The sequence below is a fragment of the Engystomops pustulosus genome, chromosome 9 (assembly GCF_040894005.1).
Source record: "Engystomops pustulosus chromosome 9, aEngPut4.maternal, whole genome shotgun sequence".
NCBI classification, from domain to species: domain Eukaryota; kingdom Metazoa; phylum Chordata; class Amphibia; order Anura; family Leptodactylidae; genus Engystomops; species Engystomops pustulosus.
Window position 1 is genome coordinate 79,028,900 of NC_092419.1, and position 72,089 is coordinate 79,100,988.

At 45.3% G+C, this 72,089-nt stretch overlaps 3 protein-coding genes across 4 annotated transcripts in view; 1 reads left to right on the forward strand and 2 right to left on the reverse strand.

Moving 5' to 3' along the window:
- Positions 1-6,920: 6,920 nt before the first annotated feature.
- On the forward strand, positions 6,921-11,706 carry LOC140076811 (protein kinase C-like 1B). 2 transcript variants are annotated; one of them, XR_011849660.1, is made up of 3 exons: positions 6,921-7,716; positions 9,422-10,862; positions 11,296-11,706. XR_011849660.1 is itself a non-coding variant. In XM_072123537.1 (2 exons), the coding sequence occupies exons 1-2, from the start codon at positions 6,933-6,935 to the stop codon at positions 10,693-10,695; spliced, it is 2,058 nt and encodes a 685-aa protein (XP_071979638.1). In that variant the 5' UTR covers positions 6,921-6,932; the 3' UTR covers positions 10,696-10,897. The 2 variants fall into 2 exon arrangements, 1 of the variants encoding a protein (XP_071979638.1); XM_072123537.1 differs by lacking the exon at positions 11,296-11,706 and having other exon boundaries at positions 9,422-10,897.
- An 8,715-nt stretch (positions 11,707-20,421) lies between these two features.
- On the reverse strand, positions 20,422-43,831 carry IGBP1 (immunoglobulin binding protein 1). The gene is made up of 6 exons (XM_072123256.1): positions 43,573-43,831; positions 41,793-42,095; positions 41,087-41,279; positions 21,686-21,768; positions 21,487-21,599; positions 20,422-20,817 (listed from the first exon to the last, which is right to left on the reverse strand). Exons 1-6 carry the CDS (start codon positions 43,758-43,760, stop codon positions 20,681-20,683), a joined length of 1,017 nt encoding a protein of 338 aa, XP_071979357.1. The 5' UTR covers positions 43,761-43,831; the 3' UTR covers positions 20,422-20,680.
- A 25,794-nt stretch (positions 43,832-69,625) lies between these two features.
- The window catches only part of LOC140077106 (protein Wnt-11b), a 4,074-nt gene continuing 1,610 nt past the window's right edge, over positions 69,626-72,089 (reverse strand). Inside the window, exons 2-5 of the mRNA XM_072123999.1 lie at positions 71,566-71,801; positions 71,163-71,440; positions 70,578-70,870; positions 69,626-70,188 (exon numbers count right to left, since the gene is read on the reverse strand). Coding sequence (XP_071980100.1) covers positions 70,014-70,188; positions 70,578-70,870; positions 71,163-71,440; positions 71,566-71,801 — 982 coding nt within the window. The 3' untranslated portion in view covers positions 69,626-70,013. The remainder of the gene's footprint in view (positions 70,189-70,577; positions 70,871-71,162; positions 71,441-71,565; positions 71,802-72,089) is intronic.

Below are 72,089 nucleotides of genomic sequence, written 5' to 3' on the forward strand. Positions count from 1 at the left end.
TTTTTTTTCAAGTTTACACTTTAATTTGGAAAATGTTTAACCCGAGGGCTAGGGGTAGAGGACGAGGGCGTGGACTTCGGCGTCCAACTACTGCAGGGGTCAGAGGCCGTGGTCCTGGGCGGGGTGAGACACCACCTGCTGATGGGGGAGCAGGGGAACGCCGCAGAGGTACACTCCCTAGGTTCATCATGTTTCAAGTTACTGGGACTCGTGGTAGAGCACTGTTGAGGCCAGAACAGTGCGAAGAGGTGATGTCGTGGATTGCGGACAATGCTTCTAGCCATTTGTCCACCAGTCAGTCTTCCACGCAGTCCACCCATGTCACCGAAATCGGCACTCCTCCAGCTCCTCCACCTCAGCCTCCTTCCCCCCAGTCTGCCCCCTCCCACCAAAATTTGGCATTTGAACCGGCATACTCTGAGGAACTGTTTTCTGGACCCTTCCCACAGTCACAAACCACTTGTCCTGCTGCTGCTGAGCTATTTTCCGATGCCCAGGTTTTCCACCAGTCGCAGTCTGTGGGTGATGATGACATTATTCACGTAGTGGAAGAAGTGTGTAAAGAGGTGTCGGACGATGAGGAGACACGGTTGTCAGACAGTGGTGAAGTTGTTGTCAGGGCAGGAAGTCCGATGGGGGAGCAGACTGAGGGTTCGGAGGATGATGAGTTGACAGACCCAAGCTGGGTTGATAGGCCGGGTGAACACAGTGCTTCTGAGACGGAGGCGAGTCCTATAGCAGAACAGGTTGGAAGAGGCAGTGGTGGGGCCAGATGGAGAGGCAGGGCCAGAGCTGGTGCATCAGCGCCAAATGTTGCCCGTAGTCAAGCTCCCGTGGCAAGGGCTAGATTTTCAGAAGTCTGGAGGTTCTTTAAAGAAACACCGGATGACCGACGGACTGTGGTGTGCAACCTTTGCCAAACCAGGATCAGCAGGGGTTCCACCACTACTAGCTTAACTACCACCAGTATGCGCAGGCATCTGAATGCTAAACACCCCACTCAATGGCACCAAGCCCGTTCACCTCCGGCCGGGCACACCACTGCTCCTTCCCCTGTGTCATCTGCTAGTCAGCCCCCTGCCCAGGACCCCGGCCCAAACACCTCCCGTGCGAAAACCCCATCTTCGCCTCCACGATCCTCCACAGCATCCACCAGCGTTCAGCTCTCCATACCCCAGACGCTGGAGCGCAAAAGGAGGTATAGCGCAACCCACCCATACGCCCAAGCCCTCAACGTCCACATCTCCAAGTTGCTTAGCCTGGAGATGCTGCCCTATAGGCTGGTAGAGACCGAGGCCTTTCGAAACCTCATGGCGGCGGCCGCCCCTCGGTATTCGGTCCCCAGCCACCACCACTTTTCCCGATGTGCCGTCCCAGCCCTGCACAAGCACGTGTCAGAGAACATCCTCCGTGCCCTGACCAACGCCGTTTCTGACAAGGTCCACCTGACCACGGATACGTGGACGAGTGCTGCCGGGCAGGGCCACTATATATCGCTGACGGCACATTGGGTTAACTTGGTGGAGGCTGGGACCGAGTCTGACCCTGGGGCTGGTCATATACTGCCGACGCCGAGGATTGCGGGGCCTACCTCGGTCCAGGTCTCAAAGGCCTACTATGCCTCCTCCTCCTCCCACCCCTCCTCCACCTCCTCCTCTGAATTACCATCCGTGGGCATGGCGCCATCAGTCGGTAGCTCTAGGCACAGCAGCAGTGCCATCGCTAAGCGACAGCAGGCGGTGCTCAAACTGCTGAGCCTAGGCGATAAAAGGCACACCGCCCAAGAGTTATTACAGGGCATCACGGCGCAGACTGATCTGTGGCTGGCACCGCTGAACCTGAAGCCAGGCATGGTTTTGTGTGACAACGGCCGTAACCTGGTGGCAGCTCTGCAACTCGGCAGACTGACACATGTGCCATGCCTGGCCCATGTGTTAAATCTCATAGTTCAGCGTTTCCTCAAGACATACCCCAATCTGTCTGATTTGCTCACGAAGGTGCGCCGCATCTGTGTGCATTTCAGGAAGTCCAGCACAGATGCTGCCACTCTCAGGGCAGCGCAGCGTCGCCTCCAACTGCCCGCTCACCGACTGTTGTGTGACGTGCCCACGAGGTGGAATTCAACACTGACCATGTTATCCAGAGTTTACCAGCAGCGCAGAGCGATTGTAGACTGCCAGATGTCAACTTCCACCAGAACTGGTAGTCAGGTCAGTCAGCTTCCTCAAGTCTACAATGAGGAGTGGACGTGGATGTCTGATATCTGTCAGGTGCTGAGTAACTTTGAGGAGTCAACACAGATGGTCAGTGGTGATGCCGCCATCATCAGCCTCACCATCCCACTGCTTGGCCTGTTGAAAAACTCTCTGGTCAGCATGAAGTCGGAAGCTTTGCGCTCGTCACAAGAGATGGGGGAAGAAGATTCCCTTGTTGATAGCCAAAGCACCCTTAGGTCTGTTTCTCAGCGCATATCGGAGGCGGTGGAGGTGGAGGAGGATGAGGAGGAAGAGGAGGAGAATGTTGGCGAGACAGAAGAGGGGACCATTGTTCAGTCCTTCACTGTTCAGCGTGTATGGGCAGAAGAAGAGGAGTTGGAGGAGTTGGAGGAGGAGGAAATGGACAGTCAGGCCAGTGAGGGGAGTGAATTCTTGCGCGTTGGGACTCTGGCGCATATGGCAGATTTCATGCTAAGCTGCCTATCCCGTGACCCTCGCGTTCAAAGAATTTATTCCAGCACCGATTACTGGGTATTCACTCTCCTGGACCCACGGTACAAGCAAAATCTTTCCACTCTCATCCCTGGAGAGGAAAGGAGTGTGAGAATGCATGAATACCAGCAGGCCCTGGTGCACAAGCTGAAACAGTATTTCCCTTCTGACAGCGCTGGCGGCAGAGGGCGTACTTCTGCGGGACAAGTAGCGAGGGAGAGTAGGCGACCAGGCAGCTTGTCCAGCACTGGCAGGGGTACGCTTTACAAGGCCTTTGCCAGTTTTATGTCACCCCAGCAAGACACTGTCACCTGCCCCCAGTCTCGGCAGAGTAGGGCTGATCTTTACAGAAAGATGGTGAGGGAGTACGTAGCTGACCATACCATCGTCCTAAATGATCACACAGCTCCCTACAACTACTGGGTTTCAAAGCTGGACATGTGGCACGAACTGGCGCTGTACGCCTTGGAGGTTCTTGCCTGCCCTGCCGCTAGCGTGTTGTCCGAGCGGGTTTTCAGTGCAGCTGGTGGCATCATCACCGATAAGCGTACACGCCTGTCGACTGACAGCGCTGACAGGCTGACGCTTATCAAGATGAATAAAGCCTGGATTTCTCCGCATTTCCATTCTCCACCAGGTGAAAGAAGCTGAACCTGAATAATGTATGCACTCTTCCTCCTCATTGTCCTCCTTCTCCTCCTCTTTGTACACTAAAGCAGAGGAAACTGGCAATTTTTTTGCCAGGGCCAACTGGCTCTGGCTATAGTACTCTATGTATTTAATTTTTCTGGAGGGCCAACTACCCTGTCCTCTGTTTTAAACAATTTTTGGGAGTGCCACATACAGGCACTCAATCTATGTAATTTTTCTGGAGGACCAGCTACCTGCTCCTCTGGTTTGAAAACTTTTTTGGACTGCCACATACAGGCACTCAATTTATTTAATCTTTTTGGAGGACCAGCTACCTGCTCCTCTGGTTTGAAAACTTTTTTGGACTGCCACATACAGGCACTCAATCTATGTAATTTTTCTGGAGGACCAGCTACCTGCTCCTCTGGTTTGAAAACTTTTTTGGACTGCCACATACAGGCACTATCCAAATTACATTGTCTCCATAGCAGCCTCCACACGTCGTCTTTTTAGCTGCCTTCACACGTTGTCTCCATTGCTACCTCCACACGTCATCGCCATAGCTGCCTCCAAAAGTAGTCCATATAGCTGCCTCCATACATGGTCCCCATTATCAAACGAGCTGTGTCAGGCAGAATTTTGGGTTGTTTTCATGGCTTCCACATCAAACTTGTTAACTTTGTCGCCACCCTGCTGTGTAATCCACAAAATACACTGGCAAACTTTTATCATTTACCAATATTATTTCAGCGCTTCTTGCGCATCTGTTTACATTCCCCTCACCCACCATATCCTAAACTTATAAGAACGCTACTACACTTGATCTTATACAAAAGGTTCTTAGAAGTGCTGTTTGGGGAGTAGCCGAGAGACAGGGGCTTGGATTGGCGAAAGCTCGCCTGGCAGCGGAGCGCCAGCTCCATCCCAAGATCCAACTAACATAGTTTTAACTGCAGCACCTTTAATCTACTACTAGTTCACTGCCTCCATACATGGTCCCCTTATCAAACGAGCTGTGTCAGGCAGAATTTTGGGTTGTTTTCATGGCTTCCTCATCAAACTTAACTTTGTCGCCACCCTGCTGTGTAATCCACAAAATATACTGGCAAACTTTTATCATTTACCGATATTATTTGAGCGCTTCTTGCTCACCTCCTTTGGTTCCTCTCTGCCACCCATTGGTTTTAAGCCTGAGTCCATTTGGGGTATGTTGCCAACACACTCTCTAGCCTGCCACTGCTGCCGCTGCCTCTGCATGCCGTCCCCTATAGTGTCAGGGTCAATTATTGGATGCTTTAGATGCTATCTAGCCTCATTCGGTCACTCTGTCATTGCCATGCTGTTGCCCATAGTTTTGGCATAATGGTGCGATTAAGCAGCCTCAGAGGCATCCATGCATGCTGCCCCTGCTGTTTCCTGTCCATTTCCGTGGTGTTTCCATCCTTTTCTGAGGTTCCCAGGTGCTTGGCCAAGCTTCCCTGTGCAGATCCTTGGTCCCCTTGAAAAATGCTCGAGTCCCCCATTGACTTCAATGGGGCTCGTTATTCGAGCATCGGGAAAAGTTTGTCTCAAATAACGAGTACCCGAGCATTTTAGTGCTCGCTCATCTCTAATTATCATCTGACAAGACCTTTCGTTGCCAATAGGCCAAGAGGTCCGTGTCTGGTCCCATCCGGAATCATTATTCCTCCTCATGCGGCCACACCTCCAGCGTAGTTCAGTGCTCCGGAGTTCACCGTATCGAGGAAAGTCCCAAGAATTCTCCATTTCCCGGTCCCGAGGAGGCACTAGGGTGTAAAGAATAAAGAAGGAGAGTTACTGGGAATAAAGTGCTATTCAATACGTTGTAATCTGTATGTTTGTTGCAAAGATCATCAGTCAAACAAATTGATAAAAGGACAAATGTGTCACTAAACGGAGGTCGTGTGTAGTGATCAAAGGCGATATTACTAGGGTTAGGCATCTTAATAATTACAGAAATACATTCAGAGGAAGGTCTCTATTGAGACCATTGGGATGTAGAGACCTTAATTTATGTATCCATTGGACCTCTCTTCGTTACAGCATCAATTCCCTATTCCCACCTCTTTTCTGTGGGGGGATCCTATATATAATCATAAATCTGAGGTCCTCTACCTTATGTCCGGCCTCGGAGAAATGGAATGGTACTGGTAAATGAAGTTTTTTAGTACGTATGCTAGATTTATGATTATTTAAACGTAATCTGCATTCAGTTGTGGTCTCACCCACGTATAAGAGCTTGCATGGACACTGGAGCACATAAATAACATAGTCTCTCCTGCAGGTTAAACAGAAATTAATTTTAAAAGAAACACCAGTAGTTGGATGGACAAAGGTGTCTCCCTTTGTCATCAGAGAACAATTGTCACAAGACATGCACGGGACACTGCCTGTACGGGTCAATCTTTCCCTAGTGGGACCTGCTACATTGGTTTTAACCAATAAATCTCTCAGGGTACGTCCTCTTCTGTAAGAGAAAAGGGGCGGAGATTGAAAGTGTTGAATCTGTTTGTAATAGGTACTTAGGATTCACCAATTTTTTACGTATAATTGCTGCAATTTTTTGGCTATGGAAGCCATAAGTAGAAATCATTGGTATGCGGGTGGTTGTCTTATTGGTAATCCTGTTGGACAGTAATGAAGAGCTATCCAAGGTCTGTACTTTCTCCATGTGTTTGGTAATTAGTGATTTAGGGTTACCCCTTTTGATAAATTTTTTACCCATCTCTGTTAACCCCTTTTCCTGTTCCTCTTTATCATCCACTATTTGTTTGACCCTCAGCATCTGGCTGAATGGTAAAGAACGCTCCATATTACGTGGATGGTGACTGTCATATTTTAATAGTATGTTGCAATCTGTGGGTTTTACATACAGATTAGTCTTTAGGGTGTTGTCCTTCATATACACATCAGTATCTATCATCAGGGAAAGAATGTGGTGTTTAGTATGAGCGCCATATTAGGCTTGCTGGATATTTGATAAAGATAATGGCATTTGTAATATACAGTATAAAATTCCCACGTGCCTACTGACTAGCTGAACTCCAGATCCAAACAGATAAAAGTGCAGAGTTTATTCCAAAACTGGTGAAGTTTCGGTGTGTTACCCCCCTTCTCATTATAGCTTTAATCAGTGGCTACATAGTGAGATAAATTACAGCCAAAGGGGGAAGATAATTTGGGGATAATTCTCTCAATGTATTCTTCTGAAGGTGATGTATGTGATGTGCAAGGAACCAAACCAGGACATACACAATATTAATATACCATGTAACATATACATAGTGTATACAGTATGTACACACATACATAAATCCAAATGCAGTAACCATACTGTAAAAGACATGAATGATGATGTCACAATGACAGAGAATCTCCCACAATGGCTGATGACATCATAATGCCAGATCAATTCCAGCTGACTGTCCAATCAGGAGGCAGGAAAATAGCCACGCCCATTGAAAATTGACCAATCCGGAGCAAGATAGTGCAGTCCCGCCCCCTGGCCAAGGTATAAAAGGCAGCACGCGCAGCCAGGTGGGCAGAGACAACATGGATCATCAGACAGGCAACATGGTGGAGCAGGTAATCCTGAAAGAATATAACCAGATTCAGGAGCAGCTCCACAGCCTGGATGAAGTGTACATCCAATACTACAGCAAACAGGATGAGGACAGCAAAAATGGTGAACAACTGGAGAATAAAATCTCAGAGGATGAAGAAATAGAGGCAGAAGTGCAACCACAGGCATCAAAGAAGCTGGAGAAAGCTATGGGTAGACCAAGAAACCGCTTTTTAGCCCTGCTCCGGAGACCACGGAGGTGGATTGCTGGTCTCAGACACAGAGGAACCTATATCGTCAATGAGGAACCTTCTAATGAGATCCCTGGACCCAGTCATATCAACATGGAGGACAGTATGGCCGACAGCAAAGGTAGAAAATTACTAAGGGTCAGCCAGGTATTCAGAAACAACATGGATCATCAGACAGGCAACATGGTGGAGCAAGTCATCCTGAAAGAATATAAACAGATTCAGGAGCAGCTCCACAGCCTGGATGAAGTGCACATCCAATACTACAGCAAACAGGATGAGGACAGCAAAAATGGTGAACAACTGGAGAATAAAATCTCAGAGGATGAAGAAATAGAGGCAGAAGTGCAACCACAGGCGTCAAAGAAGCTGGAGAAAGCTATGGGTAGACCAAGAAACCGCTTTTTAGCCCTGCTCCGGAGACCACGGAGGTGGATTGCTGGTCTCAAACACAGAGGAACCTATATCGTCAATGAGGAACCTTCTAATGAGATCCCTGGACCCAGTCATATCAACATGGAGGACAGTATGGCCGACAGCAAAGGTAGGAAATTGCTAAGGATCATTTCTATGTAAAAGAAGTGTTAATTGCACATAGCACAATCGATGTATGTAGTTTATATGGATATTTAACCCCTTACCGACATGTGACGTATTAGTACGTCACATGCTGGGTCCTGGTGCCGAGCCCTCTCCATAGCCAATTGCAGGTGTTTTCCTGCGATGGCGGCGCGTGGGCGCATAGAACTGATATAAATATAAATAAACAGTAAAAATCCTAAACACATTGGGGGTCATTTACTAAGGGCCCGATTCGCATTTTCCCGACGTGTTACCCGAATATTTCCGATTTGCGGCGATTTCCCCTGAATTGCCCCGGGTTTCTGGTGCACGCGGTCGGATTGCGGCGCATCGGCACCGACATGCACACGACGGAAATCGGGGTCCGTGGCCGAACGAAAACCCGACGGATTCGGAAAAATCGCCGCATTTAAAAAAAAATTGTGTTGCGGAGCTTGCACTTACCTTCACTCAGCCCGGCTCGGTGTCTTCCAGTGCGTTCCAGGAAACTTCAGCGCAGTAGCGCCACCTGGTGGACGTCGGAGGAACTGCCTTAATAAATCCCGGCTGGACCCGAATCCAGCGCAGAGAATGGATCGCGAATGGACCGGGTAAGAAAATCTGCCCCATTAGGTATCGCTGCGTCCAAAAATGCCCTATATATCAAAATATGATAACGTTTTTAACCGCGTTTAACCCCGTAGCGGAAAATCGCGCCCAAAGTAAAAAATGGCAAATTTTTGCCATTTTAAAAAAAAATTAAAATTCCTTAAAAAGTGATCAAAAGGTCGTAAAGTCCTAAAAATTATAACATTGTAAACGTCATCAAAATCCACAAAAAAACGGCACCAACCACAGCTCCATACACCAAAGTATAAAAAAGTTATTAGTGCCAGAAGATGGCAAAATCCCCCAAAAAAATTTTGTACAGGAGGTTTTAATTTGTTTAAATGTATGAAAACATTATAAAACCTATATAAATTTGTTATCCCCGTAATCGTACCGACCCAAAGAATAAAGTAGACATGTCATTTGGGGCGTACAGTGAAATCCGTAAAATCCAAGCCCACAAGAATACGGCACAAATGCGTTGAAAACGCAAAAACGAAAAAGGGCTGCGGCGGGAAGGGGTTAATCTGTTGGCTGCGAACACTCAGACAATCGTCCCAGGACAGAGTTCACCAAATAAGACCAAATCTTCCTGCATTCCGAGGCAACTTCAGCCACACTTCATTGGCTATTTGGAACTGCGGTAAAAGTGAGAAGGTGTTAACAGAACTGCAGAGAAGCTACAATGAGAGATTGAATTTGCCCTCCATCTTTCAACTGTATTGGTGGCCTCAGGCGGCCGATACTATTGAAAGATGTGGAAGTACAGGAAGCAGTAAGTTACTGATTAAAATGCCATGTTGGCAATCCACGGTAAATAAGTGGATTTTGGTTGTAGTTTGGGCACTCAGTCTCCAAAAGGTTTGCCATCATTGGTTTAGACCATGTTTACACTGCACTGATTAAAAGAAGCAGCGATTAGTTGACAGTAAATATACATTTATGCATAGTGACATGTATTGGACACAAATCTTTTTGCTAAATTGTATTATCACCCAGTAAATGTGGTTTTATTTACCGCGATAATATGCCATGTCTCATTCCACTAACATGATATATATATATATGCTTTTTTACAGCCAGTATGTCACATACAGAAGACCAGAAGGATGATGAAGGGAAACAGCACACCATAAAATCTAGCAGAAAGAAGATGGATACTTGTAGATCTGCGCAGGATGTCTGCCGTGACCCCAGCTCTATTGACCCTACTACCAGAGAGGAGCTACGCAGGTCTGCACAGTCATCTTCGAGCAGCGGATACCAGGATACCACAGCTGAAACCTCTGTGGTAGCAGCCGGCACCTCTGCCCAAGCATTCGCTGCCACCGTGCCCCTATCACTGGAGTCCTTCACGTTCCACCGCTCACTGGGTCAAGGAGGTTTTGCTCAAGTCTACCTAGCGACAGATAGGATCCGCAGAGAGCGTGTCGCCATCAAGGTCCTCGATAAAAGGGTTTACACTCAAGCTGGCTACAGCTTTGGAGAGCGCCACATCCTTCAACTCTCCCATGCCAGCCCATTTCTCATCCATGGGCTGGCCGCATTCCACACTCTTAACTTTGTCTATTATGTGATGGAAGTGGCCACTAGAGGGGACCTGCATGATCTTATCCTAAAAATCTGTCCTCTTGATACAGTGACTGTAAGATTCATCATAGCAGAAGTGGTCTGTGGCACAGAATTCCTCCACAGCAAAGGGATTCTTCATCGAGATCTAAAGCCAGAAAATCTGCTCCTGACCACGGAAGGCCATATCAAAATCACTGATTTTGGCCTAGCTGTGAAAGGTGTTTCTAAGAGGATTACAGATGACTGTAGGGGGACGCCAGGATATGCAGCCCCAGAAATAATCCGTGGCTTACCACATGGGAGAGCCGTGGATTATTTTGCCATTGGTGTTACCCTTTATGGGCTGGTGACAGCAACGTTACCATTCCCTGGAGAAGGACCAAGAGATTGTGAGCAATCTGTCCTCTATCATGAACCACACTTCCCAGAGTCTCTTCCTCCTGACACAGTCAGCATTTTACAAGGACTGTTGTGCAAAGACCAGTTCCATCGCCTTGGAGTCAAAGGAGACATCAGGGAACATCAATTCTTCTCTGATATAAACTGGGAAGATGTGGAAGCTAGGAAGATGGCACCACCAGAGATCCTGAGGTCAGAAGCCATTGACCTCAATGTGGAAGATACTATGGACTATGCTGAACCACCACACTACATAAAATCTAAGTACCAAAAAATGTTCAACCAGTTCAGCTTTGTATGTCCAGAATGGTCAACACAGTATCACCCTGTCATCACCAGGAACTGGGTGGCCACACTCTTTAACAGATGGTCATCCCAATAGTAAGAACAGTCCAAGGACAATGGTGGTGGATGGCCCATTGCTCCCAGCCTAATTCTTCATCCCAATCTCCTAGTTCCTCCATAACCCCATGAAGACGCCCATGTAGCTTGCAGCTTGACCACCAGTATAGTATAATCAGTGGAGGCAACACTACTGCAATGGAGCAGGTAAGTAGTAGGACGACATCCATTACTCTTCTCATTGTAGTGCGCAGGGCAATGATGTGTATATAATGAATGATTTTTCTTCAGGTTGTGTATTAATGTGTATTAATCATTAGAAGTATCTGCTGCCGTCTTATCTTAACACACTGACAGGCAGAGGGTAACCACAATCAATTATAGATGAGTCTCTTGCATGTAAGATGTAAAATATGGAAATGATAGGTGTCCATAGCCATTGCTATATAAATGTGCATAGAATTAACTAGTGATTTAGGATCCTCTACTGAAATCCCAAATCTAGAATGAGCAGAGACTTCAGTAAATCAATTAAGGTCTCCGGATTTGTATGGTAGTAGATGTTGTGTCATGTATATTTGTATCCCGAGCTCCATGTTTAGTAATAATCACTTACATACATTTTCTGTTGTTTCTGTAGATCACTGCGCCTTCATCCCCTGGAATTGACCTAAAGGTAGCGACTTGCTCCTTCACAAACCGCAAATGGACTGCCTAAAGGTAGCATCTAGCATGTTTGCCTAGCGTCCATAGACCTTCTGAAGGTAGCCTCTGGCTCCTTCACCCACCGCAAATGGACTGCCAAGAGGTAGCATCTAGAATGTTTGCCTAGCGTCCATAGACCTTCTGAATGTAGCCTCTGGCTCCTTCACCAACCGCAAATGGACTGCCAACAGGAAGCATCTAGCATGTTTGCCTGGCGTCCATAGATCTTCTGAAGGTAGCCTCTGGCTCCTTCAGCCACCGCAAATGGACTGCCTAAAGGTAGCATCTAGCATGTTTGCCTAGCGTCCATAGACCTTCTGAAGGTAGCCTGTGGCTCCTTCACCCACCGCAAATGGACTGCCAACAGGTAGCATCTAGCATGTTTGGCTGGCGTCCATAGACCTTCTGAAGGTAGCTTCTGGCTCCTTCACCCACCGCAAATGGACTGCCAAGAGGTAGCATCTAGCATGTTTGCCTAGCATCCATAGACCTTCTGAAGGTAGCCTCTGGCTCCTTCACCCATCGCAAATGGACTGCCTAAAGGTAACATCTAACATGTTTGCCTAGCGTCCATAGACCTTCTGAAGGTAGCCTCTGGCTCCTTCACCCACCACAAATGGACTGCCTAACGGTAGCATCTAGCATGTTTGCCTAGCGTCCATAGACCATCTGAAGGTAGCCTCTGGCTCCTTCATCCACCGCAAATGGACTGCCAACAGGTAGCATCTAGCATGTTTGCCTGGCGTCCATAGACCTTCTGAACGTAGCCTCTGGCTCCTTCAGCCACCGCAAATGGACTGCCTAAAGGTAGCATCTAGCATGTTTGCCTAGCGTCCATAGACCTTCTGAAGGTAGCCTGTGGCTCCTTCACCCACCGCAAATGGACTGCCAACAGGTAGCATCTAGCATGTTTGCCTGGCGTCCATAGACCTTCTGAAGGTAGCTTCTGGCTCCTTCACCCACCGCAAATGGACTGCCAAGAGGTAGCATCTAGCATGTTTGCCTAGCATCCATAGACCTTCTGAAGGTAGCCTCTGGCTCCTTCACACACCGCAAATGGACTGCCAAGAGCTAGCATCTAGCATGTTTGCCTGGCGTCCATAGACCTTCTGAAGGTAGCCTCTGGCTCCTTCACCCACCGCAAATGGACTGCCTAAAGGTAGCATCTAGCATGTTTGCCTAGCGTCCATAGACCTTCTGAAAGTAGCCTCTGGCTCCTTCACCCACCACAGATGGACTGTCTAAGGGTAGCAACTAGCATGTTTGCCTGGCGTCCATAGACCTCCTGAAGGTAGCCTCTGGCTCCTTCACCCACCGCAAATGGACTGCCTAAAGGTAGCATCTAGCATGTTTGCCTAGCGTCCATAGACCTTCTGAAGGTAGCCTCTGGCTCCTTCACCCACCACAGATGGACTGTCTAAGGGTAGCATCTAGCATGTTTGCCTAGCGTCCATAGACCTTCTGAAGGTAGCCTCTTGCTCCTTCACACACCACAAATGGACTGCCTAACGGTAGCATCTAGCATGTTTGCCTAGCGTCCATAGACCTTCTGAAGGTAGCCTCTGGCTCCTTCATCCACCGCAAATGGACTGGCAACAGGTAGCATCTCGAATGTTTTCCTGGTGTCCATAGACCTTCTGAAGGTAGCCTTTGGCTCCTTCACCCACCGCAAATGGACTGCCTAAAGGTAGCATCTAACATGTTTGCCTAGCATCCATAGACCTTCTGAAGGTAGCCTCTGGCTCCTTCACCCACCACAAATGGACTGCCTAACGGTAGCATCTAGCATGTTTGCCTAGCGTCCATAGACCTTCTGAAGGTAGCCTCTGGCTCCTTCACCCACCACAAATGGACTGCCTAACGGTAGCATCTAGCATGTTTGCCTAGCGTCCATAGACCTTCTGAGGGTAGCCTCTGGCTCCTTCATCCACCGCAAATGGACTGCAAACAGGTAGCATCTCGAATGTTTTCCTGGCGTCCATAGATCTTTTGAAGGCAGCCTCTGGCTCCTTCACCCACCGCAATTGGACTGCCTAAAGGTTGCATCTAGCATGTTTGCCTAGCGTCCATAGACCTTCTGAAGGTAGCCTCTGGCTCCTTCACCCACCGCAAATGGACTGCCAACAGGTAGCATCTCGCATGTTTGCCTGGTGTCCATATACCTTCCGAAGGTAGCCTCTGGCTCCTTCACCCACCGCAAATGGACTGCCAACAGGTAGCATCTTGCATGTTTGCCTAGAGTCCATAGAACTTCTGAAGGTAGCCTCTGGCTCCTTCACCCACCGCAAATGGACTGCCAACAGGAAGCATCCTGCATGTTTGCCTAGCGTCCATGAAAACGTCCATCAGTGACCATCAGGCTCTAGCATCAGCGAGAGCATAGACCCAGTCAAGAAGGTAGCACATGAAGAAGTTATAAAGACCTGTGGTTTTTTCCACCAAGACGTCTTCCAATCCTTCCTTGGGCAACACAGAGGCTCAGTGGTTAGCACTGTGGCCTTGCAGCATCTGGGTCCAGATAGCTCATGGACAGCGCTGCATGGAGTTAGTATATTCTCCCTGTGTTTGCGTGGGTTTCCTCCGGGCACTCCGGTTTCCTCCCACATCCCAAAAATATACTGAAAGGTTAATTGGCTTCTCTCCAAATTGTCCCAAAGAATTAATGATGGTTGTCCCTGCACAACACCAACATCGGCAGGAGATAGATCCATCATAAAATAAAAGATTCATTTGATGATTTTAAATACAATTGATGATTTCTGTCTTTCATTATATAGATCATTTACTGCAATATGTGTCCATAGAGCTTAGGCTAGGAGAGATAGCTGTTTTTCAGCATCTGAGGGGTTCATTATAATGGTATCATGTAAAACAAATGTATTGTATAGGGGCAAGGTATATTACATTTACATCCTCTTTAAATAAAGAAGTTAAATGTGGGGTTGGCTGGATAGTGTCATGTGAGAAACAAGAATTCTCCAGCCTAACTCCATGAATACAGCATCTGGGTATATCCAACATAGAGGAGAATTGCAGAGACGTTCTGAAGGTAGCCTCTGGCAACTTTACCCACCGCAAATGGACTGCAAACAGGTAGTGTACCATCTTGCATTTCCTGCAATGAGCAGAATTAAACCAGGATTGAACCGGATTTCAACACATCATACTATATGTAAGTAACATATCACTAATCTTGGCCACAAATAATGCTGTTTATAGCAATTACTATCATCTTCCCCCATATTCTTATATCTCCACCATTATCCCAATATTCCCCCACCTACTAATGAATTCTCGATATCAACATCTCTTCTGACTACTCTATTCTACAAACTATCCACCTGACCCGCTCTCCACCACCTCCTCCACCCTCTCTCTGTAGAGCAATATGGAATGCACGTTCCATATGCAACAAAGTCACTGATAATCATGACCTCTTTATTTCTCGGAAACTGTCTTTAATGGGCCTGGCGGAAACATGGTTAAATCCTTCAGACACTGTTTCCTCTGCTGCGCTGTGTTATGGTGACCTCTGCTTTACACACACTCCCCGAAGCTGCAATAAATAGGAATCGGAATAGAATAGCCTTTGGCTCATTCACCCACCACAAATGGACTGCCAAGAGGTAGCATCTAGCATGTTTGCCTAGCGTCCATAGACCTTCCAAAGGTAGCCACTGGCTCCTTCACCCACCGCAAATGGACTGCCAACAGGTAGCATCTCGCATGTTTGCCTGGTGTCCATAGACCTTCTGAAGGTAGCCTCTGCCTCCTTCACCCACCGCAAATGGACTGCCAACAGGTAGCATCTAGCATGTTTGCCTAGCGTCCATAGACATTCTGAAGGTAGCCTCTGGCTCCTTCACCCACCGCAAATGGACTGGCAACAGGTAGCATCTAGCATGTTTGCCTAGGGTCCATAGACCTTCTGAAGGTAGCCTCTGGCTCCTTCACCCACCGCAAATGGACTGCCTAAAGGTAGCATCTAGCATGTTTGCCTAGCGTCCATAGACCTTCTGAAGGTAGCCTCTGGCTCCTTCACCCACCACAAATGGACTGCCAAGAGGTAGCATTTCGCATGTTTGCCAAGCGTCCATAGACCTTCTGAAGGTAGCCTTTGGCTCCTTCACCCACCGCAAATGGACTGCCAAGAGCTAGCATCTAGCATGTTTGCCTGGCGTCCATAGACCTTCTGAAGGTAGCCTCTGGCTCCTTCACCCACCGCAAATGGACTGCCTAAAGGTAGCATCTAGCATGTTTGCCTAGCATCCATAGACCTTCTGAAGGTAGCCTCTGGCTCCTTCACCCACCGCAAATGGACTGCCAAGAGCTAGCATCTAGCATGTTTGCCTGGTGTCCATAGACCTTCTGAAGGTAGCCTCTGGCTCCTTCACACACCGCAAATGGACTGCCAACAGGTAGCATCTAGCATGTTTGCCTAGCGTCCATAGACATTCTGAAGGTAGCCTCTGGCTCCTTCAACCACCGCAAATGGACTGGCAACAGGTAGCATCTAGCATGTTTGCCTAGGGTCCATAGACCTTCTGAAGGTAGCCTCTGGCTCCTTCACCCACCGCAAATGGACTGCCTAAAGGTAGCATCTAGCATGTTTGCCTAGCATCCATAGACCTTCTGAAGGTAGCCTCTGGCTCCTTCACCCACCGCAAATGGACTGCCAAAAGCTAGCATCTAGCATGTTTGCCTGGCGTCCATAGACCTTCTGAAGGTAGCCTCTGGCTCCTTCACCCACCGCAAATGGACTGCCAAGAGCTACCATCTAGCATGTTTGCCTGGCGTCCATAGACCTTCTGAAGGTAGCCTCTGGCTCCTTCACCCACCGCAAATGGACTGCCTAAAGGTAGCATCTAGCATGTTTGCCTAGCATCCATAGACCTTCTGAAGGTAGCCTCTGGCTCCTTCACCCACCGCAAATGGACTGCCAAGAGCTAGCATCTAGCATGTTTGCCTGGCGTCCATAGACCTTCTGAAGGTAGCCTCTGGCTCCTTCACCCACCGCAAATGGACTGCCTAAAGGTAGCATCTAGCATGTTTGCCTGGTGTCCATAGACCTTCTGAAGGTAGCCTCTGGCTCCTTCACCCACCGCAAATGGACTGCCAACAGGTAGCATCTAGCATCTTTGCCTAGCGTCCATAGACATTCTGAAGGTAGCCTCTGGCTCCTTCAACCACCGCAAATGGACTGGCAACAGGTAGCATCTAGCATGTTTGCCTAGGGTCCATAGACCTTCTGAAGGTAGCCTCTGGCTCCTTCACCCACCGCAAATGGACTGCCTAAAGGTAGCATCTAGCATGTTTGCCTAGCATCCATAGACCTTCTGAAGGTAGCCTCTGGCTCCTTCACCCACCGCAAATGGACTGCCAAGAGCTAGCATCTAGCATGTTTGCCTGGCGTCCATAGACCTTCTGAAGGTAGCCTCTGGCTCCTTCACCCACCGCAAATGGACTGCCAAGAGCTAGCATCTAGCATGTTTGCCTGGCGTCCATAGACCTTCTGAAGGTAGCCTCTGGCTCCTTCACCCACCGCAAATGGACTGCCTAAAGGTAGCATCTAGCATGTTTGCCTAGCATCCATAGACCTTCTGAAGGTAGCCTCTGGCTCCTTCACCCACCGCAAATGGACTGCCAAGAGCTAGCATCTAGCATGTTTGCCTGGCGTCCATAGACCTTCTGAAGGTAGCCTCTGGCTCCTTCACCCACCGCAAATGGACTGCCTAAAGGTAGCATCTAGCATGTTTGCCTAGCGTCCATAGACCTTCTGAAGGTAGCCTCTGGCTCCTTCACCCACCACAAATGGACTGCCTAAGGGTAGCATCTAGCATGTTTGCCTAGCGTCCATAGACCTTCTGAAGGTAGCCTCTTGCTCCTTCACACACCACAAATGGACTGCCTAACGGTAGCATCTAGCATGTTTGCCTAGCGTCCATAGACCTTTTGAAGGTAGCCTCTGGCTCCTTCATCCACCGCAAATGGACTGGCAACAGGTAGCATCTCGAATGTTTTCCTGGTGTCCATAGACCTTCTGAAGGTAGCCTTTGGCTCCTTCACCCACCGCAAATGGACTGCCTAAAGGTAGCATCTAACATGTTTGCCTAGCGTCCATAGACCTTCTGAAGGTAGCCTCTGCCTCCTTCACCCACCACAAATGGACTGCCTAACGGTAGCATCTAGCATGTTTGCCTAGCGTCCATAGACCTTCTGAAGGTAGCCTCTGGCTCCTTCACCCACCGCAAATGGACTGGCTAAAGGTAGCATCTAATATGTTTGCCTAGCGTCCATAGACCTTCTGAAGGTAGCCTCTGGCTCCTTCACCCACTGCAAATGGACTGCCTAAAGGTAGCATCTAATATGTTTGCCTAGTGTCCAAAGACCTTCTGAAGGTAGCCTCTGGCTCCTTCACCCACAACAAATGGACTGCCAAGAGGTAGCATTTCGCATGTTTGCCAAGCGTCCATAGACCTTCTGAAGGTAGCCTTTGGCTCCTTCACCCACCGCAAATGGACTGCCTAAAGGTAGCATCTCGCATGTTTGCCTAGCGTCCATAGACCTTCTGAAGGTAGCCTCTGGCTCCTTCACCCACCACAAATGGACTGCCTAACAGTAGCATCTAGCATGTTTGCTTAGCGTCCATAGACCTGAAGGTAGCCACTGGCTCCTTCACCCACCGCAAATGGACTGCCTAAAGGTAGCATCTTTCATGTTTGCCTAGCGTCCAAAGACCTTCTGAAGGTAGCCTCTAGCTCCTTCACCCACCGCAAATGGACTGCCAACAGGTAGCATCTCGCATGTTTGCCTAGCGTCCATAGACCTTCTGAAGGTAGCCTCTTTTGTTCTACCAACATGGATTACTATAACTAGCAGTGGCAGGGGCCCTCTGTGGGGATAGGGGCCCTGGTCATAGAGTAAGTGGCAAGAGGAAAAATGAAGAAACAGCAAGATTTGTCCAAATTCTCCTCTTGAAGCAGGCTGACCATCCATAGAGTACATTACAGCCTATTCATATGATCCAGTCGCGACCCTGCGGTGCGTTCTCCGATGAGGATTCGGGTTCTGCCGGGATTCACTATGGTCCGTGCGCCCGATGTCCACCAGGTGTCGCTGCTGCACCGAGGTCCGCCGGAGTTCACCACCTTCTTCCTGGTGCATGCCACAAATTCTTTTTTTTAAATACCACGCTTTTTCCGAATCCATTCGGTTTTCTAACGGCCAGGCCCCCGATTTCCGTCGAGTGCAAGCCAGCGCCATTGCGACACAATCTGATCGTGTGCAGCAAAATACCGGGGCAATTAAGGGAAAAACGGCGCAAATCGTAATATTCGAGAAACCCGGTGATTCGGCCCCTTATTAAATGAGCCCCAGTGTCTCAGGCCTCCCAAAGGAGCTGATGCTAATGGCCCACCTGACATGTGCACAGTTCAAGGCAGCTGTTGTCTGTAAGTACGGTTTATATATAAGGCGAACCTTTGATTTCTGAGAAAATCAGGGGATATTTTGTGCGCCTATTAGTCCGAAAAATACGGTAACTTCATAGGTCTGGATGGCTATTATATGATTTTGATATTATGTTTGCTAGTTGGCACATGCTTATGTTGTTTGTAGGAGGACTATAGGGGTGGTCATGAGCAGGTGTCCGCTATGTTGGGTTCATTATAATTGTTTTTAACCCTTGGATATGCTCTATATATCTAATGAAGTATAAAAAAACTTTTTATAATGTTGCATATAGAATCTTTTTGCACATCTCGGAGTGGTTTTCTGTAATAATTTTTTAAGTGCATGGCATTATCACACTAGATTATATGGTGCTGGTTCCATCTTTTGTATTTTTTCTTGGGTTATGTGGCCAGTGTGATAGGAGTTTCTAGCTAGTTTACAAGCTACAGACACAAGGACTAGGGGATAATATATGTAGGCATAGGTAAAAGAACTGGTTGTGGGGTTGAAGACAGCCGTAAATGGAAATGCAAAATTGCAGTATTTGCAATTTAGTTCATTTTTAAGAATTTTACAAAGATTTATATCATCTGCAAAGTAATACAGAAATACTTAGATAAGCTGACTACATGGGCAAGAGCAAAGCAGATGAGATTTAAGGTTGATAAAGGCTGTAGAATTTGTAACTGAATGCTCAATAAATTAAATAGAAATTAGGGGAAGAGAGGGCTACAAAAACTGATTTTATACTGTATACACAATGGTCCTAGGGGCTAGTATCGCGCCCCTGCTTATCACCTCTAAAACCATAAAACCTTTTATAATTAAAAAAGATTATTCAATTATGATAAGTGACCTGTAATAAAGCTTCCCAAGCCGGTTGTTTGGGGTCTCCTTTCTTCCTTGCAATAGAATTGCCAGCCCTTTCTTCCTATGTGCCTTGTGTCTCTGATGAATGATCTTTGCAGGAGCAGCTTTACAGCATGGATTAAAAATTAATAATAATTAATTCCTTATGCAGTGAAAAGGTTACATGGAGTGTATAGTCTGACCTGTGTCAGCAGTAGAGGGTAAACATTTTCCCTGCTTTATAGGAGGGGTAAGAAGGTAACTGCAAAGGATAGAGTCAGAGAATCCGGCTACATTCACATGGCCATTTGCTCACCCGATTCGGATTGCTGCTGAGCACAGGAACGTGAAATAGGCTTATCACACCTCCATCAAAAAAAAAAAAAAAAAGCGTGGCTGTGCCGCTAATCTGCCCACATATAGGACAGCGCAATGTGACCTGGGTGCCTTGATCTGGCTGGCAGGCACTTCCTATATACAAGGGGGCTTGTGTTAAAATTAGGGCCTTGGCTTATACTCCATTATATACGGTACCTTGCAAACAAATATTTTATGCCAGAAACAAGCATAAAATATATGAGAGAGGGCCCCCATTTTTTTCCATCTTTTTTTTTCCAGCCTTTTGTATGAAAGTAATGGAATCGCCTTCCCTTTGTTCATTTCCAGAGCTTTATTTCTACAAAAGTTCTATTCTATGTTCTATCCTAGATTTGTACTTTGACTAAGTAATTACCATTTCAAAGTAAAGGAATGAACACAGTCTATGTACAAGCATGTCAGCAGTGTCACTGATAGATGCCACCAACAGAACATTTATTTAAAAAAGAAAAAGAAGCTGAAATAAATATGAACGTACATGTAACTTTAGTGTCACGGGATCAGCTACTTTGAGGACAAAGGCACACACAATATTGTCAGTAGGTGACTAATGTCACTCAAAAGATGGCTTTCCCTAGAACACTCCAGCCTTATGTCACCAGAACATTATACAGATTGCCTCAAAGGAGTCACTTAAAATTTTAGCCCATGTTCTTGCGGTTTCCATATCCTCGCGGATGGGTATCTTTCCAGTCATCCCAGTTCCGTGCCCTTTGTAATGTGTCAGGATCATCCTGCTCCTCTTTACGCTCCCGCTCCGCTGCTTCCTGATCCTCATCTATGTTATATATAAAAAAAAAAAAATACATAAATAAAAATTAGCCCATTTCATTTATTGTTGGAATATACAACAGGTTTTTACTGCATCTATAATGATAGGGAAAACAGGTCTAGTCACTAGTACAACTTGTGATCATGAGAAAGGGAGCCACCTGTGCATTTAATTCACTGGGGGGTTTTGGGACAGTCATTTCTCCAGTTAAAGGGATAACCTACAGCTTGACCACTTCAAATTGTGTGTAATGTGTGGGTGTCGGATAGTAAGTAACTTACCAACATACATCTATTACAGGTTCTTACACTTTCTTCTTGTAATTTGAAGTAAAGACCCTTGTGCAGATAGAGGATCATGTGATCATAACAGTCCATGACCAATCTCCCTTCAAAGACCTTAAAATTGTATACATGAATACTATGATATGGTCCTGTAAGGTAGAAAAGTCATGGACAGTTAGAATCACATGATATGTGGTCGTTCTATGAACAGGAAAGGCAACTGATGATGTAAAAGACATGTAAACGTAAAGACCAGGGGCTTTACTTTCAATTTCAAGAAAGCTGTGCAGAACAGACGTATATTGTTAAAAATACGTAATACCCATTTACACCAATTATTTAAGTACACTTAAGGTTCATGATAAGATACATATATGTACATGTTACATACCTGTAGGTTTGCTAAATACACCCTGGTCAGGGAGGATGCCTTTACTGCGATGGTTCTCATACCAGTCATCAACAGTCATGGTAGGAAGACTAGGATATCCTGCCCCAATGACCCTGTAGATTACATGAGTTTTACAAATAAATGACCATAAAAACAAATTAAAAGTAGTTGGAAGAACCAAATGTAAAAAGTGTCATACTTTGCTTGGAGGGCATCTCGAGTCAGGATGAATGGTTTCATAGGTGGTCTTGTTGGCCGTGGAGGTTGAGTGCTCTCTGTACCCTACAGGAAGAAAAATATTAATGCTAAATACTGCAGATCTACAGTTGCAACATCAACATTTCGGAACAATTTCTAGTCCTTCAGGCTGGGATGCACGAACTTTCTCTGAGCCATTAATAAAGCCCAATTCCACAACAGCCAACGAAAAACTGGTCTGCAACATTGGTACAAGCGATGAAGTTAGAAATATGTGAACCTTTATTCTGGAGAACGTTCTTTTGTACACATATTAGGGTTGCACCGATGCCAGAATTTTATTCTATACTGGAAAGTATCATGATACGATACCATACTTTTTGCAAAATTTGTAAGCATTTTATTATGACTTTTATAAGACTTTATTATGGTGCTCATTAAATGGGTTAACTCATGGATTATGTTTGTAGATCGTAGTGGTACAAACACAGCAAAACCAAATATGAAGCGACTTCAGTAAAGGTTTTATTATAATAAAATAGATTAAATGGAATAAAGGGGTATTTATTGTAATATTTTTTATACATTAAATTAATTTTAATTTTGGCCCTGGAGGGGACTACAGTGGAAGAACAGAACTAGCATTTCAAAGTGTAGTTTGCATCACCAGTATGTAGTATGGCTGCAGCCCACACGCAGTGGGATGAGTTTAATACTTTCAGATCCACTCCCAGACCTCTGTCACTAGCTGCACAGGAGCACAGTACGGTACACAGGCCTGGGACTGAGTGGGTAAAAGTTTTCCTGCTCTGTTTGATCAGGGGCAGCCTATACATTAAGAAATACTAATTGACTTATGACCCCAGCCAGGACACATGGCCACAGCACAGAAATGAGCTAAAACACTGAGGAGTCATTTTAACCTTTTTAGCACCAGTCACAGACCCAGGATGGTACTAATACAGAAGATCAATAAGCCATACAGGTCTGGCACAGGGGCTGAGTGGATTAAACTTCTAACAGTGTTGGACATCCGGCCGGCATGACGCGAGGAGGAGGAGGAGCCACGTAGAGTCCGGACCTGATCTCCTCCCCCGCCGCGTCCGCGTGCTAAATGATGCGGGTACTGCTACCCCAGCCGCCTCTACCCCAGCGAGTACACTGAACGGCCCTTGCTGCCACAGGGGGGGCCGATTTCCCCGTTCTTCAGTCGGGGAGCATTGGGAGCTGGAGGGGAACAGCTCTCTCGGGGAGCAAGCGCGGTGTTGGCAGTATTGGTGTGCTCCTGCTGCTGGCCGGTCCTGAGCAGCTGGAGGTGTTATGCCCTCAAGCAGAGTCGCAGCGTGCCGCTGACTACATCATTGGCCCGGAGGTGGGCGATCGGGAAGGTGAGCAGGAGGGCGTCGTGGTTGGAGAGTGACCCGAGAACGGACCACCGCACGGGATGTGACATCCCCCCGTTGATCTTCATACGCTAAAGGAGGTACCATCTTCGCATTCGTGGAGGGCTCTACTCGTTGCCAGCAACCCCCTGCCGGGGGTGCTAAAGGTACTTTGGTATCGCGGAGAGAGTGTTTCCAGAAGGTGTTGCCCCATGGCTTGCCTCATAGCCTGCAGGTTATGGTAATCTACTTCTGTATAACCAACTAACAATTTCGCTTCTGCTGCGGATGATAGAAGTGCAATCTGGTCACATTGTATTAATCTAATTAGCGATGCCATGGCGCTTATTATTGGCCCTTCTGTCTGATTAACTCTCTGAACCTTCTGCTCTATTGCGCGGGGTTCTGGACTAAGTGTTTGTACTATCTGTTGCTTCCCCGCTTGCCAGCGTTATTATTACTGGGGGTACTAAAGGTACTTTGGCTACGCAGGGAGAGGGTTCCCAGAAGGTGTTACCTCACAGCCCGGATATGGTAATCTGCTCCTGTATAACCAACTAACAATTTTGCTTCTGCTTTGAGTGATAGAAGTGCAAGCTGGTTACATTGTACTAACCCATATGTGATGCTATGGCGCTTACTTATGGATCCATCTGCTTGACTAACTCTCTGAATCATCTGCTTTAAGGCTCGGGTCTCTGGACTAATTATATGAACTTTTGGCTGTTTCCCCGCTTGCCAGCGGTATCATTACTAAAATTACTAATATTTCTGTCTAAACATCACCGGATATTTTGAAAAACTTTCTCCCCCCCACAGGATCTATTACGGTCTATGACCTTGCTGGACTAATTCTGGCTGAAGGCTTTTTCCGTCTTTTATTAGTAAAAATTGTAATACAATTCTTGCTATTGTATACTCAGATAGTTATATTGCTCTGGTTTCAGGGTATATGCCGGCTTGTTTAAGTTTGTAATTCGCTGTTTGTTTATTTAGAGTATACTGTATTACTGGAGTTTCGTGAGATACTTGAAAAAGTTTTTGTGGAAATGCCACCGAAAAATTCGGGCCGGAAATCCGGCGGGGGTGGAGGTTCCCCTAAGGAGGGGAAAGAACGTGGTGGCAGTAAAAATGATCCTGCAGGGAAGTTAGAGAAATTATGGAGCTCCCCTATAGTAAAAACTCGCCAAACTGGTAAAGCAGGTAACCCCCCCCCCCCCCCCCCACGATGCCTCCTGAAATACATGATAGGCCCTCGCAGGAGGGCGAGTTAGAACATTCTGAGGACTCCAACAATCCAATCTGGATGGAGATCCTGGCAACTGTCCAAAAGACCAGCGTTACAGTGGAGGGGTTAGACAAACAGGTGGCGGCGCTTTCCTCTGAAGATAGCCCTGGTTAAGGAAGATATCTCTAAAACTTGGGAAAAGGTCTCTATGGTGGTTACTCAGGTAAAAAATCTCGAGGGAGAGACCAAGAGCTTACGGAAAGAGGTTGGTGCACTGACCAAGGCTCAAATGTCCCTACGGGACAAAGTAACGGACTTGGAGGATCGATCTAGACGCTCAAACCTCCGTATTATAGGCCTTCCAGAAGAAGTAGGGGAGAACTCCCTTTCAAAATGGATCCAGGGTTGGTTAATAGAGCAGGTGGGCACCGAGTCCTTATCATCTGTCTTTATGATAGAAAGAGCCCATGGTGTCCCCAGTAAACCTCCTATCCCAGGGGCCCCATCCAGGGTTGTACTTGCTAAAGTTCTCTGCTCCCAAGACCGTGATGCTATTATTAGATGCTCCCGCTCTAAGCAGGACATGATGTATAACGGGGTAAAAATCTTTATCTTTCCGGACTACTCCCAGGCTACGCAACAAAAGCGAACCAAGTTTAAAGATGTAAAGTCGCGCCTGAAGGAGGCTGGCTTAAAATTCTCATTGTTATATCCAGCAAGATTGAGAGTGATTCATAATGAACAAACGGTTTTTTTTGATAACTCGATAGATGCCTCGGAGTGGCTGGAGTCTAAGGGTTTCTAGCTGGCGTATTGTGAGGTAGGGGTAGCATAGTTTTTCTTGGAAGTTTATAAATTGGAACACGCGGACGAGAGTTGGGGAGGGGGGACGGGGATGTAGGAGTTTAGAGGCCTGTTCAAAGGGATGGGTCAAGAAGGGGGAGGGGTAGGGGGGTGGGAGGGAGATGGGGTGGGTGGGGGGAGGGTTTCTGCTGTGGGGAATGTTTTATTGCTCTGTTACTACCCTTGTTTTTTGTTTCTGTTCCGCTAGAGAATGGCTACACAAATCTTTTGCTGGAACGTAAGGGGGTTGAATGACCGCCGAAAGCGGTGGATGGTAAATGATGATGTGGTTCGACATCTTCCAGGGATTATTTGCCTAACAGAGACACATTTAACTCAGGACACCATTAGTTGGCTAGATAGACGCTGGGCTCCCATTTCATTTCATTCATACGGATCTGCATTCTCCAGGGGGGTCTCTGTTCTTATCCATCAGAAGGTTGATATTAGGATTTTATCACATAGTATAGATCGGCAGGGAAGGTATATCTTTTTGTATTGTGTTTTAAATCAGGTAAAGTGCATTCTTGCATTTGTATACCTCCCCCCTCCATTTTCATTTCATGTGTTGAACGCCTTAGTTAACTTTGTTATTGATAGGGAGGACAGCCCAATGATGATTATTGGGGATTTTAATACAGTCATGGACCCCGTGCAGGACAGACGCAACATGCGAGGCTCTGGCCCCCAGAATCAACGGGGATCCTCTGGACTGAGATCTTTCTGTGATAATCTTGGCCTGAGGGATGCCTGGAGGATTAAATGTCTAGATAGACCTGCTTTTTCCTGTTTTAGCCGTACTCATTCTACATTATCCAGGATCGATATGTGTTTGGCCAATGAGGCTTTTTTGGGATTCATAGTGAAGATTAAATATGAATCTATTGTGATCTCCGATCATGGACCCATCTCCCTGCAGTTAAGGACAGAGAGGGGCCCGTATCTAGATAAGAAGAGCCTTTTTAGGCTCAATCCGCATTGGCTTTCGGTCTTGGATAATGATGAAAAAGTTATAAAGTTGGTTGAGGAATTTTGGGGGAATAATGTTCTTGAGAGGGACCCGGGCTTAGCCTGGGATGCTCTCAAGGCCTTTCTCCGAGGACTGTTTTTCTCTGAAATTGAGTGGGCCAAAAAGAAGTTCAGATTGAGAGAAAATATCTTAAAGGAAAATTTGGCCACCACACAAGAAGCGTGGGTGGGGTCAGCTACAATGGAAGACAGGGATAGATTTCTCGAAGCACAGGCTGCATATAATTCCTATGTATCCGAGAGGGCGCAACATAAATTTTTTTTTGCGGGACAAAAATATTATGCCGAGAGAGGGCGACCAGGTAAATTACTTGCGAACCTTCTCAAAAGGAGAAATAGTCATAAGGGGATTCACTTGATTATAAATCATACAGGAGAGAAGATACAAGGACAGGGGGCAATCCTGGAAAATTTCCGGCTTTATTATCAGTCGCTATACTGCTCAGAGGTAGAGTTCTCAGATTCCCAATTGGAGAATTATCTGGAATCCATTTCATTCCCCTCTCTGTCAGCGGAGCAAAGTTCCACCTTGAATTCCCCCATAAGGGCTAGAGAGATTATGGAGGCGATAAATAACTCCTCGGGGGATTCTGCGCCAGGGTTAGATGGCTTGCCTTTGGCATTTTATAAACATTATAGTAAGACGCTCTCTCCTATTCTAGAAACGGTTTATTCAGCAGCTCTCACCGCGGGGACAGTTTATGGATCAATGACGGAAGCCTCTATAGTTTTACTCCTCAAAAAGGATAAAAAGGAGTCAGAGATGGGTTCTTATAGAGCCATCTCTCTGTTGAATTCTGATGTTAAGATCCTGGCCAAGATCCTTGCGACGAGACTCAAGAAGGTCATCTCTTTCATTGTTCATCCCGATCAAAATGGTTTTATCCCGGCCCGGGGTACAGCCTATAATCTTCATAGACTCTTCGCCGATATGCAGATGGGGGTAGGGGAGGACCGCTCCATCCTGTCGTTGGACGCCACTAAGGCGTTTGACAGGGTGGAGTGGCCCTTCCTATGGAGGGTACTAGAAAAATTCGGGATCGGAAGGGAGTTCATAGACTGGTAAAAATAATGTACCATTCCCCAAGAGCACGAATGTGCATAAATGTAATGTACTCGGAGCCATTTCGACTATACAGAGGCACTAGACAGGGGTGTCCCCTCTCCCCCCTCCTATTTGCCTTTTTTGTAGAGCCTTTAGCCATCAAAATCCGTGAAGCAGAATGGATTAAGGGATGGGGGTGTGGAGGGGAAACGGAAAAAATATCACTTTATGCCGATGATATTTTGCTGACTACTCAGAATACAGGTAGTTCAATACAGGGCGTGATCCATTTGGTGAACGAATTCGGCTCTTTCTCGGGTCTATGTATTAATTGGGAAAAATCTATTCTCCTCCCTTTGGATAGTAGTGTCCAGGAGAGAGGGGATTTGGTCAGGGTCCTAAGGAGAGACGAATCGTTTAAATATCTGGGGGATCTACGTCTCAGCGGATTTGGGACGTTACGCGGAGTTAAATATCATGCCGCTTATTACTAAAATGAGACACAGTATTAATGGCTGGCTTAAAATGCCTCTTTCTAGAGCAGATAGGGTAGGGATAGTGAAAATGATTTTACTCCCGCAGCTTCTGTATCTCCTCTCGGTCTCACCGGTTTGGCTACCCAATAGAATGTTTAGATTAATGGAAGGATTAGTTAGAGATTTAATTTGGGGGAAAAAAAAGGCCCAGGATTGCGCTTTCGTCTCTCTGTTGCCCAACAGAAAAAGGTGGGTTGGGGGTTCCATATCTCTTTGGTTACTTTATCGCAGCACAATTAACGTTCTTGATCACAAGGAGGGAGGGTAGCGCCTTTAGGAAATTATTACAAATAAGTGAGTTCACTAGGGATTCAATTTTTAGTCTTCTGGATAGTGGGGAACTTGGGCGTGATAGATATAGAGGCACTTATATGGGGAAATTGTTGGATAAGAGTTGGACTGCGTATAAGAATATTAGAGGTATTCGGGGTATTTTTAAGTTTACCCCAATTTGGGGGAATTACCACTTTGAAGAGTTCAGGTCTATTCCAGATAGTAGATACTGGATGATAAGGGTGGTAGAGTTTTTCACACATTGTATAAACTTAGATAATTCACGGAATTTATTAGATTCTTTCACATTAAATAGAAGAGATGATATATGTTTCTTTAGGTTTTTCCAATTGCAGCACGCATTTAACTCGGTAAAGGATAAAAATAGGTTCAAATTATGCACAGATGCAGGGGTAGAATTTTTACTGGGATCCTCCACTGGGAATAAGGTGATGACACATGTATATAGATATCTGATTCAAGGTTTTGCAGATGGAGTTATTCATCCCTCCAAAAGTAAGTGGCAGGATTATGTGGGCACCCTCCCGGAGGAGGATTGGGAAAAATGTTATAGGAGCATTGGGCTGTCCTCTCTTTCTTGGAATCATAGAATGGTACAATTTAATTTCGTGCATCAACTGTATTATTCCCCTTATAGTTTATTCAGAATGAAACTCAGAGATAATGCGAGTTGTTTACGGTGCAACCTGGAGAATGCGGATTTCGTTCATGTATCCCTCTTATGTAATAAAGTAGATTTCTTCTGGTCCAGGGTCTTCCTATACGTGGAAGATACGTTTAAAGTAAAATTACCCCGGACCGCTCGGGTTGCTCTGCTTAGCCTTTTTCAGCTTGGTAATAGGGAAAGGGGGAAAAAGTTGGTGGTTAACAAGGTTCTCCTGCTGGCTAGATTGGTTATTGCACGAAAGTGGGGGTGTCCGACTGCCCCGTCACCGGAAGAATTCCGAGGAGAAGTAGAGAAATGTAAAAAATATGAAAGATTGATGGCAGTTAAGGGAGGATATTTGGATAAATGGAAAAAGATCTGGTGTATAGAGACGGAGAACTAGAGATAGACAGTAAGATGGCAAAAGACTAACTGCAGGGACATTAGAATGTGCTATGTAGTTTTTCCCCACGGCAGAAGGGGTGGGAGGGAGGTGGGGGTTTTTGTGGTGGCTAAATGGGTTGCAAACTGTTCTTTCTTTGATTATTTTATGGCTGTAAAAAATCTGATGTAATGCTTTGTAACCCTATGATACTATTGTAAATTTTTTGCTATATTTATAATAAAACATTAAAAAAAAACAAAAAAAAAAAAAAAACTTCTAACAGTGTTTTACCCGAGCATTGGGAGTGGCAGCCTGCACGGATATTACAGGGGGCATCTATTTTTTTCTTGTTCTGACGGTGGACAGGAGCTAGCATACAGCAGTGAATACTAAAACCTAGATGGTATGGCTATGTGATAGGATAGAATAGTTAGCTCTTGGACACGTGTAAAACAACATGTTTTTGCACATAAGACTAAAGAGATATTGGATACATGGATTTTAATGACTTTATCGACAAATGATGGCGATGTAGACCAACAGCCTTAACCCCTAGGCGCACCAGGACGTTATAGTACGTCCCCGGGGCTAGATGCTTAGCGCACGAGGACGTTCTATAACGTCCTGCTTCTGGCACCGGCTCACGAACGCCTGCGCTAATACCCACGATCGGAGCCGGCTCCGATCGCGGGTGTTAACCCCTTACACGCCACGGTCAAACATGACCGCGGCGTGTAAGGGTCTTTGCGCTGTGGATCGGATCCCCCGTGCCACTTAACGGGGGATCCGATCCACTTCTGGGCACTTCCTATAAAAACACTTAATAAAGTATAAAAAACACAAAAACACAAAAAACCCCCGCATATTTGGTATTGCCGCGTCCGTAACAATCTGTATAATAAAACAGAATCATTACTGGACCCGCACGGTACACGCCGTAGAAAAAAAACGCAAAAACGTTCCGAAAAAAGATCATTTTTAATTAATACCCTATAAAAAAAATGCTCTAAAAAGTCATTTAAAAAATGTTATGCACTCCAAAATAAGCCCACTAAAAAGAACTCTTTTCGCAAAAAATAAGCCCCTAACCAGATTTGTCAGCCGAAAAATATGCATATGAAAAGAGGGTGATGCTAAAATGAACAAGATTTTCTCCAAATTGGTTTTTATTCAGTACAATTGAATAAAATACACAAAACCCCCACATATTTGGTATCCCTGCGTCTGTAACAATCTGCATAATAAAACAGAATCGTTATTAGATCCGCAAAGTGTACCCCGTAAAAAACAAAACAAAAAAAAGCTCCAGAAAAAAGATCATTTTCAATTAATACCCTATAAAAATGCTCTAAAAAGGGATTTAAAAAATGTTATGCACTCTAAAATAAGACCACTAAAAAGAACAATCCTTCTCGCAAAAAATAAGCCCTTAAACAGATTTGTGAGGCGAAAAATAAAAAAGTTATGCATATGAAAGACGGTGATGCTAAAATTAACAACATTTTTGCCAAATTACTTTTTATTCAGTAAAAATGGGAAAAAAAGAAAAAAATCTATATAAAATGAGGTCTTTTTGTAATCGTGGCGACCCATAGAATAAAAATAATATACTATTTTTATGGTATGGTAAACAGCCAAAAAACCCCCCATAAAAATCTTCCTGAAAAGTGATGATTTTCATTTCCTCCACCAACAAAGAGTTAATAAAATCTCACCAATTAGCTATAGATTCCCCCAAATTACGTACCAGAAAAGTGCATCTCATGTGGCAAAAGAAATAAGCCCCTATAGGTCCACATTAAAAAAAAAAGAAAAAAATTATAGCCTGTACAATGTGACATAGCAAATCTGATCTGGATGGCGCCTCCTTCTCTTCTATGCCCGGCCGTGCGCCCATACAGCAGGTTACCACCACATGTAGAGTATCCGTGTACTCGGGAGAGATTGGGTAACAAACTTTGTGGAGCCTTTATTCATTTAATCCATTGTAAATGTTTAATTTTCCACCCAAAATGGGTGTATTGTGAAAAAATATTACAATTTGCAGACTGCACCTCCATTTTGTTTTAACCCCTATAAAACACGTAAAGCGTTAACAAACTTCTTAAAAGTGTTTTTTCATACCTTGAGGGGTGTAGTTTCCACAATGGGGTAATTTACGAGTCTCGCTATTATTTAGGCCTCTCAGTGTCAATTAGAAGTAGAGCAGGTCCATCTAAATACAGGTTTTGGTGATTTTACAAAAAATGTGAAAAATGATACCTAAATTCTGAGCCTCATAACATTCTAGCAAAATATGTGGAATCTTAAAAAAACATGTAAACATAAAGCAGACATTTGGGAAATGTAAGTTATGAATTTATTCGGGTGCTATGACTATCTGCATCAAAAGTAGAGAATTTAGAAAGTTGAAAATAAAGAATTTTTCCAAATTTTTTTCAAATTTTGTTTTTTTCATAACTAAACGCAAAAGATTTCATCCAAATTTTTAAACTAATTTGAAGTACAATCTCAAAATCCCCTGGATATCTCATAGCGTTCCAAAACTACTTATAGTGACACAGGGCAGATTTGAAGAATGGGGCCGCGTCCTTAAGGCCAAAAGAGGCTGAGTCCCGTAGGGGTTAAGATTAGAGATGAGCGAGCACTAAAATGCTCGGGTAATCGTTATTCGAGACGAACTTTTCCCGATGCTCGAGTGCTCGTCTCGAATAACGAGCCCCATTGAAGTCAATGGGAGACTCGAGCATTTTTCAAGGGGACCAAGGCTCTGCACAGGGAAGCTTGGCCAAACACCTGGGAACCTCAGAAAAGGATGGAAACACCACGGAAATGGACAGGAAACAGCAGAGGTAGCATGCATGGATGCCTCTGAGGCTGCATAATCGCACCATTATGCCAAAATTATGGGCAACAGCATGGCCATGACAGAGTGACAGAATGAAGCTAGATAGCATCTAAAACATCCAATAATTGACCCTGACACTATAGGGGACGGCATGCAGAGGCAGCGGCGGCAGGCTAGAGAGTGGCATGGCGACATACTCTAAATTGACTCAGGCTTCAAACCAATGGGTGGCAGAGAGGAACCAAAGGAGGTGAGCAAGAAGCGCTCAAATAATATCGGTACATGATAAAAGTATGCCAGTATATTTTGTGGATTACACAGCAGGGTGGCGACAAAGTTACCATGGAAGCCATGAAAACAACCCAAAATTCTGCCTGACACAGCTCGTTTGATAAGGGGACCATGTATGGAGGCAGTGAACTAGTAGTAGATTAAAGGTGCTGCAGTTAAAACTATGTTAGTTGGATCTTGGCATGGAGCTGGCGCTCCGCTGCCAGGCGATCTTTCGCCAATCCAAGCCCCTGTCTCTAGGCTACTCCCCAAACAGCACTTCTAAGAACCTTTTGTATAAGATCAAGTGTAGTAGCGTTCTTATAAGTTTGGGATATGCCGGGTGAGGGGAATGTAAACAGATGTGCAAGAAGCGCTGAAATAATATTGGTAATTTGAACACACAGGTTAGCCCATTTAGGACTGCCAAGGCTTGCTGTAACCTTACTGAACTATTCTGCCCCAAGACAGAGAGATGCCTTTTCGGTCAGGCCTAAAACTTAACTTTTAATAGTCTTAAGTAAATTATAGTTCAAACTGAATTCACACACATCATTTTAAAACTGCAGGTGAGGGTTGCAGATTATAGTTAAGTGTCGCCTATGAAGTGAGTAACAACTCAATTTGTATTAGTGTTGGTCGATCCCTGCAGTGATCGTACTCATTTGCAACCACACACTTGCGCTTAAAACACACACTCTAGCCCCCCCTTTAATATTGGTAAATGATAAAAGTTTGCCAGTATATTTTGTGGATAACACAGCAGGGTGGCGACAAAGTTAACAACTTTGATGTGGAATCCATGAAAACAACCCAAATTTCTGCCTGACACACCTCGTTTGATAAGGGGACGATGTATGGAGGCAGCTATATGGACGACTTTTGGAGGTAGCAATGGAGACAATTTAATTTGGATAGTGCCTGTATGTGGCAGTCCAAAAAACTTTTCAAACCAGAGGAGCAGGTAGGTGGCCCTCCAGTAAAATGGAATAGATTGAGTGCCTGTATGTGGCAGTCCCAAAAATTGTTTAAAACAGAGGACCGGGTAGGTGGCCCTCCAGAAAAATTAAATGCATAAAGTATAGCTAGAGCCAGTGGGCCCTGTCAAAAAATAGCCAGTTTCCTCTGCTTTACTGTACAAAGAGGAGGAGAAGGAGGAAAATGAGGAGGAGGAGTGGATAAATTATTCAGGTTGAGCTTCCTTCACCTGGTGGAGATTGGAAATTATGAGAAATCCAGGCTTTATTCATCTTAATAAGCGTCAGCCTGTCAGTCGACAGGCGTGTACGCTTATCGGTGATGATGCCACCAGCTGCACTGAAAACCCGCTCGGACAAGACGCTAGCGGCAGGGCAGGCAAGAACCTCCAAGACGTACAGCGCCAGTTCGTGCCACATGTCCAGCTTTGAAACCCAGTAGTTGTAGGGAGCTGTGTGATCATTTAGGACGATGGTATGGTCAGCTACGTACTCCCTCACCATCTTTCTGTAAAGATCAGCCCTACTCTGCCGAGACTGGGGACAGGTGACAGTGTCTTGCTGGGGTGACATAAAGCTGGCAAAAGCCTTGTAAAGCGTACCCTTGCCAGTGCTGGACAAGCTGCCTGCTCGCCTACTCTCCCTCGCTACTTGTCCCGCAGAACTACGCACTCTGCCGCTAGCGCTGTCAGAAGGGAAATACTGTTTCAGCTTGTGAACCAGGGCCTGCTGGTATTCATGCATTCTCACACTCCTTTCCTCTCCAGGGATGAGAGTGGAAAGATTTTGCTTGTACCGTGGGTCCAGGAGAGTGAACACCCAGTAATCGGTGCTGGAATAAATTCTTTGAACGCGAGGGTCACGGGATAGGCAGCCTAGCATGAAATCTGCCATATGCGCCAGAGTACCAACGCGTAAGAATTCACTCCCCTCACTGGCCTGACTGCCCATTTCCTCCTCCTCCAACTCCTCTTCTTCTGGCCATACACGCTGAACAGTGAAGGACTCAACAATGGTCCCCTCTTGTGTCTCGCCAACATTCTCCTCCTCTTCCTCCTCCACCTCCACCGATATGCGCTGAGAAACAGACCTAAGGGTGCTTTGGCTATCAACAAGGGAATCTTCTTCCCCCGTCTCTTGTGACGAGCGCAAAGCTTCCGACTTCATGCTGATCAGAGAGTTTTTCAACAGGCCAAGCAGCGGGATGGTGAGGCTGATGATGGCGGCATCGCCACTGACCATCTGTGTTGACTCCTCAAAGTTACTCAGCACCTGACAGATATCAGACATCCACGTCCACTCCTCATTGTAGACTTGAGGAAGCTGACTGACCTGACTACCAGTTCTGGTGGAAGTTGACATCTGGCAGTCTACAATCGCTCGGCGCTGCTGGTAAACTCTGGATAACATGGTCAGTGTTGAATTCCACCTCGTGGGCACGTCGCACAACAGTCGGTGAGCGGGCAGTTGGAGGCGGCGCTGCGCTGCCCTGAGAGTGGCAGCATCTGGGCTGGACTTCCTGAAATGCGCACAGATGCGGCGCACCTTCGTGAGCAAATCAGACAGATTGGGGTATGTCTTGAGGAAACGCTGAACTATCAGATTTAACACATGGGCCAGGCATGGCACATGTGTCAGTCTGCCGAGTTGCAGAGCCGCCACCAGGTTACGGCCGTTGTCACACACAACCATGCCTGGCTTCAGGTTCAGCGGTGCCAGCCACAGATCAGTCTGCGCCGTGATGCCCTGTAATAGCTCTTGGGCGGTGTGCCTTTTATCGCCTAGGCTCAGCAGTTTGAGCACCGCCTGCTGTCGCTTAGCGACGGCACTGCTGCTGTGCCTAGAGCTACCGACTGATGGCACCATGCCCACGGATGGTAATTCGGAGGAGGAGGAGGTGGAGGAGGGGTGGGAGGAGGAGGCATAGTAGGCCTGAAACACCTGGACCGAGGTAGGCCCCGCAATCCTCGGCGTCGACAGTATATGACCAGCCGCAGGGTCAGACTCGGTCCCAGCCTCCACCAAGTTAACCCAATGTGCCGTCAGCGATATATAGTGGCCCTGCCCGGCAGCACTCGTCCACGTGTCCATGGTCAGGTGGACCTTGTCAGAAACGGCGTTGGTCAGGGCACGGATGATGTTGTCTGACACGTGCTGGTGCAGGGCTGGGACGGCACATCGGGAAAAGTAGTGGCGGCTGGGGACCGAATACCGAGGGGCGGCCGCCGCCATGAGGTTGCGAAAGGCCTCGGTCTCTACTAGCCTATAGGGCAGCATCTCCAGGCTAAGCAATCTGGAGATGTGGACATTAAGGGCTTGGGCGTGCGGGTGGGTTGCACTATATTTGCGTTTCCGCTCCAACGTCTGGGGTTTGGAGAGCTGAACGCTGGTGGATGCTGTGGAGGATCGTGGAGGCGACGATGGGGTTTTTGTGGCAGGGTCCTGGGCAGGGGGCTGACTATCAGCTGACACAGGGGAAGGAGCAGTGGTGTGCACGGCCGGAGGTGAACGGGCTTGTTGCCACTGAGTGGGGTGTTTAGCATTCATATGCCTGCGCATACTGGTGGTAGTTAAGCTAGTAGTGGTGGAACCCCTGCTGAGCCTGGTTTGCAAATGTTGCACACCACAGTCCGTCGGTCATCCGGTGTTTCCTTAAAGAACCTCCAGACTTCTGAAAATCTAGCCCTCGCCGCAGGAGCCCTCGCCACGGGAGCTTCACTAGTTGACACATTTGGCGCTGATGCACCAGCTCTGGCCCTGCCTCTCCGTCTGGCCCCACCACTGCCTCCTCCAACCTGTTCTGGTCGAGGACTCTCCTCTGTCTCAGAAGCACTGTGTTCACCCGGCCTATCAACCCAGCTTGGGTCTGTCACCTCATCATCCTCCGATCCCTCAGTCTGCTCCCCCCTCGGACTTCCTGCCCTGACAACAACTTCCCCACTGTCTGACAACCGTGTCTCCTCATCGTCGGACACCTCTTTAGACACTTCTTCCACTACGTCAAGAAGGTCATCATCACCCACAGACTGCGACTGGTGGAAAACCTGGGCATCGGAAAATTGCTCATCAGCAACCGGACAAGTGGTTTGTGACTGTGGGAAGGGTCCAGAAAACAGTTCCTCAGAGTATGCCGGTTCAAATGGCAAATTTTCCTGGGAGGGGGCAGACTGGGGGGGAGGAGGCTGAGGTGCAGGAGCTGGAGGAGTGCCGATTTCGGTGACATGGGTGGACTGCGTGGAAGACTGACTGGTGGACAAATTGCTCGAAGCATTGTCGGCAATCCACAACATCACCTGTTCGCACTGTTCTGGCCTCAACAGTGCTCTACCACGAGTCCCAGTAACTTCAGACATGAACCTAGGGAGTGTAGCTCTGCGGCGTTCCCCTGCTCCCTCATAAGCAGGTGGTGTCTCACCCCGCCCAGGACCACGGCCTCTGACCTCTGCAGTAGTTGGACGCCCACGTCCCCGCCCTCGTCCTCTACCCCTAGGGTTAAACATTTTGAAAATGAGAGTTCTAACTTTAATTTTTTTTTTAACTATTATTTGTGTTTTTTTTTGTGTTTTTTAGTTTTTAAAACCAAACGATGCTATCCTATTGCTATGGCTATTTTCTAGCCAAGTATGAAAGCACACTACTATGCCAGATGAGATGACGCCGAGTTATTTAACAAAATAAACGTAAAATAAAAAAGGAAATGGCAGACTGTGCCTAATTGAAATCCAACCCCTAATAAATTTTCCCACTTCGGTCTTTGCAATGGATATGTGCGTCACTAAGCGCAAAACACAGCGGTCGCAAGTCTCACTACAAATTGCTCACAATTTGCTAGTAGATGCACTGCAACAACTACAGCCACCAGCAGATCAACCAGAAATCAAATATATATAACGCTACTGTAGGCGTAAGTAAGCTGTTTGGATTCTCCTATGGCTATTTTCTAGCCAAGTATGAAAGCACACTACTATGCCAGATGAGATGACACTGAGTTATTAAAAAAATAAACGTAAAATAAAAAGTAAATGGCAGACTGTGCCTAATTGAAATCAAACCCCTAATAAATTTTCCCACTTTGGTGTTTGAGGTGGATATGTGTGTCACTAAGAGCTAAACACAACGGTAGCAAGTCCCCCTGCAAATTCCTCACAATATGGTACTAGCTGCAAATAAAAAAAAAAAAGTATAACGTTATTGTAGCCCTAAGAAGGGCTGTTGGGTTCTTGTAGAATCACTCCTGCCTAACAGTAAGCTAATAGAACACCCTAACGCTTTCCCTGACCAGCAGCAGCTCTCTCCCTAGCGGCATCCAGACACAGAATGATCCGAGCAGCGCGGGCTAGTCTATCCCAGGGTCACCTGATCTGGCCAGCCAACCACTGCTATCGACGTGTAAGGGTACCATGTCATGCTGGCATGCTGGGTGGAGTGCAGAGTCTCCTGGCTTGTGATTGGCTCTGTTTCTGGCCGCCAAAAAGCAAAACGGCGGGAGCTGCCATTTTCTCGAGCGGGCGAAGTATTCGTCCGAGCAACGAGCAGTTTCGAGTACCCTAATGCTCGACCGAGCATCAAGCTCGGACGAGCATGTTCGCTCATCTCTAGTTAAGATACATCACATATATGCACTTACATGAGCCACTATGAGAAGATTTTCGTATTTAGGCTGAGTTTATACCCATATACAAAAACTTTTGTTTGGATTAGTTTCTCATTAAAGGAAATCTACCAGTGAAAGTTAACCCAAACTAATATTATAGTACTATCTTATAGGTCTTCACTAAACTAAGCCAGCCCTGCCTTTATAATCGCTGTCCCCATAGCTACATTGCCAAAAAAGGTTTTTAAATTGTGCCAATTTGTCGGAAGTGCTCAACAGCCCCTGCTGCGCCGTTCCATCCACATTGTAGATCCATCTGCTCACACACAGATTATCTGACAGATTCAAAGTACTCCAGTAAAAAAAACGTAAACATAGAAAACTTTTTACTTCTTTGTTTCCCCCTAAAGAACATGTTTAGAGGATAAGGTGAAGTTGGATGTGCATTGTATTAGCCAGAGCGCAGAATGAAAGCACATATTTTCCCAGCCACATCTTATGTACCAGGGTATGACTTTAACCCCTTCGCGTCTATGCCATTTTAGACCTTCAGGACCAGGCCTGATTTTTTAAATTTGCCCTGTGTCATTATAGGTGGTTATAACTTTGTGACGCTTTAACATATCCAGGGGATTTTGAGATTGTTTTACCGTCACACATTGTACTTCAAAGTAATAGAAAAATTTTGATGATATCTTTTGTGTTTAGTTATGAATAAAATTGAAATTTGGCTAAAATTTCTGAAAATTTTTCATTTTCAAAGTTCAAAATTTTCTGCTTTTCAGGCAGATAGTCATAGCACCCAAGTAACTTTATAACTAACATTTCCCGAATGTCTGCTTTATATTGGCGCAGGGTTTTATGCATCTTCTCTCTTTTCTAGGTTGTTAGGAGGTTCAGAATTTTGGGTGCAATTTTTCTCATTTTTATGAAAATCGCCAAAACCCTTATTTAGAGGCACATGCTCAGGTCTAAGTGACTTTGAGAGGCCTAAACAGCAGTAAAACCCCATGTATCACGCCATTTTAGAAACTACACCCCTCAATGTGTAAAAAATCAACTTTAAGAAGTATGTTAACCCTTTAGATGCTTCACAGTGGTTAAAACAAAATGGAGGTCTAATTTACAAGCTGTCATTTTTTTTAGACAATATATTAATTTTGGCCAAAAATTAAACCGTCACAAAGTATTAAATGACAAAAAACTCCACAAAGTTTGATACCCAATTTCTCCCGAGTATAAGGATGCCCCATATGTGGTGGTGACTGCTGTACGGCCGCACGGCCGGGCATAGAAGGGAAGCTGCGCCATTCAGAACAGATCTGCAATGTCACATCTTACAGGCTATAAAATGTTTATTTTTTTGTAATTTGGACATATGGGGGATTATTTTTTTTGTGGATGAAATCCACTTTTCAGGGACATCATTTACGGTGGGGCTCAATAGCCAATAATCAGATTTTATTAACTCTTTCTTGGTGGTGGTTAAAAAAATCAATTCTTGTTTATGATTTTTAGCATTTTTTTCGCCGGACGTTCACCATACCATAAAAATAATGTGTTACCTTTATTCTACGGGTCATCACGATTACAGCGATACCCCATTTATATGGCTTTTTTATGGTTAACTTGTTTTGCAGAATATAGAACTAATTTTGTGAGAAATTTGCTTGTTTTTGCTTGCTGTGTAACAATGGGCAGAACATTTATATTTTTTGGTTTACAGAGTTGGTTTATAGCTTATTTTTTGCGGGACAAGCTGTACTTATTCTTGGTATCATGTCGGGGTAAATTTTACTTTTTGATTACTTTTTATGCGCTTTTTATGAGGTCAGATGTGAAAATTTCATAATTTTTGCAAGTTTTTTTGTGTTTTTTTTTACGCCGTTCACCGTACGGGTTCAGTGACGATTTTATTCTATTGTACGGGTTGTAACGGACGTTGTGATGCCCAATATGTTGTGTTTTTTTTTGTGATTTTCACTTTTTTATGTTTTATTGTATTATTGCATGGGATGGGACTTCAAGGGACTTTTATTCTTTTTTAATAATTTTTTTTAATTGCACTTTTTTTTTTTTAACTTTTTTTTACTGTTTTATTTTGTCCCAGGGTGGGACATGAACAAGTGATCATTTGATCACTTGTTCATTGTAATATACTGCAATACTAATGTATTGCAGCATATTACATAGCATTCTGCATAGGCTGATATCAGCACTGTTAGGATCGTGCTGTAAGCACGATCCTAACAGGCTTCTAGTGAAGGCAACCCTGGGGGCCTTATCGGGCTTCAGGGTTGCCATGGCAACGATCGGCACCTCCGTGCCATGCACGGAGGGTGCCGATCGTCGCGGCGATTCACTATAGACGCTGCGGTCACAATGACCGCGGCGTCTATAGGGTTAAACAGCCGGGATCGCGATAGTCGCGATCCTGGCTGTTACTGCGGGATCCCGGCTACCGCGTACCGCCGGGATCCCGCGGCGATCGCCCGGGCTCAGCTTCTGAGCCCGGGTGATCGCCATGACGTGATACTACGTCAAGGTGCGGGAACGACCCGCATCCTATGACGTAGTATCACGTCAGGGTGCGGGAAGGGGTTAAGAGGTATTCTCATCTGGGCACTTACCTTCAGTTTCATTAATCTGCCATATATAAACATTTCTTCAACTGGATGTTATTAAAAAAAATGTTCCTGTGTGAAGATAATTTCTCATTAATGTAGTGATATGGTCCCTCAGAAACCAGATAGCTTCCTCGGATACGGCCACCTCTGCTGGAGTGAGTGCACAAAGAAACAAAAAGGTTATTGTATATGAAATGTCTGGGAGTTACTGCAGGTCCCGCAGCCGCCCTGTAGTAATGATTGCTGAATCCTGGTGGTCCGGCAGGACTCTATAGCGCAAGTCTGGCCACCGCTGCCAGAGTGTGACGTGGTTGTATCCGAGGAAGCCTTCTGGTTTCTAAGGGACAACATGACTACATTTAGGAGAAATTATCTGATGGGAATACCCCTTTTAGGTTTACACATTGCATTCATGCAGTCTGCTATATTAATAATAATTCTTTATGTATATAGCGCACACAGATTATGCAGAGCTGCACAGAACTTGCCAAATCAGTCCCTGTCCCCATGGGGCTCACAATCTAATCAACCTAACAGTATGTTTTGGAGTGTGGGAGGAAACACACAAAAACACAGAGAGAACATACAAACTCTTTGCAGACGTTGACCTGGGTGGTACTTGAAACCCAGTGCTGCAAGGCTGTAGTGCTACACACTCAGCCACCATGCTGCCCCATATTACTGTATTCTCCACTTACCTTCATCATTTCTCTTGCTTTTACCATGGGTAACTCTTGGTCAATACTCTCAACCTCCTCAAGGGCAACACACACCCAGTGGCGAAGCTGAAGTAAGTAATATTCCCTCACTTGCTCTTCTTCGGCGCTGCCACTCTTCACAGAAGTCTTCAAGCCGGACAGTCTATTCTCCAGCTCCTTCTTCTGCTTATACCTGTAATACATTCAATACAAAATGTCATTTAATGATAAAATATGGGAGAAGTTATTCCCAAATACAAATAGCCATGCTTCCAGAATTTGCTGAATTACCGTATTTTTGGACTATAAGGCGCACAAAAAATCCTTTGATTTTCTCATAAATCAAAAGCTGCGCCTTATAGTCCAGTGCGCCTTATATATGAACCGCACTTACAGACAACAGTTGCCACCTACTGGTCATTCATCCTTATAATCAGGTGCGCCTTATATATGAACCTAGATGTTTTAGCAGGCATTTATTGATGGTGCGCCTTATAGTATGAAAAATACGGTAATAAGATTGTCATTGTAACATCCAAAATCAACAATCGAAAATAAAAAGGCCAAAACATATTCAAGTCTTTGTCAAGATAATAAAAGCTGTGTTGCAATTAGTAAGGACGGCAAATCCCTGTGTGTTCCATAAGCTTCCTATACATTGTCATGTGGTGCCACAATGCCATCATAACAAGGCCTATATCCTTACCTCTCAATCTTGGCCTGTCTTTGAACAGCCATGGCAGTCAAATTGGGGGGCCCTCCAGCCCGGGCATTGTGTACTGGCTCATTCTCTCCTTGCACAGCTTCTTCTTGTCCAGGAAGTTTGAAACTGGAGACTTTGTAGTCTTGGCACCTTTTCAGGAAGTCTAGGAAATAGGAGCGTGCGGCCTCAAGATGCTGCAGTCTATGACGGAGGTCTACCTGCTTCAGAGTCAATGCTCCAAGAAGAGCAGGCAGCAGAAGATAGCGGATATCAGCGGAGGAAATCTCTTCTAGGTCCTCATTAGAGCTGCAAGAAACAAAGGAGGAAGCACATTCATTGGATGGGAAGAGAAGAGTCTTCATACAGGACACTGCGGCATCAGGACCACCGCACTGCACGAGCACAGTATTTGTAGATTTTGGTTATAACCAGTTTATTCTATGTCATTGTAACATTGGTAAAGCCCACTGGGAAACCGGGCAGCCTAGACTAAAGGTGGCACAATATGGGCACTTAACAAGCATCCACTGATCATAACAGATATGGAGAGTGCGCATTTTATTCTTACCTTCTTAGCTAGTTTGGATAATTTTGAAATTTTGACATCAGAATTATTGATAGCAATTTGCAAAAAAAAAAAAATCACAAAACACTGGAAAAATCTCACTCGACTATGGGAGCTTTGTTGAAGGGAAGAAAAATCTCACCGCTTAAGTGTTAAAAGACATCTACCAACAGGATGAAAGACTGTATGCAAATGAGCCTGAGGGGCTCCAAGTTCCATAAACACCTATGGAGCCTGGAGCCCCTCAGGCTCATTTGCATACAGGCATTCATCCTGGAGGTAGATACCCTTTAAAGTGGTGGACCCCCAGGATCAGCATTACAAGGGACTGCAGGTCCCCCTATGGAAGCCCCCTAGAAGACCACGACACATAAACCCCATTGGTGCTTCCTGCACAGTTCACAGGGAAAGCCCATGCCAGACACCCGCATCACAGGGCACGAGACCATCTGTGGTCAGATCTTTTTCATATTCTGTGGCTGCCAATGGGGAAAGTTCTTATATTTCAAGGATGCCCATCAAATTATCCATCATGTAACATTTTGTAACACTACGTAGGACACCGTCACATGGCGTCTCCCCTCTTATCTGGCAAGACCTACTTTTTTATGCCAAAATAAGGACCGGGAGCAGGAAGAAAGCTGGACACGCCTTGTTTATCCCCAGAGATTCCATCCAATTATTCTCCCTGCACCGTGACGTCCCCATGCCCGCACCTCCGGAGTGGGCACAACATTTCCTACGCTGGGGTCCATACGATTATATCCTGCTGCCCAGGGGGGTACATTTTTTATAATCTGCACCTGGACTGCAGCTGGATCTGCTGGGTGTTTATGGTGTTTATTATGTGGACATCCATATGATTGTAAGGCTCAGTTCACACCTGCATTCAGAAGTTTCAGTTGACCTTAAAAATAGGGCAGCAGCCGGGTTATTTTTCAGCTATTTTGACAGAAGACAAAACTTCTTACATTGAAGTCAGTGGGTGAACAGAGACTGCCCATGCACCTGTTACTCTTACACTCTCCTAACGCTGGTGTGAACTGAGCCTAAAGTGACTTTACCTCGTGACTGCATTTATCATCTTCTTTCTAGGTGGCGCCATTTTGGAGTGGGGCCACATTCCTGGTGACTTGGGGCTATACATCACACAGAACCCCGGGCCTCCTCTGTATAAGGGCGAGACCGCACCACAAGCCGCAGCAGTCTGCACGTTACCTGAAGAGCTGCAGCTGGCTCACCATCCGTGTGGCCTGCTCCAACGCCCCGATGCCTCGCTTCACCTTGTCCTGCACTTCCCGCGCCCCGGGCGGCTCGCTGCTGTCCTCCACCTCCTCTAGTATCTGCCATCCTTTATCCAATAGTTCCGATAATTTGGGCAGCTCAGAATCAGATTCAGCCGCCATGTTTGTTGGGCATGTCTAAACTCATCGGCTTCCGTAAACGGAATTGACGTTAGGAGGCCGCCATATTGGACGTGGACACAAAACACAGCAGGCAATACGCGCCATCTTTGGTGCGGCAGAGGTCGTCTTTACTGTAAGTAGCCAGTAGAGGGCGCTCTGGCAATACAATACATCATTACCGTATATCCTCTGGTGCTGGGTCATCTCCATTATCCTTATGCAGCGCTTCTCTTGTTTTCACATTGTCGCCATTCTGACTTTAAGATAGAAAAAAAATTGCAATAGCCAACTAAACTGCACCAAATTAAATATAACGTCTCACACAGGATGTTAAATCTGGTCTAGGGATGTCTAGTCTTATTTTACACCTTCTATTAGTTGGATGTGTTTATGTCATAAAATACCCCACATTCCCCCTGCACCTCTTTAAATGTAGTAGCTTCAAACGTGTCTTGAATCTGTATAAAAGTATTGATAAATGTGGTACAAGGTGTTTTAGACAGTACCACAGAGCCGGTACCAGAGGCAGTGAGTGTCTGCTGTATATCACAGCTGACACTCTGCTCTAACACCCATGATGATAGTAGATGTTGCCGATCCCAGGGGTTCACCGCTTAGACGCCACGGTCAAGCATGATCAAGGCGTGTAAAGGACTTCCCCCCAGGGATCGGGTCCCCCATCATTAAATTATCACTGGTTCAAGTTCAAATCTATATAAAGTAAAAATAAGTTTAAAAAAAGCAGTGAAAGACATAAAAGAAAAAAAAAGTTAAAGTCCCTAAAATGACACATTCCCATAGAAAAACCTAATAAAGTATATTAAAAAAAACCACAAATACACAAAAAACCCACATATTTGATATCACCGCATCTGTAACATTCTGTATAATAGAACAGAATCATTATTGGACCTGCATGGTGAACACCGAGAACAGAAAAATGTTCAAAAATAGATGATTTTTTATTAATACCCTTAAATAATAAATAAATAAATGCTCTAAAAAGTGATCAAAAAATGTTTTGCGCCCCAAAATAAGATAGCGAAGGTGAACTCCGTCGGACCTGAGCGGGGAAGCGACACATGCAGGATATCGAGGGCACGATCTTAGTGAATCGCGGCACAGTGCATTATCGTCAGACAATGTACTTTCTGTGAACTCCAGCGGATGGAGTAAATGAGCCCCATTACTTCTGAGCATAACAGCGCTACGGATAAATATCAATATACAATGGTATAAGGTACAACATACATAACAGGATAAACATTACAGTAATGTAGATACAACTTCAAACTATTCACTAAATGACCAGGATCTTTAGAACACTTAGCAATTAATGGATTCAGGGGGTGGGGATCAATTTATGGGTCATAATGGATGTCCCTATATCATTATGAATTAGGTGGGAGGAGGCACTGTGTAGATTATAATTAGTTTAAAGTGTGAAACTGTATATAATATATTCAACTGTATATATCAATGTGGAGCTTATCTCATGTTTAATAATTCAGGAGTGCACAGTATATATTATGAGGGTTAAAGAGAACCCGTCATCAGGAATCTCATCTTTACATGATGACAAACTCCAATAGTCTCCGGAATATTCATTTAAAAATGTTCTTGTTGTGGATCTAAATAATATATTGATTTTTAAAGGGGTTTTCCCACAAAACAGGTTAGGCCCTATCAACAGTATAGGGCCTAACTTGCCGATCGGTGGAGGTCCCAGTGATGAAAACCTATCGGACCCCACTGGGGGTCCAATGGGGTCCGATGTACCCATGTCTGACCCCTCGAGCACATTCACCGCTCTTCTAGAGGAGCAATAAGGGGACTGATTTGTGGGGAAACCCCCTTTAATTGTTTCTTAAACATTTCCTGGATCCCTGCCAGCAGTGGGTAGTGAGTCCTTGGGGGGCAGTTGTACTGAGAATCACTTGTGGCAGTGATCTGACAGAATGTGGGCAGGGAGCCAGGAAGATGTTGAGGAAGGGGAGGGCAATTAGTGAGGATGAGGGGAGGAGAAATTGAGCAGAAGATGACTTTTTCTGCCACCCAATATTTTGCCCTACTTGCTTGTACACAGCTGCATACGGTGTCATTTTTTGTGTGATGAGCTGATGTTTTCATTGATCACATTTTGGGACCTTTTCGTCACTATATATAAATAAATATATTCATAAATATTCATAAATATTTATGGAGACATTTAAAAAACAGCAATTTGAACATTTGCCCGCTATTTTCCATTCACAATATTCATGACATTGGTTAATCATTTTGATAGACCAGCATGTTGGGGTTGTGGAATTCCTAATGTATTTTTGATATTTTTTATTTATCTATTTTTATATGTGTTCTAGGAGATGATTAGAGTTTAAATTTTTTTTGTTCACTATTATTTCAAGCCCCCTTGGGTACTTTAACCCCTTCACGCTCTGCGACTGATATATCCGCCGTGGAGCTATGAAGGGTGTATGAAGAGGACTCAGGGGCTGCATATTGCTTGCACCGATCGTGGGTGTTAGCCTCTTCTATGCCACCAGCAAAGTGGCCGCCGGCACTTAAAACGGGCGCTGCCAGGTTTCTTCAGATCGTCAATCCCCCAAACATCTTCGTCAGGCCCGAGGCTGCATGGTTTCAGGAGATTTGTTACAAAGAGCCAGTGGCTCATTGTACTGAATCATATGCAAGAACTCCATATCGATCTGACTATCTAGGGTTAATGTACCCTAGAGCAGTGGTGGCGAACCTATGGCACGGGTGCCAGAGGCGGCACTCAGAGCCCTCTTTATGGGCACCCTTGCCATCACCCCAGGGTAGAGTTTGCCAGACAGGACTCAAGGCCTCTTGCAGTCCCAGGCAGCCCAGGACACCAGAAGGAAGCTACAATGATAATCCAAATTTCTTCTCCTTCTTTCTACTGTATTGGTGTCCTCAGGTGCCTATACAATTTAAACCTTTAAAAAAGCAGGGAGTAATAAGTTGCTGCTTAAATGGTCGCATTGGCATTTTGCGAAAAATACGTGGGTTTTGGTTGTAGTTTGGGCACTCAGTGTCTAAAAGGTTTGCCATCACTGCCCTAGAGGGTCTAAGAAACTTTGAAAAGAAAGAGAAAAAAAAAGTTTAAAAAATGTAAAAAACTAAAACACAATAGCTATCGCTGCATCTCAAAATATAAAAATGGTTATTACCGGCGGTGACCTCCGAAACGGGAAATGGCGCCCAAATGTCTGAAATGGGAATTTTACTCCTTTTTACATGACAGAAAGATTTGAATAAAAAGTGATCAAAATGTCACACAGACCTCAAAATGGTAGCAATGAAAACGTCGGCTCATTACGCAAATGACACATCACACAGCTCCGTACCCCGAAGTATGAAAAAGTTATTAGCGTCAGAAAATTTTTTTTTCTTTTTTTGTACACATTCGTTTAATTTTTGAAAATGTATTAAAACGCAACAAAACCGGTATAAATTTGGTATCACCGCGATCGTACCGAACAAAAGAATAAAGTTGAGGTGTTATTTGGAGGGAAGAGTGAAATTCGTAAAAACTGAACCCACAAGAACGTGACATGCGTTTTTTTTTTCCACATTTGGAATTTTTTTCCTGCTTCCCAGTACACAGCATGTTATAATAAATAGCATCCCGGGAAAGTAAAATTTGTTACACACAAAATAAGCCATTACACAGCTCTGTACACGGAAAAATGAAAAAGTTATGGATTTTTAAAGGTGGAGAGCGAGAAATAAGCAAAAAAAACAGCATCCTTAAAGGGGTATTCTCGTCTTGGCATTGACATTCAGTTTCATTAATCTGCCATATATAAACATTTCTTCAATTGCATGTTCTTAAAAAAAATGTCCCTGTGTGAAGATAATTTCTCATAAATGTAGTGATATGGTCCCTTAGAAACAATTGTCCCTAGATACGACCACGTCTGCTGGAGGGATTGCATAAAGAAACAAAAAGTTTTTGTATATGAAATGTCCGGGAGTTACTGCAGGTCCCACTGCCGTCCTGTAGTAATGATTGCTGAATCCAGGAAGTCAGGCAGAGCTAAATAGCGCATGTCTGGCCACCGCTGCTAAAATGGTGGTCGTATCTGAGGAATCTCGTTTCTAAGGATCAACATGGCTACATTTATGAGAAATTATCTTCACACAGGAACATTTTTTTTAATAACATCTAATTGAAGAAATGTTTATATATGGCAGATTAATGAAACTGAATGTGAGTGCCCAGATGAGAATACCCCTTTAAGGGGTTAATGCTAGGGGTCTGATACTGTAGTTACTTTTTATTGTGCATATACTGCTGATCTGTAATGGCCTAATGGCAGGCAGACAAGCATACTTTTAGTAAAGAATTGGCAGGAACTATATATTATCAATTATTTATCTGGATACACTGTGTACATTATAATTTATTTACGAAGAAGCAGTGTTTATATTTTTGGTCAGGGCTGCCATCAGGAATTTTGCAGCCCCATAAAGGCAAATTTTGTGTTCCCAAAGTGTATTTGTGACTACAGGCAGTCCCCGGGTTACGTACAAGATAGGTTCTGTAGGTTTGTTCTGAAGTTGAATTTGTATGCAAGTCGGAACTATATATTTTACTGTTGTAACACCAGCCAAATTTGTTTTGGTCTCTGTGACAATCGGATTTTAAAAATGTTGGATTGTCTTAAGGACTAAGGAACCAGGATTAATAATAAATCTTAATTTCAGACACCCTATATAACTGTTCTAGCTGTTTATTGTAGCCTAAGACTAAAGTACAGTAATTTACCAACATCCAGAGGGCCATTTGTAACTAGGGGCCGTCTGTAAGTCTGGTGTTCTTAAGTAAGGGACCGCCTGTATATAAGTGTAGCTTATATAGGCTTAAACTATTGGTAACATTTGCAGGTTTCTAACACTTACACACGTCAGCTGTTCTCAGTATCATCATCATACAATCTAATCTTGGATGTAAACTCATGAGTTAGGGATTTCATCTAGAGCAGGGGTCAGGAATAGAGATGAGCGAGCACTAAAATGCTCGGGTACTCGTTATTCGAGACGAACTTTTCCCGATGCTCGAGTGCTCGTCTCGAATAACGAGCCCCATTGAAGTCAATGGGAGACTCGAGCATTTTTCAAGGGGACCAAGGCTCTGCACAGGGAAGCTTGGCCAAACACCTGGGAACCTCAGAAAAGGATGGAAACACCACGGAAATGGACAGGAAACAGCAGGGGCAGCATGCATGGATGCCTCTGAGGCTGCTTATTCGCACCATTATGCCAAAATTATGGGCAACAGCATGGCCATGACAGAGTGACCGAATGAGGCTAGATAGCATGTAAAACATCCAATAATTGACCCTGACACTATAGGGGACGGCATGCAGAGGCAGCGGCAGCAGCGGCACGCTAGAGAGTGGCATGGCGACATACCCTAAATGGACTCAGGCTTCAAACCAATGGGTGGCAGAGAGGAACCAAAGGAGGTGAGCAAGAAGCGCTCAAATAATATCGGTACATGATAAAAGTTTGCCAGTATATTTTGTGGATTACACAGCAGGGTGGCGACAAAGTTAACATGGAAGCCATGAAAACAACCCAAAATTCTGCCTGACACAGCTCGTTTGATAAGGGGACCATGTATGGAGGCAGTGAACTAGTAGTAGATTAAAGGTGCTGCAGTTAAAACTATGTTAGTTGGATCTTGGCATGGAGCTGGCGCTCCGCTGCCAGGCAAGCTTTCGCCAATCCAAGCCCCTGTCTCTAGGCTACTCCCCAAACAGCACTTCTAAGAACCTTTTGTATAAGATCAAGTGTAGTAGCGTTCTTATAAGTTTGGGATGTGGCGGGTGAGGGGGAATGTAAACAGATGCGCAAGAAGCGCTGAAATAATATTGGTAAATGATAAAAGTTTGCCAGTATATTTTGTGGATAACACAGCAGGGTGGCGACAAAGTTAACAACTTTGATGTGGAATCCATGAAAACAACCCAAATTTCTGCCTGACACACCTCGTTTGATAAGGGGACGATGTATGGAGGCAGCTATATGGACGACTTTTGGAGGTAGCAATGGAGACAACGTGTGGAGGCTGCTATGGAGACAATTTAATTTGGATAGTGCCTGTATGTGGCAGTCCAAAAAAGTTTTCAAACCAGAGGAGCAGGTAGGTGGCCCTCCAGAAAAATGAAATAGATTGAGTGCCTGTATGTGGCAGTCCAAAAAAGTTTTCAAACCAGAGGAGCGGGTAGGTGGCCCTCCAGAAAAATTGAATAGATTGAGTGCCTGTATGTGGCAGTCCAAAAAACTTTTCAAACCAGAGGAGCAGGTAGGTGGCCCTCCAGTAAAATGGAATAGATTGAGTGCCTGTATGTGGCAGTCCAAAAAACTTTTCAAACCAGAGGAGCAGGTAGGTGGCCCTCCAGTAAAATGGAATAGATTGAGTGCCTGTATGTGGCAGTCCAAAAAAGTTTTCAAACCAGAGGAGCGGGTAGGTGGCCCTCCAGAAAAATTGAATAGATTGAGTGCCTGTATGTGGCAGTCCAAAAAACTTTTCAAACCAGAGGAGCAGGTAGGTGGCCCTCCAGTAAAATGGAATAGATTGAGTGCCTGTATGTGGCAGTCCAAAAAAGTTTTCAAACCAGAGGAGCAGGTAGGTGGCCCTCCAGTAAAATTGAATAGATTGAGTGCCTGTATGTGGCAGTCCAAAAAAGTTTTCAAACCAGAGGAGCGGGTAGGTGGCCCTCCAGAAAAATTGAATAGATTGAGTGCCTGTATGTGGCACTCCCAAAAATTGTTTAAAACAGAGGATCGGGTAGGTGGCCCTACCATTTGCCCGCTATTTTCCATTCACAATATTCATGACATTGGTTAATCATTTTGATAGACCAGCATGTTGGGGTTGTGGAATTCCTAATGTATTTTTGATATTTTTTATTTATCTATTTTTATATGTGTTCTAGGAGATGATTAGAGTTTAAATTTTTTTTGTTCACTATTATTTCAAGCCCCCTTGGGTACTTTAACCCCTTCACGCTCTGCGACTGATATATCCGCCGTGGAGCTATGAAGGGTGTATGAAGAGGACTCAGGGGCTGCATATTGCTTGCACCGATCGTGGGTGTTAGCCTCTTCTATGCCACCAGCAAAGTGGCCGCCGGCACTTAAAACGGGCGCTGCCAGGTTTCTTCAGATCGTCAATCCCCCAAACATCTTCGTCAGGCCCGAGGCTGCATGGTTTCAGGAGATTTGTTACAAAGAGCCAGTGGCTCATTGTACTGAATCATATGCAAGAACTCCATATCGATCTGACTATCTAGGGTTAATGTACCCTAGAGCAGTGGTGGCGAACCTATGGCACGGGTGCCAGAGGCGGCACTCAGAGCCCTCTTTATGGGCACCCTTGCCATCACCCCAGGGTAGAGTTTGCCAGACAGGACTCAAGGCCTCTTGCAGTCCCAGGCAGCCCAGGACACCAGAAGGAAGCTACAATGATAATCCAAATTTCTTCTCCTTCTTTCTACTGTATTGGTGTCCTCAGGTGCCTATACAATTTAAACCTTTAAAAAAGCAGGGAGTAATAAGTTGCTGCTTAAATGGTCGCATTGGCATTTTGCGAAAAATACGTGGGTTTTGGTTGTAGTTTGGGCACTCAGTGTCTAAAAGGTTTGCCATCACTGCCCTAGAGGGTCTAAGAAACTTTGAAAAGAAAGAGAAAAAAAAAGTTTAAAAAATGTAAAAAACTAAAACACAATAGCTATCGCTGCATCTCAAAATATAAAAATGGTTATTACCGGCGGTGACCTCCGAAACGGGAAATGGCGCCCAAATGTCTGAAATGGGAATTTTACTCCTTTTTACATGACAGAAAGATTTGAATAAAAAGTGATCAAAATGTCACACAGACCTCAAAATGGTAGCAATGAAAACGTCGGCTCATTACGCAAATGACACATCACACAGCTCCGTACCCCGAAGTATGAAAAAGTTATTAGCGTCAGAAAATTTTTTTTTCTTTTTTTGTACACATTCGTTTAATTTTTGAAAATGTATTAAAACGCAACAAAACCGGTATAAATTTGGTATCACCGCGATCGTACCGAACAAAAGAATAAAGTTGAGGTGTTATTTGGAGGGAAGAGTGAAATTCGTAAAAACTGAACCCACAAGAACGTGACATGCGTTTTTTTTTTCCACATTTGGAATTTTTTTCCTGCTTCCCAGTACACAGCATGTTATAATAAATAGCATCCCGGGAAAGTAAAATTTGTTACACACAAAATAAGCCATTACACAGCTCTGTACACGGAAAAATGAAAAAGTTATGGATTTTTAAAGGTGGAGAGCGAGAAATAAGCAAAAAAAACAGCATCCTTAAAGGGGTATTCTCGTCTTGGCATTGACATTCAGTTTCATTAATCTGCCATATATAAACATTTCTTCAATTGCATGTTCTTAAAAAAAATGTCCCTGTGTGAAGATAATTTCTCATAAATGTAGTGATATGGTCCCTTAGAAACAATTGTCCCTAGATACGACCACGTCTGCTGGAGGGATTGCATAAAGAAACAAAAAGTTTTTGTATATGAAATGTCCGGGAGTTACTGCAGGTCCCACTGCCGTCCTGTAGTAATGATTGCTGAATCCAGGAAGTCAGGCAGAGCTAAATAGCGCATGTCTGGCCACCGCTGCTAAAATGGTGGTCGTATCTGAGGAATCTCGTTTCTAAGGATCAACATGGCTACATTTATGAGAAATTATCTTCACACAGGAACATTTTTTTTAATAACATCTAATTGAAGAAATGTTTATATATGGCAGATTAATGAAACTGAATGTGAGTGCCCAGATGAGAATACCCCTTTAAGGGGTTAATGCTAGGGGTCTGATACTGTAGTTACTTTTTATTGTGCATATACTGCTGATCTGTAATGGCCTAATGGCAGGCAGACAAGCATACTTTTAGTAAAGAATTGGCAGGAACTATATATTATCAATTATTTATCTGGATACACTGTGTACATTATAATTTATTTACGAAGAAGCAGTGTTTATATTTTTGGTCAGGGCTGCCATCAGGAATTTTGCAGCCCCATAAAGGCAAATTTTGTGTTCCCAAAGTGTATTTGTGACTACAGGCAGTCCCCGGGTTACGTACAAGATAGGTTCTGTAGGTTTGTTCTGAAGTTGAATTTGTATGCAAGTCGGAACTATATATTTTACTGTTGTAACACCAGCCAAATTTGTTTTGGTCTCTGTGACAATCGGATTTTAAAAATGTTGGATTGTCTTAAGGACTAAGGAACCAGGATTAATAATAAATCTTAATTTCAGACACCCTATATAACTGTTCTAGCTGTTTATTGTAGCCTAAGACTAAAGTACAGTAATTTACCAACATCCAGAGGGCCATTTGTAACTAGGGGCCGTCTGTAAGTCTGGTGTTCTTAAGTAAGGGACCGCCTGTATATAAGTGTAGCTTATATAGGCTTAAACTATTGGTAACATTTGCAGGTTTCTAACACTTACACACGTCAGCTGTTCTCAGTATCATCATCATACAATCTAATCTTGGATGTAAACTCATGAGTTAGGGATTTCATCTAGAGCAGGGGTCAGGAATAGAGATGAGCGAGCACTAAAATGCTCGGGTACTCGTTATTCGAGACGAACTTTTCCCGATGCTCGAGTGCTCGTCTCGAATAACGAGCCCCATTGAAGTCAATGGGAGACTCGAGCATTTTTCAAGGGGACCAAGGCTCTGCACAGGGAAGCTTGGCCAAACACCTGGGAACCTCAGAAAAGGATGGAAACACCACGGAAATGGACAGGAAACAGCAGGGGCAGCATGCATGGATGCCGCTGAGGCTGCTTAATCGCACCATTATGCCAAAATTATGGGCAACAGCATGGCCATGACAGAGTGACCGAATGAGGCTAGATAGCATGTAAAACATCCAATAATTGACCCTGACACTATAGGGGACGGCATGCAGAGGCAGCGGCAGCAGCGGCACGCTAGAGAGTGGCATGGCGACATACCCTAAATGGACTCAGGCTTCAAACCAATGGGTGGCAGAGAGGAACCAAAGGAGGTGAGCAAGAAGCGCTCAAATAATATCGGTACATGATAAAAGTTTGCCAGTATATTTTGTGGATTACACAGCAGGGTGGCGACAAAGTTAACATGGAAGCCATGAAAACAACCCAAAATTCTGCCTGACACAGCTCGTTTGATAAGGGGACCATGTATGGAGGCAGTGAACTAGTAGTAGATTAAAGGTGCTGCAGTTAAAACTATGTTAGTTGGATCTTGGCATGGAGCTGGCGCTCCGCTGCCAGGCAAGCTTTCGCCAATCCAAGCCCCTGTCTCTAGGCTACTCCCCAAACAGCACTTCTAAGAACCTTTTGTATAAGATCAAGTGTAGTAGCGTTCTTATAAGTTTGGGATGTGGCGGGTGAGGGGGAATGTAAACAGATGCGCAAGAAGCGCTGAAATAATATTGGTAAATGATAAAAGTTTGCCAGTATATTTTGTGGATAACACAGCAGGGTGGCGACAAAGTTAACAACTTTGATGTGGAATCCATGAAAACAACCCAAATTTCTGCCTGACACACCTCGTTTGATAAGGGGACGATGTATGGAGGCAGCTATATGGACGACTTTTGGAGGTAGCAATGGAGACAACGTGTGGAGGCTGCTATGGAGACAATTTAATTTGGATAGTGCCTGTATGTGGCAGTCCAAAAAAGTTTTCAAACCAGAGGAGCAGGTAGGTGGCCCTCCAGAAAAATGAAATAGATTGAGTGCCTGTATGTGGCAGTCCAAAAAAGTTTTCAAACCAGAGGAGCGGGTAGGTGGCCCTCCAGAAAAATTGAATAGATTGAGTGCCTGTATGTGGCAGTCCAAAAAACTTTTCAAACCAGAGGAGCAGGTAGGTGGCCCTCCAGTAAAATGGAATAGATTGAGTGCCTGTATGTGGCAGTCCAAAAAACTTTTCAAACCAGAGGAGCAGGTAGGTGGCCCTCCAGTAAAATGGAATAGATTGAGTGCCTGTATGTGGCAGTCCAAAAAAGTTTTCAAACCAGAGGAGCGGGTAGGTGGCCCTCCAGAAAAATTGAATAGATTGAGTGCCTGTATGTGGCAGTCCAAAAAACTTTTCAAACCAGAGGAGCAGGTAGGTGGCCCTCCAGTAAAATGGAATAGATTGAGTGCCTGTATGTGGCAGTCCAAAAAAGTTTTCAAACCAGAGGAGCAGGTAGGTGGCCCTCCAGTAAAATTGAATAGATTGAGTGCCTGTATGTGGCAGTCCAAAAAAGTTTTCAAACCAGAGGAGCGGGTAGGTGGCCCTCCAGAAAAATTGAATAGATTGAGTGCCTGTATGTGGCACTCCCAAAAATTGTTTAAAACAGAGGATCGGGTAGGTGGCCCTCCAGAAAAATTGAATAGATTGAGTGCCTGTATGTGGCACTCCCAAAAATTTTTTAAAACAGAGGACCGGGTAGGTGGCCCTCCAGAAAAATTAAATGCATAAAGTACTATAGCTAGAGCCAGTGGGCCCTGTCAAAAAATAGCCAGTTTCCTCTGCTTTACTGTACAAAGAGGAGGAGAAGGAGGAAAATGAGGAGGAGGAGGAGTGGATAAATTATTCAGGTTGAGCTTCCTTCACCTGGTGGAGATTCGAAATTATGAGAAATCCAGGCTTTATTCATCTTAATAAGCGTCAGCCTGTCAGTCGACAGGCGTGTACGCTTATCGGTGATGATGCCACCAGCTGCACTGAAAACCCGCTCGGACAAGACGCTAGCGGCAGGGCAGGCAAGAACCTCCAAGGCGTACAGCGCCAGTTCGTGCCACATGTCCAGCTTTGAAACCCAGTAGTTGTAGGGAGCTGTGTGATCATTTAGGACGATGGTATGGTCAGCTACGTACTCCCTCACCATCTTTCTGTAAAGATCAGCCCTACTCTGCCGAGACTGGGGACAGGTGACAGTGTCTTGCTGGGGTGACATAAAGCTGGCAAAAGCCTTGTAAAGCGTACCCTTGCCAGTGCTGGACAAGCTGCCTGCTCGCCTACTCTCCCTCGCTACTTGTCCCGCAGAACTACGCACTCTGCCGCTAGCGCTGTCAGAAGGGAAATACTGTTTCAGCTTGTGAACCAGGGCCTGCTGGTATTCATGCATTCTCACACTCCTTTCCTCTCCAGGGATGAGAGTGGAAAGATTTTGCTTGTACCGTGGGTCCAGGAGAGTGAACACCCAGTAATCGGTGCTGGAATAAATTCTTTGAACGCGAGGGTCACGGGATAGGCAGCCTAGCATGAAATCTGCCATATGCGCCAGAGTACCAACGCGTAAGAATTCACTCCCCTCACTGGCCTGACTGTTCATTTCCTCCTCCTCCAACTCCTCCAACTCCTCTTCTTCTGCCCATACACGCTGAACAGTGAAGGACTCAACAATGGTCCCCTCTTGTGTCTCGCCAACATTCTCCTCCTCTTCCTCCTCATCCTCCTCCACCTCCACCTCCTCCGATATGCGCTGAGAAACAGACCTAAGGGTGCTTTGGCTATCAACAAGGGAATCTTCTTCCCCCGTCTCTTGTGACGAGCGCAAAGCTTCCGACTTCATGCTGATCAGAGAGTTTTTCAACAGGCCAAGCAGCGGGATGGTGAGGCTGATGATGGCGGCATCGCCACTGACCATCTGTGTTGACTCCTCAAAGTTACTCAGCACCTGACAGATATCAGACATCCACGTCCACTCCTCATTGTAGACTTGAGGAAGCTGACTGACCTGACTACCAGTTCTGGTGGAAGTTGACATCTGGCAGTCTACAATGGCTCGGCGCTGCTGGTAAACTCTGGATAACATGGTCAGTGTTGAATTCCACCTCGTGGGCACGTCGCACAACAGTCGGTGAGCGGGCAGTTGGAGGCGGCGCTGCGCTGCCCTGAGAGTGGCAGCATCTGTGCTGGACTTCCTGAAATGCGCACAGATGCGGCGCACCTTCGTGAGCAAATCAGACAGATTGGGGTATGTCTTGAGGAAACGCTGAACTATCAGATTTAACACATGGGCCAGGCATGGCACATGTGTCAGTCTGCCGAGTTGCAGAGCCGCCACCAGGTTACGGCCGTTGTCACACACAACCATGCCTGGCTTCAGGTTCAGCGGTGCCAGCCACAGATCAGTCTGCGCCGTGATGCCCTGTAATAGCTCTTGGGCGGTGTGCCTTTTATCGCCTAGGCTCAGCAGTTTGAGCACCGCCTGCTGTCGCTTAGCGACGGCACTGCTGCTGTGCCTAGAGCTACCGACTGATGGCGCCATGCCCACGGATGGTAATTCGGAGGAGGAGGAGGTGGAGGAGGGGTGGGAGGAGGAGGAGGCATAGTAGGCCTGAAACACCTGGACCGAGGTAGGCCCCGCAATCCACGGCGTCGGCAGTATATGACCAGCCGCAGGGTCAGACTCGGTCCCAGCCTCCACCAAGTTAACCCAATGTGCCGTCAGCGATATATAGTGGCCCTGCCCGGCAGCACTCGTCCACGTGTCCGTGGTCAGGTGGTCCTTGTCAGAAACGGCGTTGGTCAGGGCACGGATGATGTTGTCTGACACGTGCTGGTGCAGGGCTGGGACGGCACATCGGGAAAAGTAGTGGCGGCTGGGGACCGAATACCGAGGGGCGGCCGCCGCCATGAGGTTGCGAAAGGCCTCGGTCTCTACTAGCCTATAGGGCAGCATCTCCAGGCTAAGCAATCTGGAGATGTGGACATTAAGGGCTTGGGCGTGCGGGTGGGTTGCACTATATTTGCGTTTCCGCTCCAGCGTCTGGGGTATGGAGAGCTGAACGCTGGTGGATGCTGTGGAGGATCGTGGAGGCGACGATGGGGTTTTTGTGGCAGGGTCCTGGGCAGGGGGCTGATCAGCTGACACAGGGGAAGGAGCAGTGGTGTGCACGGCCGGAGGTGAACGGGCTTGTTGCCACTGAGTGGGGTGTTTAGCATTCATATGCCTGCGCATACTGGTGGTAGTTAAGCTAGTAGTGGTGGAACCCCTGCTAAGCCTGGTTTGGCAAATGTTGCACACCACAGTCCGTCGGTCATCCGGTGTTTCCTTAAAGAACCTCCAGACTTCTGAAAATCTAGCCCTCGCCGCAAGAGCCCTCGCCACGGGAGCTTCACTAGTTGACACATTTGGCGCTGATGCACCAGCTCTGGCCCTGCCTCTCCGTCTGGCCCCACCACTGCCTCTTCCAACCTGTTCTGGTCGAGGACTCTCCTATGTCTCAGAAGCACTGTGTTCACCCGGCCTATCAACCCAGCTTGGGTCTGTCACCTCATCATCCTCCGATCCCTCAGTCTGCTCCCCCCTCGGACTTCCTGCCCTGACAACAACTTCCCCACTGTCTGACAACCGTGTCTCCTCATCGTCGGACACCTCTTTAGACACTTCTTCCACTACGTCAAGAAGGTCATCATCACCCACAGACTGCGACTGCTGGAAAACCTGGGCATCGGAAAATTGCTCAGCAGCAACCGGACAAGTGGTTTGTGAGTGTGGGAAGGGTCCAGAAAACAGTTCCTCAGAGTATGCCGGTTCAAATGGCAAATTTTCCTGGGAGGGGGCAGACTGGGGGGGAGGAGGCTGAGGTGCAGGAGCTGGAGGAGTGCCGATTTCGGTGACATGGGTGGACTGCGTGGAAGACTGACTGGTGGACAAATTGCTCGAAGCATTGTCGGCAATCCACGACATCACCTGTTCGCACTGTTCTGGCCTCAACAGTGCTCTACCACGAGTCCCAGTAACTTCAGACATGAACCTAGGGAGTGTAGCTCTGCGGCGTTCCCCTGCTCCCTCATAAGCAGGTGGTGTCTCACCCCGCCCAGGACCTCGGCCTCTGACCCCTGCAGTAGTTGGACGCCCACGTCCCCGCCCTCGTCCTCTACCCCTAGCCCTCGGGTTAAACATTTTGAAAATGAGAGTTATAACTTAAATTTTTTTTTAACTTTTTTTTGTGTTTTTTTGTTTTTTTTTGTGTTTTTTAGTTTTTAAAACCAAACGATGCTATCCTATTGCTATGGCTATTTTCTAGCCAAGTATGAAAGCACACTACTATGCCAGATGAGATGACGCTGAGTTATTAAACAAAATAAACGTAAAATAAAAAAGGAAATGGCAGACTGTGCCTAATTGAAATCCAACCCCTAATCAATTTTCCCACTTCGGTCTTTGCAATGGATATGTGCGTCACTAAGCGCAAAACACAGCGGTCGCAAGTCTCACTACAAATTGCTCACAATTTGCTAGTAGATGCACTGCAGCAAGTACAGCCACCAGCAGATCAACCAGAAATCAAATATATATAACGCTACTGTAGGCGTAAGTAAGCCGTTTGGATTCTCCTATGGCTATTTTCTAGCCAAGTATGAAAGCACACTACTATGCCAGATGAGATGACGCTGAGTTATTAAACAAAATAAACGTAAAATAAAAAAGGAAATGGCAGACTGTGCCTAATTGAAATCAAACCCCTAATAAATTTTCCCACTTTGGTGTTTGAGGTGGATATGTGTGTCACTAAGAGCTAAACACAACGGTAGCAAGTCCCCCTGCAAATTCCTCACAATATGGTACTAGCTGCAAATAAAAAAAAAAAAGTATAACGTTATTGTAGCCCTAAGAAGGGCTGTTGGGTTCTTTGAGAATCACTCCTGCCTAACAGTAAGCTAATAGAACACCCTAACGCTTTCCCTGACCAGCAGCAGCTCTCTCCCTAGCGGCATCCAGAGACAGAATGATCCGAGCAGCGCAGGCAGCGGCTAGTCTATACCAGGGTCACCTGATCTGGCCAGCCAACCACTGCTATCGACGTGTAAGGGTACCACGTCATGCTGGGTGGAGTGCAGAGTCTCCTGGCTTGTGATTGGCTCTGTTTCTGGCCGCCAAAAAGCAAAACGGCGGGAGCTGCCATTTTCTCGAGCGGGCGAAGTATTCGTCCGAGCAACGAGCAGTTTCGAGTACCCTAATGCTCTACCGAGCATCAAGCTCGGACGAGCATGTTCGCTCATCTCTAGTCAGGAACCTTTTTGGCTGAGAGAGCCATAAGCGCCACATATTTTAAAATATAATTCTGCGAGAGCCGTACAATGGGGCTTATTTACTGAGGGTCCCGAGGCCGCATTTTTGTCGGGGATCACGCCACCCCCCGCAGAACATTATAATACACACGCCACCCCCCGCAGAGCATAATACACACGCCACCCGCCGCAGAACATTATTATACACACGCCACCCCCGCAGAACATTATTATACACACGCCACCCCCCGCAGAACATTATTATACACACGCCACCCCCCGCAGAACATTATAATACACACGCCACCCCCGCAGAACGTCATAATACACACGCCACCCCCCGCAGAACATTATAATACACACGCCACCCCCCGCAGAACTTTATAACACACACGCCACCCCCGCAGAACATTATAATACACACGCCACCCCCCGCAGAACATTATAACACACACGCCACCCGCCGCAGAACATTATAATACACACGCCATCCCCCGCAGAACATTATAATACACACGCCACCCCCCGCAGAACGTTATAATACACACGCCACCCCCCGCAGAACATTATAATACACACGCCACCCCCCGCAGAACTTTATAACACACACGCCACCCGCCGCAGAACATTATAATACACAGGCCACCCGCCAAAGAACATTATTATACAAACGCCACCCGCCGCAGAACATTATTATACACACGCCACCCCCCGCAGAACATTATAATACACACGCCACCCACCGCAGAACATTATTATACACACGCCACCCCCCGCAGAACATTATAATACACACGCCACCCCCCGCAGAACATTATTATACACACGCCACCCCCCGCAGAACATTATAATACACACGTCACCCCCCGCAGAACATTATAATACACACGCCACCCGCCGCAGAACATTATTATACACACGCCACCCCCCGCAGAACATTATAATACACACGCCACCCCCCCGCAGAACATTATAATACACACGCCACCCGCCGCAGAACATTATTATACACCCGCCACCCGCCGCAGAACATTATAATACACACGCCACCCCCCGCAGAACATTATAATACACACGCCACCCCCCGCAGAACATTATAATACACACGCCACCCCCCACAGAACATTATTATACACACGCCACCCGCCGCAGAACATTATAATACACACGCCACCCGCCACAGAACATTATAATACACACGCCACCCGCCGCAGAACATTATTATACACACGCCACCCCCCGCAGGACATTATTATACACACGCCACCCCCCGCAGAACATTATTATACACACGCCACCCCCGCAGAACATTATTATACACACCACCCGCCGCAGAACATCCCAATACACATTTGTTAAAGTGTCTGCGCCAGTTTTATGTGGCGGCTGCTCTGTGTCCCACAAGACTGCTAGATTGTTGTTACTGCTAAGCCGGGCCATGCGCCACATTTATTACTGACGTGCACCACAATTTTGTCTTAGGTCCTAGCTATTTTGTATCTCAGCTGCTGCAGAACCTCACATTAATGTAGAAATGCAGTGGTGGGGGAAGATATGAGGGGATGACGCAGAGGGGTCTGTAAGGGACACTTAGGAGCTTCATAGCTGCTCCTGCACACAGGACACTAAGGGGTTAGTGCAGAGTGTGAGGAGACACTGGGGGGAGGGAGCACTTATCTCTGGCTGATTCCAGGCTGCTGACTCCTCCTCAGGTGCTGCATGTCTCCCGAGTATGCAGCTCTCTGGTCTCCTCTGTCTGAATCTCCCGCGCTGCTACATCCAGCGCTGGGATTGGCTGCAGGCAGACAGTCTCCTCCCCTCCCTCTCTCACACACGGAGGAGACTGCTGCAGGGAGGGAGAGGGAGGCTCCGCCCCTGAATTAACCCCGCGGACCCTGCGCTGCTCTGCCGAATACATCCAGGGGCATTACTACAGCCAGGGGCACAACAGGAGCCAGATAAGGACCCCTGGTCTTGACAGGCAGCGTAGCAGATGCCACGGCTGTAGTAATGCCCCTGGATAGGAGCCCTGGCTGCGAGCCAGATGCGGCCATCAAAAGAGCCATATCTGGCTCGCGAGCCATAGGTTCCCGACCCCTGATCTAGAGTATGCAATACAGAACTGGCCAATTGCGAGGCATCTGTTTCTCAAACTAGAGACTGTAATGTACTTTTCTTGTTACTTAGTTGTGCAGCGGGGTATCCCACTTCTCTTTCTACTCCGGTTAGAGCCCGTTTCTGCTCTCTGAAGGGAGTTGTACAGGCAGTTGTAAGAAATCTTCAGTTTACTGGCAATTTGTCTCATGGAATGGCCTTTATTTATAAGAACAAGAATAGATTGTCGAGTTTCACATGAAAGTTCTTTTAATCTGGCCATTGTGATAGTGTCATAGGACAAACAAATGTGATGCTCCATATTCCCAAACAGCTCAAAAAAATTTCAGTTTTATAACTTATCTAATCAAACTGTTTTCAGCTGTGCTAGCAAACTTGAACAAGGGTTTTTAAGGGTTCTTCTTACTAGCCTTCTTACATGGCTAGTAAACACAATGTACCATTAAACCACTGGAGTGATGGTTGTTGGAAATGGGCCTATATAAACCTATGTAGATATTGCATTAAAAACTAGTCATTTACCACATTAACAATGTATAGAGTGTATTTATGTTTCCCAATACTGTAGATTAGAAATTAAAGAACAATGTATGGTCACTTTATTTTTTCAGAAATAATGTAATATCCATTGATCAACATTCGATGGATGTTTGTAAGGGGTAGACCATGCCACTAGAACAGTGCTTTGCAAATATATCAACATGAAACTTTTATTTTGCAAAAAACATAATCATAAATAGAATACAGGAATGACTGTAGTATAGAGAAAAATTATAACTGCATTTTCTGAAGGTTACAACCTGGGCATCGCTAGGTCAAAAGATCCATGTCCCGTATCTTTTGGCCGGAGCCCTGATCTCCCCGGGACAGCAGGACATTTGTCCCGCTGCCCGGGCATTCTACCTTCTCTCATTCCGATCTGTGTCCTCAGGACATAGATCGTGATGAGAACGTGCACACTGCTTTCTCTTGCAGGACCTGTAGCCTTTGTGAAGATATTTCCATCCAGAGGCTGCAGGACCTGTGATGATGTCATGATCACATGATTGCAGGGAGAAGCAGTGCAAAGAGCTGGACAGGTGAGGTGAGAGTGAGAACATAGGGTGACCTGTGTGTGCACATTACTGGGGGGACTTACAAGGGGGATGTGTGAGGGACATTACTGCTGGACATTACAGGGGATCTGCGTGGGCACATTACTGGGGGACATTTCAGGGGATCTGTGTGGGCACATTACTGGGGGACATTACAGGTGGGATGGGTGAGGGACCTTACTGGCAGGCATTGTGGGGGACATTACTGGGGGGCTGTGTGTGAGGACATTACTAAGGGACATTACAGGGGGATCTGTGTGGGGCACATTACTACGGGACATTACAGGGGATCTGTGTGGGGCACATTACTAAGGGACATTACTGAGGGATCTGTGTCGGGGACATTACTAAGGGACATTACAGGGGATCTGTGTGGGGACATTACTAAGGGACAATACAAGGGGATCTGTGTGGGGGTCATTACTGAGGGACATTACAGGGAGGCTGTATGGGGGACATTACTAAGGGACATTACAGGGGGATCTGTGTGGGGTACATTACTAAGGGACATTACAGGGGGATCTGTGTGGGGTACATTACTAAGGGACATTACAGGGGGATCTGTGTGGTGGACATTACTAAGGGACATTACATGGGGATCTGTGTGGGGGACATTACTAAGGGACATTACATGGGGATCTGTGTGGGGGACATTACTAAGGGACATTACAGGGGGATCTGTGTGGGGGACATTACTAAGGGACATTACATGGGGATCTGTGTGGGGGACATTACTAAGGGACATAACAAGGGGATCTGTGTGGGGGACATTACTAAGGGACATTACAGGGGGATCTGTGTGGGGACATTACTAAGAGAAATTACAGGGGAATCTGTGTGTGGGGCATTTCTAAGGGATGTTATAGGAAAATCTGTGTGGGGGACATTACTAAGAGACATTACAGGGGGATCTGTTTAGGGGCATTACTAAGGGACATTACAGGAGGCTGTGTGGGGACATTATTGGAGGAAATTACTAGCGGGCTATGTGGGGACATTACTGGAGGGATGTGCGGGGCACATTACTGGGGGCTGTATGAGGACATAAACTAAGGGGCTGTGTGGGTGACATTACTGGGGGGATTTGTGGGGGACATTAATGGGGTCTGTGCGAGGACATAACTGGGGGGCTGTGGGGGAAATGTCTTGGGGCCTCAATTTGATCTCACATGGGTTTCCATGTGACCGATTACAAGCACCTGGAGTCTTGTATTTGCTTAAATGCAAGACGCACGTGTGAGTGCAGCCGTACAGTATTTTGGGAGAGTGTTAGGCCCCTTCCACACTTGCGTTGCAGATCACGTCAGAGTTTGATCAGGGTGTGATCAGGGTTTGGTCAGTGAAAAAATGACATTTTGCATCAGAGTGCAATCAGTTTTCAGTCAGAGTTTGCTCAGTGTCTCAGTTTTTCACGTACGTTTTCAATGCATTTTCAATGCAATTTTACAGATAACGCGCGTGAAAAGGACTCAGGACTGAGCTCTATCTTTTAACCCCTTCCTGACATTTTACGTAATAGTACTGCATCGCGGGAGGTGCGTTCCCGCAAAATCCAGTACTATAACTTGACCCAGGACCTGAACGGAGTCGGGCCAGAAGCTGCGGGTGTCGGCTATATATTATAGCCGACACCTGCCTCTAACACCCACCAGGACTGCCAGTGCCCAGGGCTGCGCAATCTGCTTCCTGGAGCCGGGTCTAACACACTGAGCATGCGCTGAGCAAGCTAACCTGTAAAAGTGAATAAAAACAGTTAAAAACATTAAATAAAAACATTTTTTAATAATAAGAATTAATTAAATAAAGTTAAAGTCCCCTAAACACAAACATTCCCTATACACATGTAATAAAGTAAAATAAGCCCTAAACTAGCTCTGTCAAACAAAAAATATTAAAGTTACGTCTCCGAAAAGATGGCGATGCAAAAACAAATGAGATTTCTGCTATATTAGTTTTTTTCCAGTAAAATTGTAAAAATAAATGAAAAACTATATAAATGAGGTATCACTGTAATCGTAGTGACCTATAGAATAAAGATAATATAGTATTTTTAGTGTATGGTGTACGACCCCCAAAGAATACGAAAAGAAAGTAAACCAAAATTGACAATTTTCTTTTCACCCATATATTAAATCTCATCAATAAGCTAATGACCCACTAAAATGAAATATTTGTAAAGTGCATCTCATGTCGCAAAAAATAAGCCCTTATATGTGTAAAATTGCCAAATAAATTAAGATTGTATAGCCAATAAAAAGTGACAATGCATAATCTGCTCTGAATGGCGCAGCTTCCCTTCGATGCCCTGGCGTGTGCCCATACAGCAGGTTACCACCACATATGCGGGATTGTTATACGCGGGAGGGATTGGGTATCAAATTTTGTGGAGCGTTTTGGTATTTTATCCACTGAGAATTTGTACATTTTTGAAAAATACATTAATATAGCCAAAAAAATGTACTTTCAAAATTGTATCTGATTTTGTTTTAACCCCTGTAAAACAATTAAAGGGTTAACAAACTTCATAAAAGTTTTTTTTACATACGTTGAGGGGTGTAGTTTCTATAATGGAGTAATTTATGGGGTTTTACTATTATTTAGGCCTCTCAAAGTGACTTGAAACCTGAGCAGGTCCCTCAATAGAAGGATTTTGCGTTTTTTATGAAAATATGAAAAATCGCACCTAACGTTCAAAGCCCCATAACATCCTACAAAAATAAGAGTATGCATAAAAAACCATGTCCACATAAAGCAGACATTCGGTGAATGTTAGTTATTAAGTGGAATATGTGTGGAAAAAGTAGAACATTTTGAAGTTCGAAAATCGAGAATTTTTCCAAATTTTCACCAAATATCTGATTTTCTCATAAATAAACGCAAAACATACCACCAAAATTTTTCAACTAACATGAAGTACAAAGTGTCACGAGAAAACAATTTTGAAACACTTGGATATGTTAAAGCGTTTCAAAGTTATAACCACTTATAGTCACACAGGGCAGATTTGAAAAAATGGGCCGTGTCAGGAAGGTGAAAAGTGGCTTCGGCGTTAAGGGGTTAAATGGCAATTGATGCGTGATAAACACATTGCACTTGCATGTGTCTCAGAGTACAGTGCATTTTTGATGCGTCTCCATAGACTTGTATGGTGAAAACCACAAGTGTAGAAGGGGCCATAGACTCCATGAACTCGCATCACACTCGCAACGTGTGCTGCTTGGATCGCGTGGCCCGAACGTTGAAAACCGGAACTGAACTGACATGCTGAGTTCAGTTCCCGGTTTTCAGCGTTCGGGTCGTGCGATCCGAGCAGCAGGCGTTGCGAGTTTGATTCAAGTTTGTTGCATCACACTCGCTAGTGTAGAAGGGGCTGCAGTAGGATAACACTGTCGGGGTATGTTCACACTTTGCAGTTACAAATGCATCACAGTTTTGAGGTGGTTTTAGGAGCAGTTTTGTTAATTTAACAGGTGAAAGACTGCACTGAACGGGTGAATTTGGGTTAGAATGGGAAACATGTTCCACAAATGTTGCTCACCTGTTAAAATAACAAAACTGCACCTAAAACTACCTCAAAGCTCATTGTGATGCATTTGTAACTGTGACATGTGATCAAACCTTTAGAGGTGACAGATTTCGGGACAATGAAGGACATAAGATGTCTGTGTGGTGAACTCCACAGGAAGGAAACGTGGCTACAGAGGAAACGTGGTGATGCCGGGCCTAATGGTGAAATGGACACGTCACCTGCAGTCACTGGATGTAACAAGTAGGGATTTCTCCTGTGGTTTCTGTAGCTGTATAGACCCTCAGTAAGCAAATGTGAGGGGGTTATGTACAGGAGCGGGCATTACTGAAAGTGCGATATACATGCATTGGGACCTGTGCCCCGGATCTTTTACCACCCTTGCAAGTGCCTTTGGTATGAATGAGTTCAGCACATCTGCGGCCACAGGACATCACTGGTCTCTCACACTGCTCTGGTGGGAAACCTGAGGTTTTCTGTTTCAAGGAACTGCTTTACATGTTTTGCTTTGTGACATGGGGCATTGTCCTTAAAAATTGCAGACTGATTGATACACAGCCTCCACCACCTTTCACTGACTTTTGGGTTCACACACTTTGGGTTCAGTTTTACCCCAGTTTGTCAATAAACTAATGGTTCCCTTCAAATTCAAATAAATAAAACTTGGTTTCATCACCAAAATAAACAGTGGACCACTTCTCCTCTGTCCACACAACATGCTCCTTAGCAAAGGTGAGTCCTGCTTTTTGATTCTTTCTGCGTATAACAGATTTGGTCACTGCAGAATAGGCCAGATTGTCTGAGATGTTGTGACCCTTAGTAACACAGATCCTTTCCCTGTTCAGTGCTGACACATATTTGGAATGACCAATTTCTCTTCCCTATCCTCTGATACGGTCATCCCTTTGATCCCTTTCATCTGTAAAAACTGCAGCCGCTGCGTATTGGTCACTTTGAAACAGTTAAATAGGGTTTGGCAGATCAATAATGAAATTAGCACCATGTGCCAATTAACCTCAATAACTTGCAGGTATCTGACAGTTTTTTAATCAACAGTGTATACTGGAGTCTTTTAACTCCTTAAGGACACGAGACAATATAGATCGTCCTCATTAGCGGGCCATTGCTGCATGAGGATGATTTACAACGTCTTTGGGATCGCACTGGCACCCTGGCATACAGCCTGGTCCCTGCCGCCTCTGTCGACATGGAGATCGCTCTGTGCCAGGCAGTTGAACTCCTTAACTTCCATGATCGAGTATAAAACGTGGGAGCAAAGGAGAGAGACAGAAGAAACAGGGTTCCCTCTGTCCCTCCCTTGACCCCCCGCAGCGTGATTGCGGGGTGTCGGGGAGTTACCATGGCAGCCAGAGATCTGACAAAGACTTCTGTGTCTGCCATGTACGGTGGCCTATGAGATCCAGTGCAGTGGCTGATATCACAGTCGGGCGCCAGCTGGGCCATGTGCATGGAGCTGTTGCAGACCTGGAGCAGGCACCCGCGCATAAGACAACAGAAGAGGAGCTGCTAGGGGTGTCGGAATGGTGAGTACTGTCTACTTTTTTTATGTGCTGGCCATACTGGGGGCTGGCAGGCTATATACTAAAGGGGGCTCTCTGGCAGGCTATATATTTCAGGTTACTAGCACTACAAGGGGCTGGCTATATAAAGGGGAGGCTGTGACCAATGCATTTACCCCCCATTGACTTATACTCGAGTCAAAAGGTTTTCCCAGTTTTGGTGGTAAAAGTACCTCGGCTTATACTTGAGTATATACTGGAAGCATTAACAGAATAACAAATATTATATTTCCATCAACCAACTAAAAACCCACAAAATTTTCTGAAATCTCTTTGAAAATTCGGAAAAAAACCTGTGTTCGATTTGTAAGCCGCATGACATCAAAATAAATTATGAAGGCATTTCAAAAGTTATGATTTGTCATTTAAAAAAAAAAAATAAGCACAAAATTACAAAAGCACAAGGTGACATTAAATGAATTTATTCCTATTATGAAAAAACAGAGTACCTTTGTTTTGGTCTATGTTAATTGATCCCATAGAAAGAAAAAAACACCACAGAAACCGCCAATGTGTCAATGGGCTCTTCAATGTATTAAGTAACAATAATCCCTTTATCCATTCTGTAATGGAGACTCTGCATTGTAAATAAGTGATAGATTTAACAGAGATGTACAGAAGGTCCACAACACCATATAAATAAGTGAATGTCCAAAGCGTGTGATCCTCAGAAGTAATCAGACAAGTACAACCCCAGGGACAAGCCTAACTCTATATCAACATTATAAAAACACAAAAAGGATATAAGGGCCAAGCACTTTCACTGGGCTGCATTGATTCCTTTAATGACCCCTTTGTCCAGCAGCCATAAGACAGACTTTAGAGCTTAGACCTTGAGATTCCTGAGCATGGACATGAGGCTAGAACCCCCACAGAGTGCAGCTTGAGGTTATAGGACAGCCATAAATCAGACCAAAGGGTTGTGGGGTCTTCTTCCATGTGTACGGCTGTGCTGGAGTTTGCAAGTATTTGAGAGATATTCCTGGATGCTCATTCCCTGCACAGTGGGAGGGAAGGAAGACTGGATTTTCCCACTATGCTCAATGATCAACAGGCAACTGGGAAAGGGCTTTTGATTCCAAATAAAACTACAGGTATTTTGGGCTGTAAAATGTTGGAATTTGGAGGATTACATGCACCCTGGGTATATCTAAAGGCACAGATCTCCTGCACTATACTCAATGTACAGCAGCTGCACTTCAACAGAAGAAGCACCTGCCAAACCATCCCCCATACAGCTGTCAGACTGCACCCCACAGGTGCAGGGCAAGCAGTGCTGAAAGATTGGGCAGCCCAAGTACAGTGCACATATGCTTTCATCTAACGCTTTATACTTCTTGGCACATTGCCCCTAGAGTGACAGTGCAGTCTGACAATTTACAGAAATAGGCCCAACATATAAAACTCATTATCCAGGACAACATTCTGCTGCAGCAAAAAAATGGATTTATTAAAAAAATATAATTACAATTTATAAAATATATATATTTACACAATAAAACGGTCTCAAAATTAAGACAACTTTTTTTTTTACATTACATACATATGTGTCATGCATGACAGGTCCGTATTGGAGAACATGTGCTTATTTTAGGAGCACTGCTGAAGTGTCCACCTCTTCATGTATCATCCCATCCTTTCCATTTCATGGTGCATTGCATTAATCCATAGGATGTCTGTATTTGGAGCAAACCTGTCCAGCTCCTATAGATTGCCCCTCATTTGTCCATCGTAAGATGGGCTCAGATTTTCAGTACCCGCTTCCAGGAAATCCTTTTTAGGCCAGCCAGGTAATATTTTCAGGTTTAGACAGTCAGGTAATAAGGACACGATCATGAAAAATTGCTTTCACTTGCAGACATATCTTTCTACAGTCCGCTCACATTTCTTACACATGACATAACAGCACCAGTAGTATTTGCATTGGCAGCGCTCCACAATGGTTTCCGTATAAACATTGTACCCACGGCCACAACACATCAGGTTACAGCTGTCACTGCCCAATGAGGTTTTGTTGCAAAGTCTAAAAAAAAAAAAATAATAAAATAATTTAAAATAATAATTAATACAAGCAAAATAATGTACATGTGATTTTTTTTTTACCAACTTCTCCAGAACATTCTCATTACAAAATAAGTTCCAAAACGAACAGTTTTTTTTCAACTACATGTAGCAGGTATATGGCATCCATAGGTAGCCTCATGATTTAATAGCCACACCATGTATGTGTTTGCTTTGCCAGTTTCAACTTCTGTCAAACATACAAGCTAAATATAACTTTAACTGCCAACAAATGTAGAACCTATGACCCATGCACAGATACAGAGCACTAAGTTTGGTGTGCAGGGCTCAGACACTGACACATACAACTACCCTCTTTTGCTAGTACCGGACAGAGGGGACATTTCTTACCGATCTTGGGTTCCATATGAGCCCAGCTTGGGATTTCTGGTGCAGTAGTCAGGTGAACTATTCAAGTAAACCAATTCCGATTCTCGAACTGGCCTGATGTCCAGTTCCTTGTGCACCAAATGTTTGCGGGTTCCCATTTGTCTATGCATAACTTTAGTTGCAGCCAAGTACTTGGACTTCAGTTCATCAGCTACATGTGGCAAATCCTGAAGTCCCTTCCAGCAAGTCTTCACTGAACAGGATCCAGACACTCCATGGCACTTGCACTTTGTCTCCACCGAGTCCATTAACACCTAGTTGAAAAGAGAGAGCCAATGAGTATACTGTACAAACATGCCATTTGTAGAAGGCGTTAAAAGACAGGTGCCTTATTTTGTTGCAAGGGTATCCACAAGGCAGACAGGTAGCCCGCCTACTCTGAATGTGCTAAGGGACATCTCAACCATGTTCTAGAAGCTGAAATGTAAAATTGTGAATAACAGACCAAGTTCTATGTGTATATATGGGTAGATGCTCAGCCACTTAAATGCTGCCTGATGTGACCTTTAAGTAGACTTACTAAAATGCTGGTATGCCTTCTCTTACCTGTCTACCAACAGCATTGTTATGCAAGTTCATCATCTTCGTGGCTTGTGTTCCAAATTTGCTGGATTTCATTGGGGCATCCACAAAAGCAGATCCCATTTGAAGGCCATAACGCAGGTTGTCACCACATCCTCCCCAACGAAAACTTGGTCCAGGAACTTCTGCAGGGGTGGCACCACAGGAGCATGTAGGTAGCTCCCCTGAGGCGCATGCTCTGGCAATGGTGTGACTTATAGCTGCTGATGCCAGGGCATACACAAAAGCAGACTCTCTAGTTCCTTAAATAAAAAAAAATAAAAATATATGAGTAATGCATCATTGTCAAGAGACATAACACAAGAATTAAAGCTGGAACGGAAGAGTTTCCAATGATTTAGGCAGTCTTGTGGATTTATTGACTTACCTTTGAGCAGGTCTGGGGTGAATTGTGGCGCAAGTTCAATTGATGAGCAGTTCCATCGCATGTCGGAGAATGCCAGCTGACATGTTATTTTGGTCTGTTTTGCTGCGTTTACCACACTCTGCATAAGTTCAAGGTTTCTCTTACAGAGTTGTGTTTGGTCGGGTACCAATCCTTCAAGTAATCTGCAGTGTTCGCTTTCATTCCAGGCAACCGAGCTGCCATTTACCGTGAGACCACTAGAAGAAAAGAAGAGTGGCGTAAGGACCAATTGTTTGCAAATAACATTTATATTATATGAGAACATAATGATATCCCCCCTTTATCCAACAGCTAGTAAAAGAGAAACATATTTATTATGCTATGACAATAAACATATGAATACAATTCCAGGATGGGGAAGAAAGATAGATCATGGATGAGAGGTCAAAATATTAAACAAGCTGCAGGAAGCGTTAACAATATAAAAAAAACATTAAACACTTGTCAAATCACCTGCCAGACTAGAGCCCCTGCTTCAATGTTTG

Coding starts and splice junctions, on each gene's coding strand:
- LOC140076811 (XM_072123537.1), top strand. CDS start 6,933: ATGGTGGAGCAGGTAATCCTGAAAGAATATAACCAGATTCAGGAGCAG. Junction 7,717..9,421: donor CAGTATGGCCGACAGCAAAG/GTAGGAAATTGC, acceptor GCTTTTTTACAG/CCAGTATGTCACATACAGAA.
- IGBP1 (XM_072123256.1), bottom strand. CDS start 43,760: ATGGCGGCTGAATCTGATTCTGAGCTGCCCAAATTATCGGAACTATTG. Junction 42,096..43,572: donor AGCCAGCTGCAGCTCTTCAG/GTAACGTGCAGA, acceptor TGTTTCTTGCAG/CTCTAATGAGGACCTAGAAG. Junction 20,818..21,486: donor TGTATTTAGCAAACCTACAG/GTATGTAACATG, acceptor TATATAACATAG/ATGAGGATCAGGAAGCAGCG.